General features: G+C 43.1%; 4 protein-coding genes across 7 annotated transcripts; all 4 read right to left on the bottom strand.

Moving 5' to 3' along the window:
• Positions 1-3,051: 3,051 nt before the first annotated feature.
• LOC117833436 (transport inhibitor response 1-like protein Os11g0515500) lies at positions 3,052-8,043 on the bottom strand. 2 transcript variants are annotated; one of them, XM_034712912.2, is made up of 4 exons: positions 7,915-8,043; positions 6,629-7,140; positions 5,436-5,931; positions 3,052-4,169 (listed from the first exon to the last, which is right to left on the bottom strand). In XM_034712912.2, exons 2-4 carry the CDS (start codon positions 7,078-7,080, stop codon positions 3,396-3,398), a joined length of 1,722 nt encoding a protein of 573 aa, XP_034568803.1. In that variant the 5' UTR covers positions 7,081-7,140; positions 7,915-8,043; the 3' UTR covers positions 3,052-3,395. The 2 variants fall into 2 exon arrangements, with proteins under 2 accessions (XP_034568803.1, XP_034568804.1); XM_034712913.2 differs by having other exon boundaries at positions 7,807-7,988.
• Positions 8,044-12,669: 4,626 nt separating this feature from the next.
• On the bottom strand, positions 12,670-16,652 carry LOC117833856 (long chain base biosynthesis protein 2a). Its single transcript, XM_034713453.2, has 12 exons — positions 16,127-16,652; positions 15,948-16,013; positions 15,289-15,377; positions 14,952-15,097; positions 14,740-14,864; positions 14,557-14,650; positions 14,301-14,464; positions 13,999-14,160; positions 13,781-13,907; positions 13,507-13,673; positions 13,200-13,307; positions 12,670-13,103 (listed from the first exon to the last, which is right to left on the bottom strand). The coding sequence occupies exons 1-12, from the start codon at positions 16,250-16,252 to the stop codon at positions 13,011-13,013; spliced, it is 1,467 nt and encodes a 488-aa protein (XP_034569344.1). The 5' UTR covers positions 16,253-16,652; the 3' UTR covers positions 12,670-13,010.
• A 14,613-nt stretch (positions 16,653-31,265) lies between these two features.
• On the bottom strand, positions 31,266-35,749 carry LOC117834077 (indole-2-monooxygenase). The gene is made up of 4 exons (XM_034713696.2): positions 35,113-35,749; positions 34,570-35,037; positions 33,839-34,504; positions 31,266-31,471 (listed from the first exon to the last, which is right to left on the bottom strand). The coding sequence occupies exons 1-3, from the start codon at positions 35,623-35,625 to the stop codon at positions 33,866-33,868; spliced, it is 1,620 nt and encodes a 539-aa protein (XP_034569587.1). The 5' UTR covers positions 35,626-35,749; the 3' UTR covers positions 31,266-31,471; positions 33,839-33,865.
• A 3,258-nt stretch (positions 35,750-39,007) lies between these two features.
• On the bottom strand, positions 39,008-58,992 carry LOC117866278 (uncharacterized). 3 transcript variants are annotated; one of them, XM_034750447.2, is made up of 6 exons: positions 58,376-58,992; positions 57,992-58,208; positions 57,574-57,685; positions 57,164-57,289; positions 39,629-42,796; positions 39,008-39,477 (listed from the first exon to the last, which is right to left on the bottom strand). In XM_034750447.2, the coding sequence occupies exons 2-5, from the start codon at positions 58,045-58,047 to the stop codon at positions 39,662-39,664; spliced, it is 3,429 nt and encodes a 1,142-aa protein (XP_034606338.1). In that variant the 5' UTR covers positions 58,048-58,208; positions 58,376-58,992; the 3' UTR covers positions 39,008-39,477; positions 39,629-39,661. The 3 variants fall into 3 exon arrangements, with proteins under 3 accessions (XP_034606338.1, XP_034606337.1, XP_034606339.1); XM_034750446.2 differs by having other exon boundaries at positions 57,992-58,239; XM_034750448.2 differs by lacking the exon at positions 57,574-57,685 and having other exon boundaries at positions 57,992-58,239; positions 58,376-58,991.
• Positions 58,993-71,270: the final 12,278 nt, after the last annotated feature.

Genomic DNA, 71,270 nt, shown 5'->3' on the forward strand with positions numbered 1-71,270 from the left:
AAACAAGTAAAATGAGGCATTTGCCTATAGGCAATTTCCTATGATCTTTTCATTTTTGGAGTGCCTCTGTTGCTAATTATGATATACAAGCTAGTTATTCACCTTATCCAACTTATTTTTTGTTTTGTTTGCCCTTTTAATATGTGCTACATACTAACTGATGTGATCATTTTTTTCTTATTGTATGGCAGGTCATGAAAGGAGGTCATCAGTTATGCAAGTATGAAGTACAGTAATGTGCATTTGTGATAATATGCTGGCAGTTCTCTTTCTTTGTGAGATGCCTGCGCGACACAATGAGTCATGAATGTTCAATTTTGCCTATGATGTACTTTTTTGATTGAGGGAGAGGCAGATATGTTTGTTATAAATCAAATTGCTAGGTTTATGTATGATCTTTTTGCAGTTTTGAATCATATAGTGTATACTTAATCATACGTGCATTCTGAATAAAATTGTATATTTTTCCATGCAATTATTTTCTGTTTTTGGATTACCCAGTGCTTTTGGCTGCGGCGACAATTTTTTTTTCCAAAAAGAGAAAGTGGACAAAAACCTGATGACGCTAGTGGCCGAAAAAGACAGGCCGTGCGGCCGGCCTAACTTACGGCCGGCCGTACGTTAGCCGGGTCCAACGGGAAAATAGCTCCACCGGAAAAGCTTTGGGTCAGCACTTTCATTTTCATCGAAACTTGTCCAATTGCTTCCTCTTTCTATCAGGTTTTGATGTCATCTTTTTTATCTATATTGGTCTTCTCTTTTTCTTTTGACGTTCTTTCAGGTGGATTTGTTCAATGCCAGCCCACTTCAAGTGCTGAGTAATCTATGCTTACTCATCTCCCTAGCAGTAAGGGCCATCAGCACCGCCACCGATGCTATTTGGGCCAACAGCGATGGGGGGATAAGGCGTTCTGACATAAATAATTCCCGTTACAAAAGAAAATACTAAGAAATATAATTATTTCAAAAAAATATCTCCATTAAATTTTTTTGAGCTTGCGTACCTATATTACTTAGGAGCTTGCGTACCTATATTACTTAGGGGCATGTTTGTTTTCATGGGCTAAACTAGGCTAAAGTTTAACCCCTTTTGCTGTTTGGATACATGGGCTAAAAGTTTAGTCCATAGGTGTATAAAAGACTCCTTTACCCCTAATTAATGGACGAAATAAATGAGCGGGGAGGGTAGGGAGTGTCTTTTGGTCACCTTGGATCACTTTTAGCTCCTTTTAGCACACCTTGTAGGGGCTAAAGGGCTAATAGGAGCTAAAGTTTAGCACTTCACTTTTAGCCCTCCTATTTGGCTCTCCAAGAACTAAAATAGGGGTTAAAGTGGATGGTTAAAATTTAGCCCCGTAGTCCTTCACCTTTACACTCGCTCTTTGCAAAAGATTGACTAATTTTTCCTGCGATGAGTGATGGACCTAGCATGCACGTGGTCCTTAATCGCTTGATGAGAAGGCCTCATCATCACTAATCCAGCAGAGATTAAGACAGCCAAGGACACTTCCAGCAAATGAAGGAGCATTATTGTATACTAGTCGCGCAAGCTGTAAACAAACAGAGTTTGGTGACCAGGACTCTTGTATTCCGTGCCAAATACGGGGCACGGTGCAGCTAGCTGGCCCTAAGCAGAAGAGACAAGCACATGAATGCCTTAAAGGAGAAGGACAAGCAAAAGAATTAGCAGAAGCACAGTGTGTGATTCTGATTAATTAATAATTAATTAGTGCTCACCGTCTCGTCATCTCGTCGATCATCCAAATAATTAGTTAGGTTGGGAGGTCAAATCACGGGTTTATGGGACCGATCAAATAACTGATTCCTCCAATCAAACGTTTTTAATTTAGAGTTTAAAATTTGTCCTACGAAAAAGTGCATGTAGCTTTTGGACCAGCTAGATTTAGTTGTATGCACATTTAATTGCTTAAAATTTTCTTTTACCAAGGTGCATGCGTATTTAGTTGACAGATTTTTTTTTGTCTTTCCCACGATGTATTTTACCGTGCACATTTAAATGTTTAACTTTTTTTTTCTTTTTTCAAGATTTTACTAGTTTAAAATATCTGGTTGATTATCTGCTTTAATTAGGAGCATCCATATAATTTTTGATGACTGCTAATCTATTCTAAAAATCCTAAGAATGCACTTTTTTTAGGATGAAGGGAGTAAATTATAGCAAATGAGATTGGTTGTAAGCTCCCGTTTTGATCCATCCAGCTAATCCATTAACTAGCTAGCTAACTGGAATTAGCTTGGTTAAACCAGCTAGCTGAATACTTATAGATGGCTACAAGGGTTTTAGCTAGGCATGTTTAAAAGGAGACAAAGGTAAAAGTGGAGCAGGGCAGCTGAGCTTGAGCATGCCCCGAGCCACCTCTGATCCGCCTACCAACAACAAGCGACGTCTCTCTGGGAATGGGAATCCAGATCGCACCAAACGCCCGCCTGCACATGGGTTTTGACCGCGTCATGCAGGATCGATCGACGCATGCTTTCGTAGTCAACGGCAGTTCAACTCCATCAAGAGGAGAAATGTAACGTGAACTGACAATCGAGCTCTTCCTCAATTGCACACATCGTTCAGTTCAACTGCAAACTTCACTGTTCACACGTCAGACAGGGGTAAAACGAAGGGAAAGGCGAGTGCGGCTCAATCATCTGCTAACCTCAACGTAAGGCGTAATTTGAATTGGTACGAGATACATTCAAAAGTACTCCATATTTTCACCTCTAAGACTTTGAAAGGTATATTTAATTTCGTCATTTACTTCTCCTGAAATATATTGTCAATTGCTATAAGATCTACATGTCTTAAAACCACTTTGAAAGTGAACCTATCGACACAACTTTTAAAAATCTGATTCGAGTAATCCTTAGCCCAGACTTGCAAGTTTGACAAAATTTTTTTAACAAAACACGCCTTACATTCACGACTAAGGAAGTACTAGCAAGCTTCAGTGATTGTAATTAAACAGGGGGGATTTCAAGACATCAAACAACAGGTATCAATTGGGTCTAATTTTTAAGGACCATCTGGGAACCTTTACATTCACAGAAGAAGATTATTCATCAGCAAAAATCTTTCAACTCCTTTCCCAAAGTTAAACAAAAAAACAACTCGAGGCAACCAACAGTTCAACATCACAAACTACCCAGATACTGGAAGAGCGCCAACCAGCATGAGAAGCTTCCACAAACATAATATTAGTTGGTCTCACAAATGGTCCACATAGCACCAAGGTTTCACCTAACGCAACAGATAGTGCGTAAGTTTCCAACGCTACCAAAACAGGGTAGCATAACTAAGCAGGCAACGGTTCAGAAAACTGATGAGTTCATCCGGAAGCCAGCTTCAGAGAGGAACCATCTTTAGCCACCACAGCAGATAGCACTTACAATATCGAGACGAATCCAGGTGTGTCACCCCTGGGTCCGGCAATCGTCCGGTAGAGGTACAGCTTCTCCACCTTCTTCGCATTGCTGGCATCCTCATCCACCTCGTTGATACTCGCTCCTGCCTCATTAATGACCTCCACATTGATACTAGGCATGCTCTCTGCAAGGGTCTTGCAGGCCCCTAGGGTGATGTTGCAGGAGGACATCCACAGCGAGCGCATCGCCTCATACCTATCCACGCCCGCAAGGAGGGCGGTGTCACCGAAGGGGCTGTCCCTGATCTCCAGCTTCTTGAGGTTCTTGCAGCCATTAAGCACGTAGACCATACCATCGTCAGTGCCCCCCGCGAATGCCACTGACAGCATCTCCAGCTTCTCAGCGTACATTCCGATGTACAGGAACACGCAGTCCGTGAGGAGGCCGGACATGGAGAGACGCCTAAGGCCTTTGCAGGACTGGACTATTGCACCAAAGCCTTCATCCAATGGCAGTCCTGTCACAGCGTCTGCTGAACTGAGCTCGAGAATGCATAGCCTGAAGGACGTCAATTGTGGGCAGTTCTTTGCTATAGTAATCAGTGCAGCATTGGTCATTCGATTGCAAAAGTATAGCACAGATTGTAACTTCCGACAGCCTGAAGATATGGCAACCAACCCTTCCTCTGTCACAGTAGTTGCGTTTGAATTATCAGGAAATACCCTCAACTCTTGGAGATCAGGACAAGACATGGCCACAACCTTCAATCCTTCATCACCAATGTTGTCCAACAGCTGCAGACAAGGATTAAGCATAAGCAACTATGTAAAAAGGCAAACAGTAAGGCCGTCACCAAATGAAACAAATATATGTTCACCAATGTTTAACCACAATAATCCACTTATTAGGACTATCAATGGCAATTAGTGCAATAAGGTTGAAGTTATAATTGAAGCTGTTGTAATCAACCTAGAAATGAGGCTTCTCCGAGCATAACCGTGCAAGTGCTATTGCAATTTAATGAAATCTAAGCAGCAGTCACCCAGTGAAGGTATTACTTATTAGGTCACACTGCCACTCTAGTCCAACGCACTTAGATGTGACAGGAATCAAATCCATACAGGTTGCATCATATCAAGTGCCTTTGTAAAGATATCAATACCATGCTGACCTTGTTGAGGGGAAATTTTTTCTTGTGCAGGGCAGTAAAATATAATATAACAAACAGTCGTGACCTTATTAAACATAAAAAGGGAAGTTGAAAAGGTTGTTATTTTAAAGGTCCCTTGCATTTACCCAGCTATCTCATCATAATAAAATACATGAACATATTTTGCTGCATTGGCAGGTAGTAAGATTGTGACATGTCTATATTGCTACAAGCTAGAGTTTAACAAAACGTGTGCTATTTTTGGACTCCGTAGGCCTGCTTAACTGTAAGAATTACCAGATGTTGAACAAAATCCATTTCAATTTGTTACAGTATGCAGATCTAAGCATGTAGAAGTAGAACATTTGTTGCCAAAAAAACTGTTTAGATACATGAACAAAATTTTCCCAATTTTATCACTCGTGTAATCAACCTTAAAAATAGATGCACCAGAATATTCTGTAAGCTGACAAATCTAATTTGACCTACCAAGCTAAACCCTCAAAAACTGCATCAGGTGATCTATATATGTAAAAACAACAGGTGAGGTCAAGGCACCACAATAATCCTAAAATCAGAGATGTCTGAGGGAAAATAATGAACATAAGACAAATTCTTATTAATCAAGAGAAAAGAGAGATGCACCATGCAATTTTATTAGGCTTAGATGTTGACAGCTAAAATTAATTAAAACTTTTATAGTTCCAGAACAAATGCAACTACACTTAAATTTTAGGAATTAGAGTCAAATGGCAAAAATAGACGTCTTTTCAATCATAGGAATCAGTTATGAGAGAGCCTAAAACTTCATAGCAACACTGCAAGTAAACTCTCCTGCATGTCATTTTCAAAAAAAAAACTCTCCTGCATGTTTGAAGGGGAGAAAACATCACTAGTAAAAAAAACTTACCCATAAGACATGGAGTTTCGTACACCGACGAATAATACTGATAAGATTGGTACTTTGAATCAATGGAGCATAGCTGAGATTCAAGCATGTAAGGTCCTTGCAAACAGAAAAAATTCTTTGAAGAAATAAGCCCGTAGCGTCCCAAAAACCGGATAAACTCTTTAGTGAACTGCATTTTGCGAAAGCAGCAAATAGACTGCCATATCCAGCAGGGTGATTGCCTCTTGCAAAAGATCCTGTTCCTAAATCCTCCAGCTTAGGTGTGCTACCAAGTATTCTGGACAAAACATCAAATGGAACAGCACGATTCAACCTTAACCTTTTAAGATTCGGACTCCTTGCAACAAGTCTCTCCAATGCATAAGCATTCACCTCCCCAGCCAAGCAAGCAAAATTCAAGGATTCTAGTGATGTAGAAGTCTTGGGAAAACAATTAAGCCAATGATGGCCTCGATGTTTCACAACACTCTCTTGTAAGTCCAGTTCCTTAAGAAACCTGAAGCAAAGAGTTGTAAAACATGTAAGGAGTAGACAACCATAAGTAATCTTGAGCAAAACTAAACAGGAAGATGACAGTGAAAATAAACTTCACACAACAGAATATGCCAGAGCTGGAAATTAATAATACTATATAAATGCAAATTATGCAATCAAAGAAATAGAAGCAAGGGATGGAAAACCATATAAGCACTCATGCAGTAGATCTGTACCTTTTTTGCGAGGCAGTAGATCTGTACTTATCAAACTTAAATGAAAGTTACAAAATTTCATGGCTGCAAAAATGAAAGAAGGCTAATACAGATAGAGCTAAGAAACGGCCAAAAATTACACAAAAACAAGTTCAAATCCTGCAGATGAAATACAACTGGAATTCTAGAGAACTTTTTTCAGTAGATTTTGCACTGTCTTCACAATTCACATTAACAAATCTTAATCAGTAAACACACAATACATAAATATTAATATCAAGATCCAACCAAGTATAAAGAGATCGAAAGGCATACATGATCCGTTATAAGATGGTGCACAAACAATAAACTAAGCACAAAGAAGATTGCAAAGATAACACTGAATTGAATCACATTGCTGGTAATTAAATGGCCAAGCTGGATGAACTACAACAGTACTCAATACGCTCTTTCTCAAATTGAAGAAGTGTGACATAAAAATCTTGAAGCTTTCAAAATTGTCACCTGCAATTGGCGGCGATAGTAGCAAGCCCGGCAGTGCTAAACCCCTCGCAGCTGACAAGGATAAGTGATTTAAAGTTGGTAAAAGAGCCAGCAATCAGCTTGAGGCACTCATCAGTCACAACCATCCGCTTCAGCCGGAGCTCCTCAAGGCCAGGGCACGCACGGGCACATGAGTCCACCCATGGATCAGCCATGGCGCCCCACCCCGCAGGGACAAGGTCGAAGTCAGCAAAGTGCGGTTTGCCTTTCACGCTCAGCGAGCGCATGCTGGGGAACCGCACATGTACACGCTCTGGGTGCACTGCATAGCAGTTGCTTACAAGCACCGAGCGGCGGCTACGGCGCTCAATGTGGTACCATGCCCGGCACACCAGCGACGCGGCGTTGCGGTCCCGGTGCGAGGTTACATTGCCAAGGATCTGCTCCACTACTTCCTCCGGGAAGTATGCCATGGTGGTGTCCCCTAGAATCCTAAATAAACCTCCATCACTCGCACAGCTCCCAGATGCTACCTGCTCACAAATAAACAACAAGGACGAACTCTTTATATCAGCACTAGGCAGTAGCTGGTGATCATTTGCAGGAATCAACACGAATTTGGTGTTACTATGCGCGAATGTGCACAGAGTAGCACTTGGTTCTAAAATTCTAACTGACAAGAGGTGATACGGATCAGGAATCAGATCACGGATCGGTATCAGAAAGTAGAAAAATTAGTACCAGCTCACATGGACTCTGCAATTTGGACAGATAGAAATCGCATATTCTGAAAAAACAAATGCCAATTTCGACCTCAAGAACAGGGGAAACAGGGTTTCCTTTTCCATCTCTTGATCAAATCCAAGGGCAGACTCGGGAAACAAATCGCGCTCCCCCGAGACGGACTTCCCAAAATTACAAGATCAAAACCGAAACCGAAACCTAAACCTATGAAAAAAGAACAAACAAAAACAGAAAAAAGAAGGATCCCAACAGAACCGCAAATAAAAGGAAGGGAAATAAAAAAAAATTCCAGCTCCGGGAGGGGGAATCAACGGCCGAACAACACAATGATCGCAGCTTTCGACTCCGATCGAACCCCAGATCAACCCCCCCCCCCCCCCCCCCCCCCCCCCCCCCCCCCCCCCCCACCCCGGCGAATTTCCCCCGCACCATAAAGAGGGGAGAATTTAACTTACGAAGAAAGCCCCCAAGAAACCTGTGCAACCAGGAAACCCAACGCTCCGCGATCGATCGGATCGGATCGGAGAAGAGGGCCTGGAGATGGAATCGAGGGAGAAGGCGACCTGAGTATTTCTTGCGCGAGGGTGGTGGCGGTTTCTTGGAACTCCCCGCCTCCTCCGCCAGTCGACTCCTCGTACAAGTCGTCGCTGTACCCTGGTGTGTTTATGTCTGTCCTCATTGTCAGTTGCCACTCTTCCCCTTTTCTTTTCTTTTTTTCTTTTTTTTCCACCCTTATCTTATCTTGGCACCATGCCACCGTCAGTTTCTAATTTCCCCTGATTTACCGTATCAGGTGAGGAAGTGCGTTACAGGCTTACCTTTGCTAATTGCTACGTACTAAAAAATTAAAGGATGTTTAGATATCTTTGCTAAACTTTAGCAGCTAAAAATTGCTAAACTTCAAGCTGTTTGGATACCTTTGCTAAACAACATTTAATGAGGTGGATAATGACCTGTTTGCCCTTAATGAATGCTAACCAGACAAGCAATAATGAGGGGCAAAGGGTGTCTACCCCACCTTTTAGCAAGTTTTAGCAACCAAACACTTGCTAAAGTGCTAAACTTTAGCAACTCAACTTTAGCAACTTTTAGCAAGGGTGTTTGGCAGTTTAGCAGCTAAAAGTTGCTAAACTTTAGCTGCTAAAGTTTAGAAAGAGGTATCCAAACACCCCTAAATCGTTTTAGAATGATCCTCAATCAAAATTTTTTAAATTTAATCAAGATTATAAAAAAAGTTATATATATTTATTATGAAATAAGTGACATTAGGTTTATCATGAGATATATTTTTCACAATATACTTATTTGATACCATAAAAATTGATACTTTTCTCTATAAATTTGGTGACACTTGAGAAAATTTGACTTAAGACAAATCTAGAATGACTTGGCTTTTGGGACAAAAGGAGTAGATGATTCCACTTAGAAATATAAATTTAATTAAACAAGATTTGGGATGTTAGGGGATTGATTTAGGATTTAGAGCGACATATACAAAGTATACATGCCGATCGATAATCACTGGAATTGATTAAACGATACTGCTAGCGCTCGGATGTTTGATGTGAAATTTTCCATTAGACGCTTCACTGAAACATTAAAATTACCTAATGCAATATTAGTGGTTACTGTTGCAACATAAAAGAAATAATGTGTAAATATGACTATGGCATCCAATTCTGTGATATAAAACTCCCGTCGCAATATAAACACAATGTTTCATGAAGCATGTGAAACATGCACAAATAATAGTTGCAACAAAAAGGATGCTCAAACTGTAGCGTTGGAAAATAGGAGCTCCTAGATTCCTCCGGTTTTGATGCACCCAACACCATTGCCCACTCGTAGTGGTAGAATATAGTTGTCATTTTTTTCTGCAAAAGTGTTGACGGCAGTTAGCGTGCCAATTGGTGAACCGCAAATGCACGATCAGTTGTAGATTTTTCCTTAGAGTATTCCCCAAGGTTTATCAATCCGTAGAGCAAATGAAATACTGGCTCTCACTTTATACTAATCTTACTAATAAAATCAGGCAATATGAGTTGTGTAGAGAGACAAACTAATCTAAACTAAACAAGGAGCAAAGGTTGATACAAGATAGATAACAAAGATTGATATGCGTTCTCTCCCTAGGATTTATGTTCATATGAATATGCATCTACTACATAAAAAGAGGTTGCCTTAGGGATGGCAATAGGGCGGGTTAGGGTCGGGTGGAGCTTCCGCGGACCTGCCCTCGAAACTCGAGAATAAAACCCGCTCCGAACCAGAACCTTATTTCGAGTGACAATGAGCACCTGCCCCCGAAACCCCGGGTGCCTGAAACCCGACGGACCCTCCGAAACCCGAGCAAGACAATGACAGGGGGCGAGGCGCGAGCGGCCGGCGGCACCACGGGCGAGGGGGCGATGGGGATTTGGGGCCGGGGTGTGGGCATGCGCACTGGCCGGGAGATGGGGAGAGTGGGAGATGACTGTGTGAACGGAGATTATATACCTAAGTTGTTGTTGGGCTGGGCTAGTTTATGGGCTGAAATATATAATTCGGGGCCCCGTGGGTCACCCGTGGGGGAAGTATAAACCCGTTCCTGCACCCGCCATGTGTTGGGTCCCTAAACCGGAGACCCACGGGGGCAATTCCGGACCTGCCCCCGCCCCCGTCGAGTCTGAAACCCGTGGGTCTCGGGTCCAGACCCGCCCGATTGCCATCCCTAGGTTGCCTTCGCTAGCTTCACAACAGTTACATGCTTACTCGGTCCTTTCCCTCCTGCATACCGTCACTACACAGGGATAATCAACAACCTCACTCACACATCTATATCAAAGCATCCGCAAAGTTAAGCTAATCACCACGATTTCCACAAACTCTACTAAGGACATATGAACCGCTCACATATGTAAATAAACCATTGCAATGACATAGAGCACTGATAGGCATAATGTACATGTAGCAGTTACATATCAAGGATCCAAACAATCCTAGGGATGAACAGAGAATTTTACCCTATCATCTTATAGAGATTGATGCACAAAGGGGTGATGAAAACTCTGGAGAATGTCATCACCGAAGATGGCGGTGAGAGGACGCAGGAACACCCTAGGCCGATCGACCTTAGGCTCCTCAGGGCGATCAGAGGCCTGAGGCCTTCTTCGCACCTCCTAACTTCCGCCGGCGTTGGTCATCGCAGTGATCTTATCTAATCCTTGTTTCTCATCTTGTGGCGGCGGTGGCTAGGTCTAAACTCGTCGTGATTATGTTCCTTATTGAATGTCCTGGGTATTTATAGTTGTCGGTGTCGGTTGGGTGCCTTTGAGGTGAAGTATCTGGAGAAAAATCCTAGGAATGTCGTGAGCTTCCTCCGGGTGAAAGGGGGAGGTCGATCATGTCCGAAAATGGGCCAAGCCGATTGTCCTGGACCCCTATAGGATGATGGTCCTCCCCTCTATTGGTCTCCAATGACTGAGCGCTTTATACAAAAGTTGTAGATCTCGTCGAGCCATGTATTTTTCGCTGTAAATTCGCCCCAATCAAAGTTCGGATGAGGAAGATATGACCCGGCAAGTTCAACTCCTTCTGCGGACCTGCAGTTCAATGTTCATGTTTGGGCCTTCCAATATCCAAAGTTCGGATCCAAGTCCAACTTGTAGACGAACCTTCTATTTATGTCGCATTTCCTGTGATTTTGCAATATGGTCTAAAACACAACATATATGCAAATATGAGGTTATTTTAGGTGCAAAGTGGCGGGTTAGTATAAGATTAAGTCCAAAAACACCACTCAAATGGTACTTACTTCGTTCCAAATTATAAGTCGTTTTGATTTTTCTAGGTTCATAGATAATTTGTAACAGAGGGAGTAAAAAAGTGTCAAGCGTCAACAAAAAGAAGAAATCAATTGGGTCCCAGATATAGCTAATGTGACAAAAGTAGTTCTGTAAATGCAAGAACAAGGTTTAAATTATCTGATTAAATCCCGTATGATTTTGCAGGTAATGCTTTTCTTAGCCCAATCTTATTTAGGTGTCGAGATGAAAATGGGTGGCCGTGAATTAGGAGTTTAGATAAATTCTGGTTTTCATATCCCAGTTAAACCTGAGCATCTTGTAGGTGAGGCCTGTAAAAAAGCCTGAATTTGATGGCCTAAAATCAACTCCTAGGCCTGCACAGTAGGCCCATTGAGCCAGCAAAATTGGTTCCAATTTGGGCTGGGCCAGGCCGCCCATTCCTTTTACTGGTGAAAATAATTCGTCTTATACTCTTATTGAGAAAAAAAATCCTAATCCTCACTGAATATGAAAGCGTATAATTCTGACAGGTCTACTAGCAGAAAATCCTTTAGACATGTTCTACCGAAAATATAGTATTACATGAGGGGGAGAATTGATTTACAACAGATCAATCCAACTTCAAACAGCTATTTATTCACCTACGTAAATATAGTTTCTGTCGTCCTGGTCACTCCCATCTTTTTCTACCGATCTCTGTTTTTAGTCAGCATCAAGTCACCGCCATCTTGTGTGAATTCGCATTTCAAACAAAGTTGCAAGGATTTTAGACCAGTCAGGCTTTTAGGTGGACAAGTCACAAATGGGATGGCATCCCTATCTCCTGATTCAGTTTTAAGTAACTTTAAATAATACATTCTAAGTTGAAATTGTGTGCAACGTTTGAGTCAAAAGAAATATTAAAAGAGTTCATTGACCTGAAAAAATATATAAGGGTTTATCCAAATAAACACATGGAAAGGAACAAATTGTTGGGAGCTATTCATTTTTCTCCCATGCGGATAAAGATAAACAAGGTATAGCACTAAGCTTTATAGTTATAGATTCTGCAAGCTTAGTATACGGTGTGTGTGGATTTTGGCAGTTGCAGTGTAAAGTTGTGATTTTTTTTAAAAGAAATCAATATACAGAGAAAGCTTAGTTTGAGTCTGTCTTTATCAATGCTTTTTCTTAGCCCAAGTAAATTTAGCTGGCGACATCAAAATCGGTAGCCTAGAACTATGATTTCAGATAAATTTAGGCATTCCACTCAAACTCCAACTATTATAATCACAGTAATGGATTGTGAGTGGCATTTGATCACAAAAACTGAATACATCTTCACGTACAACTTCCATAATAAGTAATAAGAACAAAAATCTTTACAATCAACTAATCAATAATCTTACAAGAGAAGACAACAGCCTCAGAAAGAGCATTTAGGGGAAAGATTTGCATATCAAAACTTTCTACAATATCCTTACTGAAGAAAAGTAAAATCTTTCATAACTTCATATCTAAGAGACATATTCTTGGTCACATATAACGTGAATATGCAAAATGCATGGAAGCAAAAGGCATTCATAGTTGTCAGTGGTCCCGCAGCAGAAAATCTTAGGGATGTTCTACTGAAAGTTTATATTGCATCTAATTGTATTACATATCGATAATGGATTAATAACAGAACAATTGAACTTGACCAGCTATACACATTTGGAAGGATAATTGTACAATCAACAAACAATAGTCAGCTAATGCGACAGATCCTGGACTCGCATATCGACAAAATCCCAATGAAACTGCTCAATATGTGCTTGTTTCTGTAACGATTTGTTGATAATTTCCCAAGGGATTCTAACAACTTCAATCATTCATGGGTAACTCAGGGTTTGTTCCTACTCCAGCTTATCATGACCAACTTCAGCAATCTTTGGTGGTTCCGCAGGGAAGTATTTGATGCCAACAAGATCACCAACTCTGCTGATAACCTGAAAGTGGGTTGAACAGACAAGGACCGCATCAGTTCAATTGTATTATGTCCCTGGAATAAAATGAAGTATTTATCCATTGGAAAAACAGCTCACATCAAGGGCTTTCATCAGGTCCTCCCTAGTGTGTGAAGCAGAAATGCAGATTCGTGCTCTTGCAAGAAGAAGAGGTGTCGCAGGGAATGCCACGGTAACAACAGCAACCTGAGATATAAGTATCTTATCAGTTGCATGACAGATAAGAAGAATGAAACAGATGGTGCAAATACTGATGGATATGGATTACATGCAGATTGCTAGTTAGTACTACACTTCTCATGGAAATTGACATTTTCAAGAAAACTATATAAAAGCATAGTGCCATTTGGATCTTCAGAATATTCTAACAAACTCTAGTACTAACCTTTTGTCTAAGGCACTCCCTAGAAAATGCAGGAATCTTAGCCGGATTGTAAAGCATTATGGGCATGACAGGAGAGTCATTGTCACCAAGAACCTCAAAACCCATCTTCTTGAGCTCTGACCTGAAGAAATTACTATTCTCACGGATGCGTGCAAGTTTTTGGGCACCTGCAAAACATCACAAGCAGAAAAGGATTATTCAGTGGGAGATTCTAACAAAACACATGGTGCAAACGGAAGGGGCCAAAAAAGTGTCAAAAAAGTTTGTTTAGTACCTCTATTGGAGCCATCCTCCCCAAGGATAACTTTAATAGCAGAGATAACTTGTTGCACTGCTGGTGGTGACATGGAAGTAGCATACAGATGGGCCGGGCAACTATGCTTCAGGTGCTGAATTATCTCCTGAAAGTTATAGTGAGAAGAATTAGTAAATCTCCAGGGCAGCCAAACTAAGTACTATAATTTTAATATGGTTATTTTCAGTAATATGCACCTTTGATGCGGCAATGTATCCACCACATGATCCAAAAGACTTGGTGAAAGTACCCATCATTATATCTACATCAGCTGGGTCAACCCCAAGGAGTTCACAAACGCCCCGGCCAGACTGCCCAACGGCACCAATGCTATGAGCCTCATCCAGATATGTGTAAGCCTGCTTGGCAGAATGAGGAGTAAATGAATATCATCAATCCTCTTGGTTGCACTCAATTCAGCTTATAAATGAGTTGATGAGCACAAAATAAGAGTTTATGTGCTAAACTTTGAATAAAAGTACAATAAAACTATTCGAACCTTGTATTTTTTGCAGACAGCTATAATCTCAGGGAGTTTACACAATTCCCCTTCCATGCTATAGATACCCTCAACAATGACAATGATCTTCTTCCATGGTCTGTGTGTCCGTGGCTGACCACCAGCTATCTGCTCTCTCAGGACCTCTTCCAAATGAGCAGGGGCTGCAAGAGTACATTTGCAACAAAGTCATTAATCATTATAAACCAGACATACCAAATACTACTCTACATTATTCCAAGGCATAGAAGCTTACAGTTATGCTGGAAAACCCTGACAGTTGCACCGGATCCTCTTGCGCCATTGACAATTGAGTTATGGTTCAGAGAATCACTAATTATCAGCCCACCCTGGAATATTGTGAAACGGTAAAATGAGTAATCACCTCTCAGTTTAACCACATTTTACTCAAATGGATATAATAAGAATTCAAACAAACCTTTCCAATTAGGCAGGGAATGATGGCAGAGTTTGTAACATAACCCATGCCAAATAGGATGGCAGCAGGCTTTCCAACAAAACGTGCGGCCAATTCCTCCAGCTCAGTGTGAAGTTTTGTCGTGCCTGTTGCCAGATGAAAGGAATCAACTTTACTAATTTGGGTTCCCAAAAGGTTGTTAAAGTAAAAGCATGTTGAGAATCTAGGCATACCGCCATCAACACGAACACTGCAGGTGCTTGCGGAGTATTTCTTGAGAGACTGAATAACACGTGGGGTGCAGTACTCATCTGCTGCAGCAAATCCAAGGTAGTTGTAGGATCCCAAATTGAGGCATCTAGTGGTATTTGAGGTACGCCTGTAACAATAGTGAGAGCATTAACCACAGTTGAAACTTGCTTTTCATTCCATTTATTTTGGATCATACTCAATTGCAACATTGAGAAATGTTTCAACGGTAAACTTGACTGTGTTCATAATTGGGATATACTGCCTATTGCCTAAGCTAACTTATTCCTTATAAATTAGAATAATAGAGCAAATACTTACTGCAGTGTCTTGTTATTGTCGTTTGAGGTGCGCTCAACAACATCAAACCAGGAATCTGGTGCGCTTGCAATCGGCCTACCAAAGCAATCCTGCAAAACCACAGAGGGAGGATTGTTATATCCAGTGCCATTAACAATGAAGTAGCTGAAGGGGACAATCCGGCTCAACGAAACAGAATGGAATCAGAGATTAACTAGAAAATACATGTACTTCAGAGCTCAGTCAAATTCATCTATTGTTTCAGAATGTAGTATCTTGATCCACAATAATACTTATTACATGTTTATCTGTTCACCAGTGTCAGGTGCATCTGGAATTCAATGGCAAGAAGAATCAAGCAAACATCATAGCCACCCAACTTGATTTCCAAAAAGTCAGGGAACATAAGCTTAGAAAATCAGGAGATTGCACTGAAAATGCTCGCAAATCAACCAAAAAAAAACTAATCTTCTGAACAGAGAGCAAAATACAGTGTGCCTGAATTCCTAAATGGCCATGATTTTCACAGGACGCTGCAAAAATATACTTGCACAACATATGAGTGTCTACCCATTTTCATGATAATGCAAAGAAATTTCTTCTGGCACCAACAATCTACCCAGCTTATCATCACAAATCACATGCCAACTCACCAACGAATTCGGATGTATTCATCTCACCTGGATCCGAAGGTACAGGCGGCGCACATAGAAATCCTCCAGGCCCAGACAGATCGGCGCGTACCCCTGCATGAAGCCAACCGCCGAATCAGGCTACCATTAAGGGAAGGACCAACCAAAATTGCGACGGAATCACCCGGATCCGGGCGGGGAGAGGCGGAATTCGGCCGCCCGCGTACCTTGACGTTCTTGGCCTTGAACCAGTCGACGAGCTTGCGGAAGAAATCCCTGAGCTGGCCGAAGGCAAAGAGCAGCCCGTAGCTGAACAGAGTGGTCAGCGCCGTTGTGTACGGCAGCCTCACCATCTTGCCCCCTCCCTAATCCCCTCCGGAATCTCCTCCTCTGGTTCCCGAGACGCCTCCACGCGCTCTCCGCGGAAATTCTCCGACTTCGTCCGGAGAGCTTGTCGCTCGGAATTCGAATCTTGGCTGACTCTGATTCAGATTCTTGGGTTCTTGGATTCCAAGATGGCTTCTTGGAGATCTCCCGGGTTGGCTTTGGATGCGGTGAGGCTCGAGCGAATGAGGCGTCGATGGGGATGGAGGGCGATGCGGTGAGAGTAGGGATTTAAGGGAGGGGGAGCGTGGAGGGGTTCGTCAATGGCGACGGCGCGACCTTGGGAGGAGGTGGAAGGGTTTGAACGTTGAACAGCACGACGGGGAGCGAAGGGAAGAACGGGAGGAAGGAGACAGACAGCCAGCCAGCCAATCAGCCAATCTGTAAATATTTTTGTTTTCTTGTTCTTTTTTGTATTTTGGTTTTGCTTTTATGCGATTTCAGTGCCTTTGGGAAGAATATTTGTGAATTTGGAGGAATTGCAGATGTTTCTTTACTAAAATTAAAAAGTTATGTTTTATTGATCTCCTTCATATACTTTGGATGGATGAATTGCACTATGTTTTTTTTTCTTCAAAACGGATAGATCGCACTACAATTGTTGAGAAATTGTACCAACGGATTTCAATTGAGTAGGTCGGCAACAATTAAATCCGAGGATATAACTTATTTGTTCATTTCGAATTGGTGGCCACTAAAGTGTTATTAGGCAATTTGAACATGTCAAGATAGAGCAAACTTTATTTTTTAGATAATTTGACATGAACTAATGGAAAAACTGAAACAGAATATGAAGTACTAATAGGTTTTCGTACGACTGAAGCTTTTACTCGTATCTTGGGGGCAGAAAATTCAGAAAATAGAAGGGTCATTTTTGTAAGCAATTAATGTTATATATAGGCTTTCGAAAATTGACATTGTGCATTGTGTACGTAGAGTCTGCTCATGCATGAACAGTGTGCATTGTTGTCATTGTTGAGTGCATTAATTATAGCTCATGCCAAGCTAATTGGGTCCACATCATTGGGACAAACCATTGATGAAGTGATAGATCGTTAAAATTGGTGTGCTAGTGAAAAGTTTCTTGCCAGTATCGTCAAACCACATACTCGTTCAAACAAACCTTTCGATATTTGGAGAAGTTTCTTGCCAGCACCGTCAACCTGCGTAGTCTTCTCGACATATTTGAGATTTTAGGGTGTTTGGTTCCTCGAGCTAAAGTTTAGTCCATGTCACATTGAATATTCGGAGACTAATTAGAAGGACTAAATATGAGTTAATTATAAAACTAATTGTATAGATGGAGGCTAAACGGCGAGACCAATCTATTAAGCTTAATTAATCCATCGTTAGCAAATGGTTACTGTAGCAGCACATTGTCAAATCATGGAGTAATTAGGCTTAATAGATTCGTCTCGCCGTTTAGTCTCCATCTGTGTAATGGATTTTGTAAATAGTCTATATTTAATACTTCTAATTAGTATCTAAACATTCGATGTGATAGAGGCTAAAGTTTAGGGGAGGAAACCAAACACCCCCTTGTTTTCGGAACACCTAGATCTTCTAGGAGTCGGCTGTTGTTATCCATGTTGGTATCCATGGGTACATGAAGGGGACACTATTGAGTATGTGTTTTCACATTTAATTTGTAGTTCCAGTGTACATATTTTTTGAATTAATGGTATGGAATTACATTTTCGAAAGATGTGGTTAATAACATTTATATTCAGTTCGACTTTTCAAATACTCAATTTTAGGTCTCGCGTATGCTGAGATTGATGACATTGATTTTTTTTTTAATTCATACTGAGATTTATGTGTGTGTCCAGTTTCTCTCATGAACATTGTGCCTAGCTATAGATAATATGTTTACCGATTACCACCGAAGAAAAAAAACTATCAAATTAATGCCACACCTCACTATTAGCTGTGTTTGTAGTATTGTAAAGAACTCGAGTGTTGCATTTGTTTTAAGAAAAGAATGATATATACAATGATTTCACAATCCGAATACGGAATTCGACCAAGTAAATCCGCGAAAAGCCAAATACGATCCAAATACAGAATGTATTTGCATGAATTTGGTTATACGACATGCGCTTTTAATCTTGCATGATCAATCTAATTTCCCAAGACGTGGAGGTGATGAAGGCCACGTCCGGCGATCTGGACCTCTCGAGGGGATTGTTGGGCGGCCATGGTTGAACAAGTCGAGCTCGAGCAGAATCAACCGGTGGTTGAAATCCTGGAAGCAACGTATTCTGAAAACAAATCATTAACATCGTCCAGGCAACGAAATGGACCTCTTCAATCCGTGACTAGCAAAGACTTCTTTCGAGCTGCACTCCAAAGTTGACATTCATGGAGAGGTCGCATCAAAGTCGATGACGTATGCATGATGCAAGCAAGACTAGGGTGTCGTGGCAGCTCTCGTCCAAAATAGATGGCACTCAGGGAAGCTACAAAACCTAACAACCGAGCACAAACATACATAACTTCAATCAGGACAATATGCTGCAAAACATTTAAAACTGTCGCATCACAGAGATTTGCATGAATAAAAAATACAGAGATTTGCCATCGAGAGTACGGAGTACTTGCTACACGTTTCCATTTTATTAAATACACACTGCACAATTTGATTTAATATAGCGTTGAAAGATGTGTATGACCGTACGTGTTCATGTCCTAATTAAATCACACTTGAATCAGACATGGGGGGAGCAATTCATAATGCAATAATCGTACAAGAAAAATTAGGATTGAAGTTGTTTTCATTAATAATACATTCCGTTCTACCTAGTTAATTGAGCATTATGTGAAGTAGTAAATAGAAAAGGACAAAAAAACCAAGCTAAAACAAAAGAACTTTGGCTCAAGGGTTGCGAACTAAGCGTAACTCAGCTGGTACTCAGCACGGGTGCTCACATTTCGAGGATTTAATCCAGGATTTAACCGGTGCTATTCTTTCAATGGTAGGCGACGTGCCCATTGATAGCGAGGCGTCAGTGGTGACTTCGTTAATTTCGAGGATTTGCCGGCTCAGTCTTTCGGAGGTACTTATAGGAGCAGAATTGTGTGCGTGTATTGATAAGGGCGAGTGTGTGTGCGTATTGTGAGCGTCTACATTCTGTATGTATTGTGTGATTTGCAACAAAAACTTTGGCTCAAGGGTCATTTTCATCTCTTAACTTTTAAATTGGCCAATCTAGTTCTTCAAGTTTCGCTTTCAAACCGGACGATCCAATCCCTCAAGTTTAATTTTGGGTCAGAACCATCCCTTGATAGCTCAAAAAAATTTATATTTCAATATCTTAGTTATCTTCATATGCTTTTATGTGTATGTTTGCTACAAAGATCATCTCCTACTTTTTCTTGAGCTAGACGGTAAGTCTCGGTAAACATAAAAATTTGGTTTGCAAAGAATAATTGGCCTTTAAGTCTAGCTAAGCATTCAGATTACCTCCATACAACGTTAGTAGGAAATTTTCTAGACATAATTGGCCTAAATAAATGAGTATAGTTTGGCAAAAAGTAGTGACCCCACTAGTACTTGCTGCGCATAAAAAAGTTGAGTTAAGCGCACGATCCACAATAGATACGAGTATAAAAATTGGTTATGATAGCTAATAGATAAGATGGTTAAAAATGAATTAGTGCACTCTATATATTGGAATAGCAGCTGCATATGAAAAGGTGGTATTGAGTAAGAGTGAAATAAATAGAAAAATAATATTTGAGGGATGAGTTTGAAATAAAAACGAAACTTGAAGGACCAGATTGGCTTGTTCGAAAGTTGAGGGACGAGTTTGATCTGAAAATAAAACTCAAGGGACTCAAGGGACTAGATTGGACAATTTAAAAGCTGGGCGACGAACTTGACCCTCAAAGCAAAGTTGAGGGATGAAAAGACCTCTTGCATGTGGGTTTTACTTTTTGGTGAGGGAAATAGCCGGTTTGATAAATTTCATGTATGAGCCTGACCTTTTTTTCCCGATTTAGTACACTCTAGGTTGATGTGTATGCGGGCACAGACCACACCACACATCACTCCCACACCCTCTAATTATTTCTGTAATTTGAAATAAAACCATTAACAGAATAATTATATATAGTCGATCAGGGTTCAGGAAAATAATAACGATGCAAACTCCAAAGATAGAATACATGCACGTTGGAGAGAGGTCCTTTTCAGATCACTATGGTTTATTCAGAGGCCGCAGTACTCCAAAGCTGACTCTCGGAGAAGGAGAAAAGCGACCGAAGGGCAAACCAAAAACGAAACCAAAAGGCCAGGTCGTCACGGGTCACCACGACCGGCCGGATCCCACAGCACGCAGAAACGAGTGACGAGGAGCCCATGGAAAGAGGTCAACGTAGAGAAAGATGCAAGGTGGGGACGAGGTCAAGCACAGCCAGCTGACCAACATGCACTAGGCGCTTAGTTTCTCTTCGTATTAAAATATTTGTCAGTTGACTTTTTTAACGTTTAACTATTCATGATTAAAAAATTTATTGCAGATATACGAAATTATGCTTAAAATATCTGTGATGGTAAAGTAAGTCACAAACAAAATAAATAACACTTATATAATTTTTTGAATAAGATGAATGGTCAAACGTCAGTAACAAATACTTTGACATGGAGGTTATATTGTTTATTTAAATTCATTCCTCTCGTCGACGTAGAATTTGAATCTATATCTGACGTACGCATGGCTGTTCGCTCGGATCATGAGCAATTATCATTTCAGGTTTCCGTTAATATTTTGGTCCAACTTTTGGAAATGGCGTCGCTAGATGCCTTTTTGAAAGTTCGTTTCAAAATAGTACCTCGTTCGTCCTTATAATACATATTTATTTTTTGTTACGATGAATCTTTGACAAACAATTATTCTATTACTTTCTCCTTTCTATTTTTTCTAAATTTTAGTTCATTTTAACTTTTCTAAATACTAGTTTTTATTTTTTTAATAAAAAAGTTAAAATGACCTACCATTTGAAACAAAATAAGTAATACATAGGATATTTAATTTCTTATACAAATTTGAATGCTATGAACACCCTGCATCTCCATTATCTTGTTCTTCATGTGTGGGATGTTATAGTATTGACCTGCACTACTAGGGAATTGACCTTCCATCCAGTAGCTTTTGTCCCGGATGACTTTGGACCGGGGACTAAAGTGCCTTTAGTCCTGAGTAAAAAAATGAGGCAACGGAAGGACACCGACGGGAGGGGCTTTAGTTCCAGTTGTAAAGATTTGGAACCGATACCCCCAAAAAATTTAGTCCCGATTGAAATTACCAATATGGACAAAAAGGAGAGCTTTTATCCCGGTTGAAATTTCCAACCGGGACGAGAGGGGGCGTCAGTCCACGCGGCCCTCGAGGGCATCGCTCCAGGCTCTCCTCTCCGCTTTATCTCCTCGTCCTCATCCTCATGCATCCTCCTCCCAGGCTTCCTCTCTCTCCCAGCGCAGATCTCCTCTTCCTTCTTCTCTCGCGCAGAGCTCTCCCACCCCCTCCCCCTCTGCTTCCTCTCCCCTTCCCCCTCTGCTTGCCCCTCACTAGCAGTAAGGAGCGGCAGCGGGGTGAGGGTGGGTGGCTGCGCACGGAGCGGAGGAGCAGAGCGGTGCGGGCGGAGCAGAGGCAGGTGGCGGCGGGGCGGAGCCGAGGACGGGCATGAGTGGTGGAGCTGAGGACGAGTGCGGGTGGAGGCAGAGGTGGGGTGGAGCCGAGAGTGGGCGCGAGCGACGGCCGGGCGGCTAGCGGGTGTGGGGCGACTTTTTTTTATTTTTTTGAAATATTTTAGTCCCAGTTGGTAACACCAACCGGGACTAAAGGGGGTCTGACCTGGGACTAAAGAACTCTCTTTTGGCTCAAGAAATTAATCCCAGTTGAGCATTGGAGAGATATGACCCTTTCCAATCAGGATTAATACTCAGTTTTCTAGTAGTAATGCAACTCTGCTGCGTTAGAAAAATCCGATTGGCCCTATCCACAGGGTACTCACGAAAAGCCTTATCAACCTCCACCACAATTTGATCAATGTTGTTTGGAGTTCCTTTCTCAAACAGCGCCTGGATTGCTAAAAAAAATCCAAGATCTAAAACATTAAGATCAGGTGAGTTCCTTATGTCCCATCCATCTGCTTGGGCAGCTTCCACAAATGCTGGGTCATTCATGTCAATGTGCATCTTTGCATTGTCCTGCTGGATGAATATGGGCAAGTGCCTTTCCTCAGCTGCTCTGCGGCACGCAGAGGGGCTCCTTGCAGCTCCTCTGCGCGGGCCAGTCAGACCGATGTGGGTGGCCAGTCAGACCGGTTTCGCCGGTGAGCCCAGCGAAGAAACCAATGAATGTTCGCCTGGGAGGGACCCTGTCAGGGCAGGCGCACCTTGGATTGTTCTAGGATCGGCAGGCCACCTAGCACGGCCTCAGACATCGTAGAGATGAAAGACGAACAACAGATCGGGATTACAAAAGATAGGGCAAAGAGAAAAAGTAAAAAGACAAAATAGTAGATTGATAATATTTTTGATCGATTGGATACCCTTAATCATCCGTGGCCCTTTATATTTATAGGGAGGGAAGGTCTTGTCCCGTTAGGAGTTGAAACCCTAACAAATCCCGTGCCAAAATACAACTTCTAACTTGGACTACACAGACCAAACCGGTCTGACCACCCTGGCTAACCGGTCTATCCGGTTTTCCTAGGTGCAGATCTTCCTGAGGTCATAACTCTCTCATCCGAACTCAAAATCGGACGTTCTATATATGCATTTTGATCTACTCGATGAGAACTACACAATGGTAAAGTACAATTTATATTTTGAAGACTTTAGTCAGGCCGGTCTGACCAGTTTGTCCAAATTCTGCCAATTTTGGTCACGAACAACTTCCTTCAAACCCATAGCAGCATATATATAGGCCAGGGATCAGAGGCGGGATGGAAGGAGGTGGGCTTCCTAAAATTTCAACTTTGATTGATGATGGCGCGTCCATGAAAATTTGATTTTTGATCTCTCTTTGAGCGGGCGATCAAATCTCCATGGAGAATTTGGAAGCGGTGCCGAGGGTTTCTTTTGTTTGGTCATGTGAAATTTTGGAAGGGAGGGAGAGCGAGACGGGCGATGTGCGGAGATGGTGGGTGAAATTTCAGAAGAGAGGGAGAGATCGGCCGGGTTACGCGGGAGGCAGCAATCAATATGTGTGGGATACAAAGCGTTTTCCTTGCAGCGCTTGCTGGAATGGACGGAGGGAGGAACTCTCAGCCTGGCTTGTTAACTTCTCCTTGGTCTCTGCGTTCTTGACTTAGGTGCAGATCATAACTGGATGGAGGGAGCACTCACTTTTGATTATTATTCACAATAATGATCGGTGGTGAAGGTAGGATTGAAACTTAGGGGGGCTCTCCTTTCCTTCTTCTTCCTCGCTCCCACCTCTCCTTTCATTCTTCTTCCTCCTCAAACTTGCTTTCATTCTTCTTCCTCCTCAAACTTGTAGTGGGGGCTCCATTGGAGGGGGGGAGGGCTTGAGCCCCCGACTCACCGCTGGATCCGCCCCTGGTAATGACATATCTGAGTACATTTTGGTAAAAGTCCTGACACAACGAGAGTCTCTCATGCGGAAACAGTATAACTTTTTATAATTATATAAGCGATCGTAATCAAACAGTGTCTTTACAGTATACATATACTAGCTATCCAAATTAATGGAGCAAGAGTAATTAGGAACAGTGGAGTGCAAACGTCCGGACTCAAGTTAACATCGACGCTCTATGATGCATGCGTGTGTCGTTGTTGTTCTTAAGTAGCACGTTGATCACGCAGTGTTGGCATCTTGATCGTGGCCTATTAACGCCGTTGACATAATCGTCAGAGCTGTCTCTATACGGATTTATGAGTGGGATAAAAGCCAATTGTACTCTCTCCTTTTTCAAATTATAGACCGGTTTAGCTTTTCTACTTTTCTTATTGTTGTTATGTATCTAGATAAATTTAAGAAAAGTTAAAATAACATATAATTTAGAACGGAGTAATCAGATCAGGATGACAGGAGCGATACACAAGCACCACCAGCTGGCTAGCACAAGCAGAATGGGCCAGTAAGTGAGCATCAGCAGGAGTAGACCATAGAGAGCCCACGAGCCTACTTGTTCATCCAAGTTGCCCCTTTCTGAAACCAACAGGTTCTGAAAACAACAGCCGTGCATGAGAAACTTGACGTACGTCGTCAAGCATCAACAAAATCGACCTCTTAAACATATCCGTGACTAACAAGACTTCGATTCGAGGTACGAAATCCTTGTAACTGCTACGGTGACTTCTTCTGTCCTTGTTGGGTGCACTCCAAAGTTGACATCCATGGAGGAGGTGCATCAAGTTTCCTAGTTGTGAGTGGAGCAAGTTTTAGCATGTGATTTTTTTTTAAAAAAACGCGCACACATGATGTGTGGATGATGCAAGCAAGACTAGGCTGTAGTGGCAGCTCTTGTCGAAAATTAATGACGACACTCTAGGAAACTGCAGAAAAACATTTATTAAAACATCGATCTTGCGCCCTACTATGTGCTAAATATTTAAAACCTCCACAATGATAGCTAGACTTATCACAGAAAAGAATATTTTTACTTTAAAGACGAAACGAAATACTTATTATATTCTAATTAAACATTTAGCTTACATACTCCAACAAAATGGTGCTGTATTCAAGTCTAAATTGACCCCCCAAAAAATTGACCCATGTAAAGCGAACCAGTGCAAGCACATGGAAAGAAATGAGTCTGCTAATTAATGGGAATATAACTGCAATTGCATTCATTTACTATTGTTTTTTTATCCTTTATTTGACAGGAAGCTCTCACTTGAGTTTCATGCAATCCTGTTCTGCAAAAAAGTTGAGGATTATTCAGGTAAAGTGAAGGCTGAACGATATACGCAAACAGTGGACGCTGAAGAGGTCGTTTTTAGCCCACCCAGTTTTATTCAGGAGGCGCCGTACTCCAAAGTTGACTGGGATCAGAGAAGGTAGAACCGACCACGAGCAAACAATTAAGCAAACCCCAAGCAAACAGGGAGCGTCACGGGGGTCACCAGTCATGGAAGATGCACGTACGGTGGCGACAAGGTCAAGCGCAGCCAGCTGATGATTATTACCCGGCCCAAACTTGCCCAATACTCGCATTAGGTTCATTTACCATTTTGCATTGAAATATTTTGTACCCACCTAGTGTGCTTAAATTTAACCGAATCCACCTGTTTTTAATAGCTACGTAACATTGCAAGAAGGTGTGTCAAATTGGACACAGTTTGCTCTGTGTGTAATCGAATTCATGAAGATTGTGGCCACCTCTTCTTTAAATCATCAATCCCGCATATATAGTTCTAATGTCTGAACCTTGAACAAGTGTGACAGGTGATTGTTAGTTGCAGATAAGGAATTGAAACTCTCCACTCTATACTTCAGATGAAGCAGGGGATGCGTTACAAAGTTTTGATTTTCCTATGGTGATGGTGATCAGCAAGGAACAAAGCAAATAGAGGATAGAGAATGGCCTCTCAGGCTGAAATCTGCAGCTCTGCCTTTATCATCTAATGGAATATGAGCAGCTTCAGGCCCCCCAAAAACCCACAGGGCAACGTCACATGTCCACATGGAAGCCCCCAGCTGAGCATTGCTATAGGCTTAATGTTGATGCATAGACTGGGGATTCGTGATTCGAAATAATGAAGGAGTTGTTTTTCAAGCTGGAGCAAGAAATCTGCAGCGACTGACCTGTGCACTGCATGCTGAAACTACTGCTGTTTTGCGTAGCGTTGAATGGGCGTTACAATTTGGCATGAGCTGTATCATATATCATACTGGAGATTGATGCTGCACTTTTGGGTGAAGGCCCTTAGAACAACAAATTGGGACAGGAGCCATATGTTTGTTTATTCAGGCAAATTAGAGATTTGATGATTTATGAGTTTAATAATTGTGTAATCTCTGTTTGCAGTAGAACATGTAATCAGGTTGCAGGCTGTTTAGCTGCATACGGTGTGTGTATGGGTGATGATGATGTAAGTTTGTTTGACCATGCACCGGAATTTGTATTTCATTTGGTCTCAGCGAAATGCCTAGAGACAATGTTTAATGGAAGCCAATGGTTTCCGAGATAAAAAAAAGAAATTGGCAGCCAACAAAAAGAGTTGGGGAAAAATAGCAATTCACAATGTGGTTAGCAAGTTCTTAGCAAGGCCCATTACGACTCGTGCTAGGTGAGACAGTGTTATTAGGCCACAGCTACATACAACAAAAAAAAAAAACGGAAACGACAACGCTACGGCCCATGAAGCCATCACTGAACAGAAAAAAAAGAGAGACAAAAATGGAAGATTTCGAGGCGCGAATCGTAAAGGAAGCAGGCCCATCCAAATTTGACTGAAACCAACACAAAATTTTAGCAAGCTGATGGCTAGAAATTCCGCTAATTTTGTGAATCATTATCCAAGGCGCAAACCTAACTTTTATTGTTATTCATGGTTTCCTGCCAACGGGCTCAAGCTGTCTTTTATACGGTCTCTAACAAACAATATTTGAGCTCTTTTTTTATCCCCCCCCCCCCCCCCCCCCCCCCCCCCCCCCCCACACACACACACACACACATCTCAAACCAACAATCTAATTTGTTCTCTTCACACAAACAAACAAATGTTTGGTGTCAATGACTAGGATTGCTCCTTTAACCTTTACGTACGCGTTTATCCTTTCTCCATTGCTATTTGATAAGAGTTGCCTCGTCTAGGTCTAGTTAATTTATTCTTTTTATTTTCTGTGTCTTGTGGGAAAGGTAATATAATGCATGAATGTACAGGCACATATGACATTAGAACTATATGCGGGATTGATGATTTTCTTGTGGACCTTTCTTTGAAGTTTGCCCCTGCCTTTACGTGGAAGTATCTGGTTAATTTGCATACGTTTTTGATGTTTTAATAATGTAGGAACGCAGGCAACAAGTTGTGCATTTTTCAAAAAGTACTCCCTAAACTCACAATTTAGGCTCTAAGCATAACTTTGCAATGCTATAACTTTTTGCCTGTGTCCCCACATCATTGAAACATCACAAACATAATCTAAAATTAGCCATATACTTACACAGCGAAGGGAGGGGCAAACATGAAAACGAAGTCCAAAAGAAACCTTGAATCGCCCATAGTTTTTAATTTCCTTGTGCTAGGCCTACAGGTTCCATACACTACCACCCCCATAAAGTGTACTGAAAAGAAAAGGGTAGTGCTGTGTATCAGACAAGATAAACTCTTAGTAAATAGGAATGGAGGAAGCGGATCAAGGACAAATCCTAGTCATTGACAACAAAGTTTATTTGTTTGTCTCTGAACAAAAGAATTTTCGTCGGTTAGAGACAGAGTTTGAAAGTGAGCACGACTGCTACTGTTTGTTAGAGATAGAGTGAAAAAGCATCTTTAATCTCTCAATAATCTACCCCTCTTCACGCTCAAATGAAACAAACATTGCTTTCGTTCGTGCATGCATCCCTTGTGGAAGAGCGATTCACTACTATAAAATTCGGTATTAGTACCGGTTACTAGGATGCATATCTCCTGAAAATGCATCCGGATTAATTAATCGAGATAAAAGGGGGTCTTTTATCATATCTCGGTTGGTAAATGGTTTTGAAAAAAAATTGCAAAAATAAAAAAATATTGGGGGGTCCTGGGAGGCTCCCCACACGCGCACAAGTCACGCGATTTTTCACGCGAAATATGCGCGTGTGCGGTCTGTGGGATACGAACCTATGACCTCAAGCCTCGCGCATAGCTTCCTTGCCATCCCACCTACACACCAGATCTGTCTATATAGGGGATGCTATCCTTTTGTATTAACTCATGGAGGACCCTTTAATCCGGGTTGGTAACACTAATGGGATTAAAGACCTCATCTAATCCTGGTTGGTAATACTAACGGGGATAAAAAGGTTCGAGGGATTTAGTCCTTTTCCAGCCACACATGGGGGACCCTTTTTTATCCCGGTTGGAAACACCAACCAGGATAAAAAGGGTTCGAAGGCTTTATTCTTTTTTTAGCCACCCGTGGGGACTCTTTTATCCCGGTTGGACTCCAACCGGGACTAAAGGACCCCCTTTTATCCCGGTTGCTTTAGTCCCGAGTGGTTACTAAATGGTGAACTTTTAGTCTCAGTTGATCTTACCAACCCGGACTAAAGGGTCCCCATGTGTGCCTGAATTTTTCAACCAGGGATCCTCACGGGTGGCTGATTTTTGAACTAGAACTAAAAGGTCCCCTTTAGTCCTGATTGCAAATACCAACCGGGAGTAAATTCTAGCGCACTCCATTTTCTCTCGGACCGAAATTAAACTGAGACTAAATGGGTGGATTTAAAGTCAGTTCTCTAGTGGTGATTAATAGCTTGAAAGCAAAATAAACAACTGGATATACATCTATCACTTTTTTGGTGGATAGATGGTGTCTCGCGTACAAGCAATATAAAATTCATTGATGGGCGATAGAGTTTACGAAGTCTGTCCGTAAAGCATGTATTTGGTAAAAACAAATGAAAAGTTTATACATGGTAAATTACCTTCCACTTTGCCACTCTTTTGATAAACAACACCTCAGCGCCAAAATGTGTATCCACTCTTGCCAAAATCTTGTTTCGTTCTCACCTTACAGATTTAAAGACGAAGATTAACATACATGACGTATTATCATGTATGGTCAGGAGTTCATAGGGCTAAAGTGGAAGAATAAGGTATTGAAGCTTAAATGTCTAATGCTCATTTCAAGAGAATCGAGAACAAGAATAATGCTCCTTTCTCTTCACTAGATGTAGATTTTCAATCTGGGCTTATGAGAGCTGAAAAAACATCTAATGAGTTTTTGAAACCTAGCTAGTATAACTAGAACTTTGAGCAATGTGGACATCTTTCAAACCTATCAGTCTATCACAGCCTATCTGAGCCAACTACTCAATTGAAAAAAACCATCAAAATATTTAGCTACTTTTTAACAACCAAGAGCTCCTTTCATTCATATGGAGATTGAATGTGAGATCATACATCAAACAAGAAAACAAAAGACAAAATCTTTTTTAACAAGCAAACCAGATTTGTTTTTATCAAGGACAAGATCAGTTTTTTTATTTCACCAAGCACAAGATCAGATGGCAGACCATTAACCAACCAAAGGACAAATTCTGATTTATCTTCTAATTGAGCCCTAAAACCATATTGATTATCACCACAATTACATGGAGAAAAAGAAGCAAAGTTCAATATAATGATGCAAAGAAATTATGAAGGAGGTCGCCATACCTTAGGAAGGAGGAGGAGGTGGCAAACAAAAAAGGTAGGAGGAGGAGGAGGAACGTGCAACCATGAGTGCCAGCCAAAGGCGAGTTGTCGATGCTCCCCAATGGATTCACCAAACGAGGATGGTTGGAGGCATAGGGTGCATAGTGTTGACGGCAGTTAGCACGCCAGTTTGTGAACTGTAAGCACACGGATCATCGTAGCTTTTCTCTTAGAATATTCTATATAATGTTTGTCAATTCGTGGATCGGTAGCGAACTAACTAGGGTTTTCCATCTAGTCTAACGGATCTATCCTAACATGAAGCATTGATTGCATATGAAGGTAAATTTGTTGTAAAGATCAATGGTACGAATAAGTGTAGATCACATCCACACACACACACACACACATATGATATAACACCACCAAGGGTAGCAATATCCTATCCATCTTATAGTTGTAGTTCTAGCCAACGAGCAAGCACATCATGCATCCATCCAAAGCAATCTTTAAACTACTACTACCTCCAGTCAACCTCCCGAAAACCCCCACCCTACACGAAAGCAGACCCCATCACGACCCCCCTATTGGTGCAAGCAGTTTAAGGGCACGAACACAGGTGAACATGTCTAACTATCATGAAGGATCGATATACTAGATCTAAGCATCATGATTACATAAAGCATGCTATGTAGTCTAAACTAGCATTAGACTATAGGACAAGCATATTCATCATAGGTAGAAAGCATAGAAGGAGACAACGAGTCGCTAATAGATCGGATTACATGAAGAACATTGCTCATATAATAGGTATATTTAGATCATCACCTCCGAGTACATACCATCGACGATCTACTACTGGCTCTCCTAAACTCCACCATGGCACAACCACGTAGGGAGGCCATGGCGGCTAGGGTCAGCCTAAGCCATATCTTAGACAACTCCGAAGACTTGCAGCGGCCCTCGGCTCCCTTTGGTGTATGCCTTTAGTTTCGTTGAGTTCTGTTGGATGGATGCCGGGGCTCGGTAAATTTTTGGGGTATCAATAGTCTGGAAAGCACGTGGCAGAAATTGGAAGGTAATTAGGTGAAGAAACACCCCAGGCCGATCGGCCTAGGGGGGTCTAAGCTGATCGGCCTGGGTCTTCCTTTCATCGTCTCGCTCCCTCCTTCATCGCCAAGTCTCTCCTGATGTTTGGGAACCTTATTTCTGTATGCATGTGGGCCTAGCTCGTGGATAGCCTCGGGATAAGGTTGGATCTTGATATCTTTCCAAAGTCCTGCTTGCTTCCATCTTTGATCCCGAAGTGAACTTGCCATATCTTGTGAAACTTAGGCCCTAAGTCTTCTTGGAGGAGTGCTCGTCAAGAATGAGCATGATTGGGACCTTGAGGACCCTAGGCCGATCAGCCTAGACCCTTTTTGGCCCCGTTGACCTTCGTCTTTCTCTGGGTTGTTGCTTGTCCAGGATCTTATCCTATTATGCTCTAATATAGTCTAATTTTGTGTGAAAATAGAATGTCCTTCAAAATATAATGCATATGCGAAAATGGGGTTATTTCAAGTGCCAAGTGGCGGGTTAGTGTCACACCCGGTTTTAAGGACAAAACCAAGTGCATTGAATATATGTGTGCTAGGATCAAGTTACACACATGTACGACATAAGTGAATAACAAAGACAGTGCCATAACGAAATAAAGAGAGTATTAACCATTATTACATGACCGAAAGTCTCAAATAAACTACAAAGTCTAATTATTACGCAGCGGAACTCCAAAAGTAGCGACGACTCCACAGGCAGCTGACTGAAGAACTGTACGCCTAGAACTCCTCAAAATCATGTAGGTACTCCTCCAGATTAACTTGGTCTGAACAGTGGTTTTGCAAGGGTAAGTACACTTATAGTTGGTACTCAATAGGTCGTGGGAAACAATGTAGTGTAAGGCTAATCAAGGTATTGATAAGGCATAATCAGCATCAACTTTTAATTTAGTTGGTCAAATTTTATTAGCAATTAACTAGATGTAAGTTTATACCACCTAAAATTAAACAAGAATATGAATAAAGTAATAACATAACCATGAATGAAATGACAACGATTTAGGTCCTTCTTTTGATAGTATTATCATGTGAGGATCCAGGCCGCTCTTAACCGTGAGCATGGCTGATCGATCAGTTTTACACTCTGCAGAGGTTGTACATCTTTACCCACAAGTCGCGTAAAAGTTAAAAAGAACTTTGGACCCAACCATGTGGTGTTTGCAAGGCACCATACCATATTTCCGAGGTATGATTGTATAGGGACGCTACGAGGCCTTTACAAAGATTCATTAGTTAGTGGTAACCCTCTAAGGTTTTGGTGTCTGGCGTGCACAACCTTTCACAGGCTGCTAATGCAACGACTCAGTCCCCCCTCTTGCCTCATCATGAGTAAGATTACCCCAGACTAAGGTTTCTAATTATTCAGCTAAGATCAGATCCATTTAGTCTTGTGGTAGCACAATTTCGGCTCACTCCATTGAAATTCCACCACAAATGAGCTCTAAAATGAAGCAAGAGAGCCTCTCCATCAAATTCATGCCAAATTTCAAAAACTAGACAAAGAAACAAGCTAAGAATTTAAAGGATTGCTAGTTACCAACCTCAAAATAAAATGTTAACGTGTATCCTTTAAAAATGGGAGTTTTCTTGAGCAATTGGAAGAAAAATGACCGCAACAATGGAGAAAGGAGAGGAGGGCGCCGAGTGGAAGAAGGAGGAGGAGCGGAGGAATGAGGTTTTGTACTATGCAGGCTATCACCGGCGGCTCTTATTACGAGCCGGCGGTGATACCCCCCTTCACCGCCGGCTCATTTAAAGAACCAGCAGTGATACCTTCACCGCCGATTTTAACCACGAGCCGGCAGTGAAGGGGGGCATCACCACCGGTTTTCTGCTCTGACACGCGCACTACCGTGTGGAGCCATTTGGCCCGGCAGTAAAGACCCATCACTGCCAGCCCACCCATAACCGGTGGTGATGGGCCGACAGTGATGTGTAGTTCTGTAGTAGTGAACAACAAGCCTGTTTTCAATTTTAGTAAAAGGTCATATGAAATGATGTCGCTTGCGATGATCCACACGATAAGGACATTTTAAGGATCACAATCAAAATCGAAATGCCTAAGAATGTTGTATCCTTTCTAGTTTGGCTGAGTTATGTTTTATCTATCGGATTTCTTGCTGTTAGGATTTTAACGAGGCAACATGTGCCACTAATTATCACTGGTTAATGAGAAATAACTTTTTTCACTAGCATATAAGCCTATAAGGTGATAAAGATGACGTCACAAAGCCAAGAGACAATTGTTACAATATCAATTCCTCACTAGAAGTAGTGGTTAATAGTGGCGATTTATTATCATAGAAGTAAAGAATATCTGTGCTGGAAAAGTTCATCGCTATATTTTTTGTGATACCAATGTCAGCGATGACACTGCGACAACTATGAACTTCACCACAAGTTGGTTATAGTGATGAATAATGGATTTACGGTGAAGAATTTCATCATCACAAAAAGGCTGCTCCCTTGTAGGTAATATAAGGGATCGATGTACTCTTTCTCCTGTTAGTGATTGTCCGTTTTCATAAGGAGTTTTAGGGATATGCGCATGATGTTGGATAAGTGTTAAAGCGGAAGTGTTATGGTATAAGCATTTAGGGTTTAAATGGATACCTAAACGGGCCTTTAGGTCCACAAAAGGTGGAGCTCAAGAATAAGCCCACACAGTGGTAGAAATCTTGGTACCATATTGCCTATCAATGTAAGTGCAACCTCTCCAAAACTCCAAAATAAAAACAGCAACCTCTCCACCTCCCTGGGAGGGGAGATATTCCTAAGTTGTACACAGTCAGAAATCAGTAAACTTTGTTATGAGAAAAAAATAAGAGAGATACTAGACTGCTTTGTCTTTGTGGCTTTCTAATTCTTCTTTGGGCGTAGTAACATAATTTTCACAATACAAGCAGCATCATTGAATGATTTTTGTAACTTTATTAAGGAAATATAGCATAATTGGTGTAGATAGAGCTGCTTGACAAACACACACAAACACACACATGGTTCCTCCATTTCTAGATATATAGCATTTCAGACCAGCAAATTATTATACATCCTAAACATCGTATATTTAAAAATGAAGGAAGCGTATATATGGACACTTGCGGTACATTAATGTGCAAATCTGTATTACTTACGCCTTAATTGATCCTGTGCCTCAGTTTTCATGGCGTGAGCAAAGTACCATGTGGTTTTGGAACAAGGATGAGCTTCTCCTTTCGATGGACCGTCAATCCAAACACCTCCGTCATATCAATATCCTCCTTCTCCATGCCGGCCGGTAACGTCCAGTCAAAGCAATACATGAGGTTCGCCAGCATGATATTGATAGTGGCCAAACCAAAGTTGATGCCCGGGCACATCCTCCGGCCAGCCCCGAATGGTGTAAACTGAAAGTTATTCCCCTTGAAGTCGATGCCTGCCGCGCTGCCACCATCCATGAACCTCTCCGGTATAAACTCCTCCGCCTTCTCCCATGACTTTGGATCTCTACAAATAGCCCATGAGTTGATGACGACCTTGGTTCCAGAGCGGATTGTGTAGCCATCGATGTCACAGTCGGCCATGGATAGATGAGGTATGAGGAGTGGAACAGGTGGGTGCAGCCTTAGTGTCTCCTTCACGACGGCTCTTAGATAGACCATGCCAGCGAGGTTCTCTTCCTTCACCATTTCTTGTCCCTCTGGCGTCTTCTTCCTCACCTCAGCTTGCAGCTTGGCCATGAGATGAGGGTTGCGCAAGAGCTCGACCATGGCGAATTCCAGAACCAAAGATGATGTGGCTGTGCCCGCCTCAAACATATCCTGGATTATTTGTTAATCAGTCAGTTATTCCCTTTTCTCTATAGAAAAATGGTTATACTACTCACCATCAAGATGGCCTTGATATGATCTCTGGTGATACCGTACTCATGCTGAACAGAGAGCATCACGTCGGTGAAGTCATCACTCTCTTCTTGCTCAACGCCCCCACCACCTGCGCCACGCCCATGGTCAGAGCTTTTTCGTCGTCTCTCGTGGTCCCTTATTATCTCCTCAAGCAACTTGTCCCACTTTTCGTGTGTCTGCTTCACCCTATTGCTCGTAAACCTGGTGAACAATGAACCTACCGAATGCGCAAGCCCTGGGAAGTAGTCTTCCACGTTGAATCCTGCGATCAGGACAGTGGTCATGTGATTCAGCTCCCGGAAGAGCTTGTTCCGGCCTTCTGCCCTGAAGAACTTGCCGCACACGGCGCGGCAGATGATGTCGTTGGCGAACGCGTTCATCATCTTGCCGATGTCCACCTCCGTGCCCTCGGCCGCTGCCTCCCGGAGCTTGGCAATCACCAGCCTCACCTATATGATGTATATATTATATATACATGAATGAACATCGGAGAACATAGTGCCGTTGCAGCAAGTTTTGTTTACCTCTTCGTGGCGGGCGAGGTGGTAGGCGTGCACCTTCCTGACGGTGAGCAGGTGCGTGGTGACGAGCTTCCTGGCCTGCCGCCAGTGCTCGCCGTAGGGGGCGAAGCCGACGCTCGACGACCCGTAGACCAGGCTGTCGACGAGCGTCGACGCCGGCCGCGAGGCGAAGACGTGGTCGTGCGTCCGCATGACCGCCCTCGCCGCGCGCGGGGACGACACGACGAGGTTCGGGACGGTGCCGAGGCGGAGGAGCATGAGGCCGCCGCCGTGCTTGGCGGCGAGGTCGCGGAGGGAGACGTGTGGGTGGTTGCCGACCTGGAGCAGGTTGCCGATGACGGGGAGCCCCGGAGGCGAAGGCGGGAGAAGCTTCGTCTGCTTCCGGCTTTGATTGGCCGCGATGTGCAGAAGCAGCAGCAGCAGCATGAGAGGGACGACGACGAAGAGCAGTAGCCGCTGTGCTATCGTCGTCACATCGATGAATTGGTATCCTGCGTCCATGCTGTGAGACGCCATGGATGGTTCCTACGTCCTAGAGCTAGCGTGCTTCTTGCTTGTGTTTATCTTTCTCCTACAAGTATTTGGGCAATAAATGTTGCTGGATCGATTTGGATCATCGTGTACGAGCTGACAGTGAGTGAGATAGATTCGTCTTCGTCTAGTGGTCAAACGAAGGTAAGCAGATGGGGTACGCGCGAAAATGACTTGCGGATAGACACTAAGAAAAATCAAGTGTCGTTTCAGGAAATGCTGGATCTTTTCCCAGTGTGGCAGAGGTTCATATTCGCCCGCACGTCATTTTTATGTAGCATGTACGTCGAAGAGATCTTGTAATGGACGCATACATGATGGCGATGTTCACTACGATCATGCATTGCATATGTATAATCGTTTTTTAACGTGAATTATTGGTTTCCGATAGATATCGATGTTTTTTCCGATGACATTCGCGCCATACCGGTGTCATTTTTGTTTCCGACAATATCATTTTCAATTTTATTTTCATAAAAAGATATAAAATCAAAAACAATTTTAGGCTCTGCCGATCGTTTTCGACCATTTTCATCCCTACGCAAGGACCTGAGTGCTCATAGCCCAAGGTTGTTGATGTTCATCCCAGACCACAAAGATGCTGAGCACCAGAGCCACAACATCATGCTAGAATCGCAGCCCTGGCCCGGCATATAGATCCAGCCATACCATGCCACGGCAAGGCACCCCTTAGACCTGAGCATTTTGCGAGCTGCCTAAAAATCCTGCCACGACAATCCCATGGACGGCAGCTGGCCCATCCAGATACGCCGCCGCCCCTGCGCCCCTGGCGCTCCGCTCCGCCAGCCTGGTGATTGACTCCGCCGCCGCCCCTTCACCCCTTTGTTTAGAGGTGTGCACGAGCTTTCAGAAAATAGTCCAGAAAACGCTGCAGCTTTCGGCAGCACAAACCATCGTGTTCAACCACATTCCAATGAGTTGTGTCTTCGTGTTCTTGGCTCTTGCTGGTACGGTGCTTGTCGCCGGGAGACTCCTGGCACTCCCCGTCGCCGACCGCCGCGAGCTGCGCAACTTGAGCTCCCCGACGCCGCTGCCCACATGCCCGGCCGCGAGCCGCGCCGACGCTGACCGCACGAGTCCTACCGTCGCTGCCACGGGAGATCCACCGCCGTCGGTCTGGGCGAGCTCGCCACTGCCGCGCAGGCGCACTTCCTGCCTCCGTTCCCGTGCGGGCGAGCACTCCGCGCCGCCCATGCGATCGAGTTGCCTGCCGCTGCGTGCCGAGCTCCCCCAGTACGAGCTCGCGCAGGAGACGGGAGTCAATCACAAGGGGCAAAGGGGCGGCAGCGGATCGCGGGCGCAGGGGGGGCGTATCTGGATGGAACAGAGCAGGGGAGTTGGATGGAAGGCGCCGGATTCGCAAAAATATAATTTTACATTGCTGACCGGCGGGCGCTTAAGTGTAAAATAATATCTCTAATCTTATCCATTGGATTAGCATCTTGTGATATCGATTTAGAGCCTTAAAGGTTGCACAGAGTTCGAATTATTTTCTGATAAAATGGGAACCAATGCTCTGATAATTTTTTTTGGCTTCGTTTCCTCTACCCAAACCTGTCCCAACGGTTATGGGCGGGCCAAAACCCGGTCGGCTCGGACCGGGTCTAAAATGCTCAGGTCTAGCACCCCTGCATGAATCTGAGCCAAACTGCACTGGATCAGCGGCCGCCTTCGCTCATTAAATCGCCCTCCATGCTGAACCGAGAGGGTGGCACGCAGAGTAGAAAAATTAGAGAGGAGAGCCGTGCCGCCACCGTCCTTTTGCTGCCACTAGGCGGTGGCAAGGTGAGGGGGTCGCTCGCTGCACAGGGGGACTACTCGCTGGGGACTCTCAAGGAGCATCTACGCTAACCAACAATTCATTTTTCTACACTGTTAGTTGGATTATTGTATATTGTACCTCAAACTCTCAAACCGAACAATACGTAGAACCAGGGGCGGATCTAGAATGAAGTTTGAGGGAGGGCACATCTTAAGAGCAACAAGATTAAGAAAGACTTAACATGGTGAAATTTTACTAATTACTGCAGCATCAAAAAATTGAGTGGGGGCCTGTGCCCTCAATCCCCTCAACGTAGGTCCGCCCCTGCGTAGAACGTACAATAGTCTCACATATACATGTAATTGCACACGTCAAAGCCACTCAAAGCCACTCAAGGAACAAATTTATTTTTCAATTCTGAAGCAGAAATTATTTATTCTAAAAGAGTAAACAACTAGAAGATCTGAAGGTATATCCTCATATAATTAAAATTTGAAATATCCAAACTGGAACTGCTTAAGCTGTTTTGTGTGATGGTATTGCAGCTGAAATGTTGCCGAAAAAGGTACAGTAATAGATAAGTATGAGGAAGGATGGAAGTAGAAAACTGTCAGATGCTAGATAGGTGCAAATCAGGAACAAGCTTCCGGTGCCATCATTGCTATGTTGCTGAGCTTCACGTCGCTTTCCCCCAGCCTTTTGTTTTTGATGCTTTTGCTAAATAAAGTTTAAGCGTGGCTGTTTATTTTCTTGGGGTGGGAGCTAAAGGATAAAGACGAACTGTCGTCCTGGCTGTCAAAGAAGAATCCATCCAGAGCTCGATATTGGAAACAGTTAGTTTCATGAACAAATGGCCGTACAATTGCTGTTAAAGGAATCAGAAAGAAAGTGGATGCCCATCAGCAGTAGCTTGTGAGAGATCCTTCCACTTGCTGAGCTAGTTACAGGGTTGTGATCAGTAGCTCACTTGCAACTACAGAGATTTCCTTTATAGGAAGGGGTAAGGCACATGAACTTAGGCAGTCACAGAATCAAGAGAATTTTTTTCAAATGAAATAGATATACAGTAGGCATAACACCTTGCAAGAACTCGTTTTACGTCACACAACTTTATATTACAAGTAGCTGTTCCAGCAGCATGCAGCACAGAGTAGCCATTTTCAATGTTGTGCACCCCAGGTTTGGAGAGGCACTGAAACGACAACCTGATGTGGAGGTAAAAACGTAAACCTCAAGACAATTGCTGTGAGGCTAGCTAGTGCTCCCTTCATAGAGATGTTACGACATCAAGATTTTGTTCAGCGCAGGTCGCCATTAACATTTTGCTTGGAGTCGGATGATCCATAGGGATAGTGACGGTTTTGAGCAGAACAAAAGGTTGTACTTATAAAACAAAGCAAGAAGATTTGCTAATGATTTGACGACAAACTTCCTTGGACAGCCTATAAGGCACTGTATATTGAAGTCTACTGATTGCACCTCCTCACAGAAATTTAAGGGAAAAAACACGTAACGACATAGGCCATCTAGACAGGATATGTGTGCTAGATCAGAATCACTTGCACATGGACCAAACAATACTCCTAGTGAAACATAGTATTGGAACAAATAGTTCACACTTGAAGTAGATCACATCAAATCGTTTGCAAATAGATATGCAGCATTAGCATGATGCTGCATCAATCCATCACGCACACAAACTGCCTCCAGGGCTTCGGAACTCAAACACTCCCACACCATGAGGTTTCTGTGACTATGGTAGAAACACCAAGGCACATGTGGGTTCCTCTCTCTTATTTCAAGCGCGCGCACACACAAAACACACAGACAGAACCAAACAACACTGGTGCGTCAGTCCCATGAGAGACGCACACAAATTAACATAGTTTGGAGCACACCCAAAACAACTTGGTGGATGCTATAATGCAGTAGCATCAAACACCAATTTATTCTTCAGAAAACCCAGCAAAGACATGGCAAACAAACGCAAGCACTCTGATTCAGCGCAGCAGAAATATAATTAGCAGCGAGACGACACCCTCCATCCAGCGTATCTGCAGAGGTTGCCACAGTTAGATAAACGTACGTACACCATAAGATCCATCTGTTGAAGTACGTTACTTCATGCATTGTTTATGTACTGCTTGAAATTAAAGGGAAGAGAGAAATAAAGAAGCAAGGTGGAGGAAGCTTTCATGCATGTACCTGAGCAGCTACCTAGAGCGTTGTCAGGTTGGCTCACAAGAGAACCGTCCCTCTGAGCATAGTTTTCTTATAGTACTTGGAATGACGCGGCTGGAAGAGGGAAGGGTGGTGGCCAGCATTTTTCCCGTCCCACTGCAGCTTCGCCCACCAGTCCTTCTCGCAGTCCACAGCTGGGCGGCTGTTTGGGCGGTCGGCGGTGGCCGGGAGGCGCTTGAGGCTCCAGCATCCCCTCACCCAGATGGTCTCGAGCTTGGGTGCAAACATCCTGGCGGCGCATATCTGATGCAGCTTGGGGAGCTCGTGCAGGTGTACGTGCTTCAGCTTTGGGAACTCCAATTCACCTTCTTGATAGCTGGTGATGAATACCTGACTGACATCACCACAATAGACGATGTGGATGGTCTCCAGGCTGGACAAGGTACCGTAGTACCACCATGACAATTGAAGGACAAATGTGAGCCTGGGGCATAAGTGCAGATATATAGCCCGCAGTTGTCTGAAGGGTCCTGTGAACCAACCGCTGCCTCTAATGTTCCAAATACAGTGTGCCATCAAGAGATCAGCCGCCCAAAAGGTCTCTAGTTCAGAAAAGCAGGAACCATAATCATAGTTAGCTGTGAACACAGTGTCCAATTTGGGGCATCTTTCGATGCAGCACCACTTCAGACCAGACCAATTGCCATCAGTAACTATGCTCTCAGGGATAACAGTGTTGATGGAAAAGTTGTCATGCACAAGCAACGATTTGGCCCTTTTAATGAAAGACCTTGCAGCACTGATTCCTCGTTCGGTGATCACATTAGTATTGCTTATTCCCTCACCAATCTCTACATGGAGGTCCAGTGGCTGAAACTGTTGATGAGCAGTGCTGCCGTCATGATCGATGGTTGCCTTGGCAAAGTTGACATCACTGTAGGTCTGGTAACTCTTAGAGATCAGTGACTTCTGTGGTGGTGATCCAACTAATTTGCTAGTGCTATATGGAGCCATCTTCTCCTTGCTAGTAGATGACAAGCATAGATTCATATTGAATGGAGCATTTTTCCAGAAAAATGCGTCGCCACTTGCTACCAACAACGACTGAAGGAACCTCAGGTCTGTAACAGAAACACTAGCACTAGCACTAGCACTAGCACGCCCAGATTCTTCTAGTTCTTTATTTACGAATGAATCATGCGGTGCTTTCGATTCAGCTGCTTCTGTACCTCCTCGAGTGTCAATGCACAGCACCCTTAGTTTGGGCATTCCATCATTCGGCCAAAGTATAGCACGAAGCCGCATACAGCCCAACAAAATGATCCGTTGGAGACATGGAACCTGCACCACCTCATCTTTGAGATCAAGTGTTTTGACTGACGTGTTTGAGAGGCTCAACTCCTCAAGTTCCGGGAGAGATCCACACAATCTGAAGTTCACCAGTCTAGTACAACCTGTCATGGAGATGCAGGAGATTTTAGCTTCCTTGTTATGGTCCTCTGCAGCCTTTGCATCGAAGCTAAATGTTTCAAGTGATGGAGGAAGTGATTCGGGGTCAATGTGCTCTACCCCAATACAACCATCTAGAACTAGTGTCCTCAGACTGGTAGCACCTGACAAGCATGGCAAAACTTGTATTGTGCTATTCCCTGACAGGTCAAGGAGCTCCAGCTTCAGCATATCCCTGAATTCATCTATGTTGTCTGTCTCCCAAGGGCATGTAGGCTCAATCACTCGAAGCTTGTGAATGTTTTGTAGGTGTCTCCATGTCCATCCTTGATTATTCCAAATTCTTCCTCTCTTTATACTTATCTCCCTAATGTTTGTAACCATTCTCTCTATTATGTTTGGGGATGAATTCAATTCCCAGTCTGTATAGCATATGTCCAGCACCAGCAGACTCTGGAAAAATTTAATTCTTCGTCTATCCTGCTCGTCCTCCTCTTCTTTGTTTTCCTCTAGTTTATTTGGTTGATCCTTACACTTTTCCAATCCAAGGAATCTTATATTTGGGCAATAAAGGAAAGGAGGTGAAGAAAAGTTGAAGGTGCAAAGGCAAAGTTTCAGTACATGAAGTTGCTCAGATCTTTGGAACATGTTATCAGGTAATGATGCTACCGATCCTCTTCTATTTGCCCAAAAAAATGATGTTGTGTCTGGCTTGATTTCTTCACTATTAGAGTTCGTGGCTACAATCCAACGTGTTGTATCACCAAATTTGGGAAATCTATAAGATGAGAAGTCCTCTAGTATCATTTCTTCATGCAAAGCAGTGGCCACCTCCCATGCTTTGTCTTGATGATATTCTTGCATAATCCCATCGCAAACCCAATAGTTAGAGGCATGAACAGGCCAGTTGTAGTCTAGGTTCTCGATACCCTTGGCATTTAGTAACAGCAAATACCTACAGCACAATGCAGCAACTTTTGGGGTGATATCAAATCTTTTTGTGTATTGAGCTATTTCTGTAGCTTCTTCATGTACTAGTTCTTCCCAGGATATACTTGTACCATAATCAAAATATGAATAGAGATAAATATGTGATTTGTCTACACTCTCTGTCTGTGGGGATTTCTTGTTTGAAAATTCTTGCTCTGTTGGTGATTGATAACCAGGCTTGGTTGATTCTGAACTTGGACTTATATGTTCCCGATCTGTTGTCTGCTTCATTCCTGGGATACCGCGAAGCCTTCCACGGAAAGTCCACAATACCTTCCCAATAATGTTTGACCATCGATCTGTCTGTTGAGGAATGCCAAAATCATTCAAGTTAACCATGTTATTGCTCCCATTATGAAAAACCACCAGGAAACTATTTCCATGCAGGGCTTCATGGATCTTTCTCCCGGCATCTCCTATCTCAATCCTAGAGCCTTCATCTACCCCACTGAAATCATCCTCCTCATCTTGTCTATCAAAAATATCCATGACATCTTGACCAAGGCTTAATTTGTCTGCAATTGTCCTCTGGAGTGCTCTCCGGCTTTTCCACCTAGAGCAATCAATATGGATGATTTGATCATATCTGTTTCTCAAATGCGGTGGAGGGTGTTCAGCAACAGATTTAAGAACCGCAGATGCACCGAGTCCTCTCCAACCGTCAAAGTAGATGACCTGATGTGGCTCCCTTGTATCCTCCAAATAAGGAATTATGACTCGCACAGCTTGATTGACAGTGCCCGCCGGAAAATTCTGCATTCATTGACAGTATAAAAATTTAGTACTAATTCTGAAAAACTTAGTCAACATGTGACTTGCAGCGTGCTTCCTCCATCTCAAAATGTAAGATGTGCTTTGGCCGAGTGTAGCCTCCAAGGTGCACTTTGACAACTAGTAATATTATATTAAATAAATTTACTCGTGACTGTAGGACTACCTTAGTATAAAGTACTTATCATAAGACATAAAATTTTAGTTTAATTATTAGTCAACTATTATGAAATTTGAATCTTGTACACAAAATAAATCCGTGGGAGTACAAGGATACCATTAATTTCGTGTAGTAATTTGAAGTTGCTCCATAAGAGTTACTCTTAGTAATTTTTTTGCTTCGTGTAAGTTTCTTAGATCATACAAACCTTGAAGAGAAATAAAGTTGATCTAAACCGCGAAAAGTTGGTTCGTGAAGGAGGGGCATCGAGGCAGCCAACAAGAATAGTGGGCGGTGCGGGGTGAGCTTCAAAGTCGATGGGAAACAGGACGAATGGTGCGCTAGCTAGCGTGAGTTGCTGACCAAAACATTTTGTTCTTTTTTTTTCAGTTGGCCATCCTTTAGTTATTAGCACCCCCTAATGTTTTAGACATGAAAAGAATCTAGTGGCCATTCTACCTCTCGTAATATTAGTTCAGACCACGAGAAGGTGCAGTTGTTAGTGACGGAAGAGCCATGAGAAGAGGAGAGAAAAATAGCTCATCCATATCCACGTACGCAGAATTTGCTGTTGGACACTCTGATTTCATGGTTTTACCAGTGGACACTGAAAAAAAGTTGATTTTGCTAGTAGACGATGTTGAAAAGTGGTTATTTGCTGGAAGACACCCTATCAATTATAATATACTTTTTCATGATTGGGACGGAGAAATAACTCAAATGACCCTAATACCCCTCCAGTTTACGAGGCCCACAAGCCAGCCCTATCCTATCCATTTGCTTTCATGCTGCAACTATCGTTCCCTTTGCTCACCGGCGGCCCCAACTCATCCCCGCTGGCATCTCCTCTTTCCTCACTAGCAGCAGGATGCTCCCTCCTCTCCGCTAACCATCAGCACCTCCCTTTCACGTGATGGCCACCAGGCCACCACCATCTCCTCCTCGACCACCGCCGTGCTGTGCCCTCACCTGCGACGCGTCGTCGCTGTCATTGCACAATCCAGAGGAGGTAGCAGGACACGGCAACCAGAAATGAAGCAGCCATCACAACCCTGTTGCTGTTCTGCCACGGCCAGATTTACAGGCGGCACGGGCGGCGACAGCCGGGGTCAGCAGCACTGCAGGCGGCGGCTGAGGCCGACGGAGCTGCAGGCCGCGCGCCACCTAAGCGGCTGCGGGCGGGGCCAGCACAAGGTCCAGCGTGGCTGCGCACAGGGCCGGCGGACGGTGTGGAGCAAGGCAGCCATGCGTGTAACACGAGGCAGCAGACCCAGTGCCGTGGTGCGCTCCAATGCTCCAATTGGATTGAACGACAACTACAGGATAGATATGACATGTCGGCCCTAAGGCAATATGGTCATTTCATCTCATTTCCTCTTCTACTCACCCTCATATTAATATTTTAATAGTTGCGGTGTCCTCCAGCAAATAACAATTTTTCGACAGTGTCCAGTAGCAAAATCGACTTTTTTCGGTGTCCACTTCCTAAAACCATGAAGCCAAAGTGTCCAACAGCAAATTTTACCTCAAAAAATAGTTGCTGATATTAAGGACCTCCTTTTATTTAACATCTAATGAATTTAGCACCCCCAAACATCTCTTCCATGGTGCAAAATTGAAAGACAAGGGGTTCCATTGATTCGCGGGGTATTTGGGGAGGGAGCTGCATCGATTCACAGGGTTTGCCTGGAACTAATAGGCACGATTGCAACCCTCATCATCAAACATGTCCATTTCATGTTGAGGAAAGCTGAATTTATTTGCAACTGTCCTCTGCTGTGTGTGTCCGGTTTTTTCCACTCGATCAATCAGCAAGGATAATATTATGAAATCTGCTTCGTTCTCAAAGATGACGGAGGGTGTTCAGCTATATATGAAAGGCCGAGATAACGACCACAGATTTACCAATACTACGCCATCTATCGAGGTATAGATGATCCGATTTTGTCTCACTTGTATCCTCCAAAAAAAGGTGTTATTATTATCTCTTATACACTTACTACTACAGACACATCCTTTCTTGACTGCTCATCACTGCCAGTTGCACATAAGCCGGTAGTGATACACTGTCACTACCAGCTCAATACCTCAGGGCCAAGTTCAATGTCGGAACCAGCAACAACCGGTACTGAAGACACCTGTCACTGCCGGTTGATGGCATGAGAAATGCTCTATATGAAAGTTGTAGATCTCGAGGATAACTTTGTATTGATAAGCATTTTTATTTAAAGTCATTCAAATAGGTAATATAAGGTATATTAAAGTGATGTTGGAAGAATAACATCCTTTAGCAAGTCATATACATGGTGCAGATGAGATGATAGGGGGGCTATACATGGAGTAAGAGGTCCCAGGTTTGAATACAAGATACCTCACACGCGCATACTTTGTTGGAAAAAATCATGTGTCGGGCATGCACCCCAGGCCCACGAGTAGGCCCTGTGCGGCCCACTAAGTGGCGTACTCGGACACGATCAAGACAAGGGGGCTACGCGGCAATAGGCGTATCCCACTCGGACTAGTTAGGTGTGCATATGGAAACTACTCGATCTACACCGAGTAGAGCTCTGTAATCGTACCCGACTAGGATTCAAACTTGTAACCCTGCCCTCCCGAGTATATAAGGGCGGGTAGGGATCCCCTCAAAAATAACAACTCATCCAAGTTCAATACAACCAACTCACAGGACGTAGGGTATTACGCGATCTAGCGGTCCGAACCTGTCTAAATTGTGTTCCTTGCGTCACCATCGACTCCTTGATTCTCGACGGCCCTTACCGCACAAAAGATCACCTAGGGTACCCCCCAGGCGGGTTGCCGGTCTAAAACACCAACAGCTGGCGCGCCAGGTAGGGGTGCTCGTCGAGTTTCTCTGCGTGAGCTCGATGGCGCCTGTTGTTATCAAGCCTGTTTTCACCTTCGAGGCAGGTGCAACTTTCGTGTTCGGATCTTGGCTCTGTATCGCCGACAACGCTGGATCGTTTCAGCGCCAAATCATCAACATCCAGGAGAAGAAATCTATCAACAAAAGCCTTTCTCAGCCAAAAATAGAGGATTCGGTCAGGAAGAACCAAAATTTCAAAATCAACAACACTGAGTTCGACTACGCTGCGGACTCGACCCCAGTTTGGACTAGTCGGTCCCAGTCACTTCCCAAATCGACTTTAACTCCAAAATGGTTCCTATACGGACTCCGCAATGCAGCTGAAGTCTGCCAAAGTCTCCTCACTCGAACTCAACTCGAGCACGGGAAAGACAAAGACGACGACTCCGACTCGGACTACATCCCAGAGATCCCGCTGTCCGGACCCGCCCAAGGTCTGGTAATAACTTCAACATCGCAAGGCAGATTCGTTCACTATCCAGGAATGAGACCATCCCTCCTCGCTCGCGACTACGAGTCACGCCTCGTCGCTCATATAGAAAACCTCCCGTACCAGGAAGGCGTCCCACTCACTTCAAGCCGCGAGGAAAGCTCCATAGAAATCGCAACATCAGGCTCTGGAAGCTACTACCCAGACAGAGAAGTCTTTGTCATTACTCAAAATAACAACGCGGGTACTAGCCAACAGAGAACCCCTCGACGGATAGCACAACTCGACAACGTCTCAGAGGATGAGTCATCAGCTAATGCCCCACAAGATGAAACTTCCGATCAAAGAAACCAAAGAAGGATGCGCAATGTAACTCGGGCTGAACGCTGACAAATGCTGGCTACAAAAATTCCCATCACAAACCTTGAAAGAGCATTCGATGCAGTACATGCTCAAGAGCACAACACTCCACTCGCAGCAATTGCCTCAATCAACCTTATATCAACTCTCATACCTCGAGACAGAGACAACGAAATGACAGCTCAACTTGCGCAGCGAGGCAATGGACTAATTGCACAACTCGCAGAACAAGCTTACAAGCTACTCGATAAGGAATCACCAATCCCGTCCGTTCCTCGCATTACAGCTCATCAAGAGGGCAGTAGAGGTGCTGCAGTTAACACTAACTTCCACGAAGCACAAAGAAATAACAGCGAAGTAGTCAACCAACCAAGGCAACATAACCAAGGACCGAGCAAACACAACGCTCCAGTGTGACAAAAAGATGTTGGAGAGGTTAGTTGCACTAACTCCGCAAAAAGTCCTCGCCATATCCCGAAAAATTATGAAGTATCGAATTTTAGCGATCTACGAGAAATAATCAACAGTCGACGTGAGCGAGAAGTCGACAATTACAACCACTTTCCTATCTTCACAACTCAGGTAATGAGGACAAGATTACTCGAAAAGTTCAAACCAACAGGAATCACTAAGTATGACGGCAAGCAAGACCTAATTCAATGGCTCCGATGTTACTCATTGGCAGTCCAGGCAGCCGGAGGCAATAACGACACCAAAGTTATCCATTTTCCCATATGCATGGAACCCGCGCCTCTGACATGGCTTGAGTCACTCAAGCCTAGATCAATCGACTCTTGGGAAGACTTGACAAAAGCTTTCACCAACAACTATGACGGCTCCATGACTAGACCGGGTAACAAGATCGACCTAAGTCAAGTAAAACAGAAAGAAGGCGAAATACTACGCGACTACTTGCGACGATTCTTCGAAAAGAAGGCTACTACAGTCGATATTTCAGAAACAGACGTCATCGAGTGCTTCCAAAATGACCTCTATGATCGATGAACATACCAAGACTTCGGCAGACAACGACCAACTAATGTCAAGGATCTCAAAGTCATGGTGCAACAATGGGTAGATGAAGAAGACAAAGAGCAAGAACGGTTCGGCTCTCATCGCAACCGCAGACGAGACAATAATGACAATGACCAGGATAGAAACCGACACAACAATACTCAAAACAACTTTTCGAGTAATCAACATCGCAAACGAAAACCTGACAACACCATTGCTTCCATGACTAACTTAGGGAAGAAGGAATCCCGCAAAAATGATGATGGGCCAAGTTTCACCGAACTACTCAAAAAACAGTGCCCATGGCACCCGACCAGCAAACACTCAACAATAGACTGCTACAGCATGCGCCGAGTAATGCAAGGTTTGCCCGCACCACCACCTCCCGAGGAGTACAACAAGAAAAAAGATAAAGGCAAAAACAAGGTCCACAACGACAAAGAAGGAGAAGGCGACTTCCAGATCGTCTCCAAAATAGTCAACGTCATTTTTGGCGGAATCTCAGGCATCGCATCCAAGCGGTCCAGCAAACTGGTACTTAGGGAAATCATGGCCATTGAACCAACAGATCCAACACCGCTAAAATGGTCAGAGGTACCCATAACCTTCAGCAGAAGGGACCAGTGGACAAAATTCTCAGAACCAGGCCGATTTCCTCTAGTACTCGATCCCGTTGTTGTAGGATCAAAACTGACAAAAGTACTCATCGATGGCGGAAGCGGACTCAACGTCATTTTCGCTAAAACACTAAGAAAAATGTGTCTTGACATCACGGAAATGCTCACTCCAACAGATTCACCCTTCTATGGAATCGTACCAGGAAACGCACCCATACCACTAGGACAAGTCGTCCTGCCAGTCACTTTCGGAACTAAGGAACATTACTGAACCGAGTACATCAGATTTGAAGTCACCGACTTCGAGACATCTTACCATGCCATACTCGGGAGACCAGCTCTGACTAAGTTTATGGCTATACCACACTACGTTTATCTGGTACTCAAAATGCCAGGGCCCAAGGGAGAACTAACACTACGAGGAGATTTACGGCGATCCTACGAGTGCGACACCGAAGCCGTGGAGATTGCCGCAACCTCTCAAGCACCCAGCCCTATGCAACAAGTTTTCTCAGCTTCAAAGAAACTCCACCCAACAGAACTCGAAATACCAGAAAACAAGTCAGGGTCAGCAAAGGTAAAGCCAACAAATAAGAAAGACTTCAAACTAGTTGATCTCCAGACCGACGACTCTTCTAAGACAGCTCTGATTGGAACAGAGCTAGACCCTAAATAGGAAACCGCGCTCATCAGTTTTCTTCGGGCTAACCACGATATCTTTGCCTGGAAACACCGACATCATGTGACCTTGTGAAAATCCAAATCATTTTTTGCTTTTTTTTGGCCTATAAAAATAAACAAGTGAGTTTCGGAAAACCCGTTTCACTGCTGTGTATGGATACTAGCCGGTAATGATGGTGCATCCTTTCACTGCCGGCCGGTGCGCCCAACCGGCAGCGAAACACCCTTCCTTGTCGGCTCCCCTACTCGGTAGTGATGATTATGTAGTGGTGGACTGAAACCGTTAGTAATAGTTTTGGGGCCCGTTGTAAAGGCCTCTTGTGCAGTAGTGATACTGCTCATTGGAAGTACCCATCCAAATATCTTGATTTCATTTTAAAATAAATTGCTTCAATAGCAGTCCCCAACTGATATTGCTGTTTTTTTTATGGTACCAATAATTTGGATATAGCTATTCTTAGAGCTGAGAGGGAATATTATAGTCTCAGTCTCCACACTACGTAAGAATGCACATAGCAATATTAGACCCATGAACCTTTAAATAATTAGACATTAGCATTTGAACCTGGTCAGTAAAGTCATGTGCCCACGATTTTTCATCACCACATCACTAGTGCCTTTTCAATTACATCTAAATTGACCTGGAGAGCATATCTACAAGAACTCCAATAGTACCCCCCACTCCTTGAAGAAATGATTTTATTGGGGTTTGAGCACTATAGCACATCCTCAATAGCTCCAGTCCCGGACCACCAGTAATCACTTCTACATGTGGGGCACCGGGGCAGCATCTACTGAACAAGCATGCCAAAACTAGGGCCGCCTATGCAGTTTGCCATCAGCCCCAGCATTTTGGATCGCCTTTAGAAATCAATTTTCATAATCTGTCCGTTAAAACTAGTATCTAACCCATGAACAACCTACATGTCTATTAGTTATAGGTTAGTTTTGGCACTTGTCTTTAATTCATATCTTTTGTGCTAAAGTCCAAATTATAGGATACTCTCCTCAATTGTCTTTCATGACAAATGCATGGCTTTCAAAAGTAATTCAAATACTTGTATGCACATATTTAGGGGGAGCATACCTTATGGTTTGTGATTTTTAGAATAACTTCTTTGCAAGCTTATTTTTGTTTAGTCTCATGCTATGATCTCAATTTCAATTGACCCCCTTTAAATATCATTGGCATTTATTAGCTATCTCCAAGCATAATATAGATTGAACTCCTCATCTTGACTTAATTGTCAAGTTGTGCATATAAATGTGTTGCCTTCCATCACATGTTTGAGCATATTTAGAAGGAGCTTAGTCTATGTTGTGTGAATTTCATAAATTGTGATCCCAATTGCCTTCCACATCCAAAGGGTTATAATTTATGGAACTCTCCCTTGTGGATTTATTGTCTTTCTTTTTGGTGTTTAATTTCAAAGGGGGAGAATTTGGGTAGAGATGGCAAGTGGTAATTAAGCTAATATCCGAAACATCTAAAATTCAAATCCGTGGAAACTTGTATATTGATATCCGAATTCAATGTCCGTTTCTTATATTGTAACTAAGTGGATACAATCGAATTTGTTTATCATTATCCGAATTTGAAATAAAAAATAAACATGGATATGGATGGATATGACATTATTTGTATTCGAATACATTAAACACATACCTAAACCATGCTATAATACTTTATTTTCATTTAGTTTGAAACTAACATATTTATTGATGAAAATTACATTTAAATAGTTTATTTTATTTATTATGAATATTAAATATTTTTATATGTTTCATTTATAAATTTAGATAATTATTGGTGGAACTATTATTTTATAAAAATATTTTAGCAAGTGATATTTTGTCTACAATGTTATAGTTGATCCTTACTTATATGTTTGTATGATGATTAATTGCTTTCGTGCTAATTCCTGTCGCCCAGACTAAGTGGATATCTGAATACAAATATGAATTTGAGCTATTCCTTTTGTATTCGCATTCGAATTTGAATAAATATGTGGTAAAATGTGCCATCCGAATCCGATCCGATTCCACACCTATATTTGAGAGACCAAAGCAAGCAATGTGCTAGTGGGAGGAAAAAAACATCATTGGACAAGATTTGGTCTAAGAAAGGGAGAAAGTGATAATGTACAAAGGGAGAGCCTTAAGTCCATCTTGGCCACAAAATGGGGATGATAAGAAGATAAGGTAAGAGCAAGGTATGCACTTCACAAAATTGTTGTTTTTTGTGCTTTTTTCCATTAGCATATACCTATCTTGCTCTTTCCTTGTATCCAAGCAAGTAGTTGCACTTAAATTTTGATTTTATCTCTTGCTTTGGTTGTGTTGTCATCAATCACCAAAAGGAGGAGGGTTGAAGAACCAAAGATCCCGGACTAGGGCCTTTGTAATTTTGGTGATAATGACAACATAGTCAATGAGACTAACATTATTTGTTTGTGTGCAAGTTTTTAGTCCCATGGATCACTTTTAATAAGTAACAACTTAAGGAACACATTGAAGACAAAAAAGATGACCGAAAACCAGAAGCCAAGACAAAGAGAGAAATAAACTAGATCTATCCCATGAATTTTAGCTTGATCAAGTCAAGATGATCTGGAGGTTTCAGTTCCAACTTCTAGAGCTTTTCATAAGATTTCCAACACATCAAAGATCATTAAAATCAGAGTCCGAAGTAAAAAAGTTATGTCCAAAATCTAGTGAAATATGCTAGAAGGTCGACAAGCTAAAAATGGTGTACCGGAAATCTGGTGATAAAGCTCCGATGAAGCCACCGAAACTCCAGTGTGTGAAGTGGATAATATACCTAGGGAACTTCAAATTTGGACCTCTTGACGTTTCTACTAACAGGAGCTCCGATGATATTCTCCGGTGCACTCATGGTGCATTTTCTACGTCCGGTGTTCACAGAAGGTTGCAATGGCTAGTTTTTGGACTCTACTAATATGACGTTTGGTGAGTACATCTGGTAAAGACAATGTATCTCTGGTGACAAAAAGAAATATGACCTTTGGAGTAATGGCTAGTTTTTGGGGTTGTGGCTATATATACCCCTCGATATGACAATTTGAGGTGTGTTGGAGTGAGCTGAAGCTAGAGGGAGCCTTTGAAGTGTCTCCACCACCAAAGTGAGCGTATTGAAGATTATGGCTTTTAGCACAAGATTAAGTACTTGATTAATGCTAGTTTAAGCCTTTATTGTTTCTTGCTAGGTGTTTAGCCTAGAGTGAGGAGAGCAGATAACCCTCTTATATCTCAAGGTGCTTGCACGCACCGTGTGTGAAGGCCCATCGGCGTTGTAGTCTTGCGAGACCCTCCAATTGAGTTTGTAGAGCGGCCACGGTGCTTTATGATTGGGAGAGCACTCAAGCCTTGATTGGATGAATGCTCATAGTGAAGATGACGGGGAGTAGTCTGGATAAGGCCTAGTAGGAGACCCATTTGTGAGTGGGGAGCTCTAACAGCTAATCTATGAAATTACCCCAACCGGGAGCTTAACCCTTGCGAGGGGCTCTATAACATCCCGCTTTTTAGAGCATTTAAAAATACGGACTTTTTAAATTTTTCTTTACACTAAACCTACTCTCTTTTCTCAAACATTCAAAACCTTTTCAAAAAAAAATCATGCATAAAATACAAGCATATTTGTTGTACTTGATTGCTCTAGGAATTCTTCGACCATCTTTTCCTCCCATGCCTAGGAATAATACATCCGATAAACCAAACTTTTCCAAAATATTGCCCTTTTCTAAAGTCTAAACCTAATATCCAAACCTAACTCGAATATTAAGTCCTATTCAAACCCTCTATGAAAACCCTAGCAAATTTTAGTTATGCTCAAACCTTTCTAAACTCCAAACCCTTCAAAAAAGTTCCATTTCCAAACTCAATCCTAGCCCACACCTCAAATCCCCTTCAAATTTGAATTCGTTTCAAATTTCAAACCAAAGACCCCATTGAAATAAATGAAAAACCTTAAAACCACCGGTAAGCTTGCAGGATATTCATCAACCTCTGCCCACCTCTAGCACTCGCCTGTGTAAACAAGAGGCAATCATCTGCAAACATGAGATGAGACACCCATGGTGCATGAATGCTGACCTTGATCCCTTTTGATAGATAACTTGGACCAGAAAATTTCAGCATGCTAGATAAACCTTCGGCACATAGGAGGAAAAGGTACGGGGACATAGGATCACCCAGCCGTATACCTTTCCGAGAAGTGCCCATTTACCCTCACTGAGAGCTTCACTGTTTCCACACACTTCATAATCAGGGATACCCAGCTTTCACTGAAACCCAATTTGAGCATGATGCATCTCCGGTAAGGCCATTCCACTCACTCATACACCTTGGCCATGTCCAAATTCACTGCACATGCCCCCGTGTTCCTTTCTTCCTTCTTAGATAATGTATACTCTCATAAGCAACAAGAACATTGTCAGTGATCAAACGACCGGGCACAAAGGCAGATTGTTCCTCTAAAATAACGTCATCCAGGACCAACCTCAAGCGATTGGCAATAACCTCGGAGCAGATCTTATAGAGGACATTACACAAGGCTATAGGTCTGCACTGGGTTAGTTCCTGTGGGTGCTTCACCTTTGGGATTAACACTAGAACAGTGTTATTTACAATACCCAGCATATCTCCACCATTTAGGAATGCTAGCACCGCCGTGCTCACATTAGGACCAATCAGTTTCAAGTAACACTGAAAAAACCCCGCTGTAAAGCCGTCTGGCCCCGGTGCCTTGTTTGGGCGCATCTTGAACAAGGCCGAGCGTCCAGCAGTTCATTCATGGCCTCTGTAACCTTTCGGGGTACAAATTGCACGACCTCGTCTAGTGTTGTATGTTCGTGCGCCATGAAAAGCTGCTGATAGAAGCTCAGTGCCATCTAGCTCCTCTTGCACCGTGCATATCGAGCCGTCCGGCCATTTCAACACCATAATATTATTTGCTCTCGATCTTTGCCTGGCCTTGGCTTGGAAGAAACCTGTGTTACGGTCTCCCTCACGTAACCAGTCCACTCGAGAGCGCTGTTTCTCCATCACTTCTTCACGGGCAAGGATTTCCGCTAGCCGCCGAGCGACTTCATGTTCCTCTCTCGTCAGGCCAGCATGCAAGTTATTTCTCCGGATTTCTTCAAGCTGTTGTCGTAGATGGATGAACCGAACTGCTCTCTTTCCCATGATTTCAATGAGTCCTGCATTTCCCCTAGAGATGAATGAATATTATCTAGGAAGTTGAACCCCGCGTCCACGCCGTGACGACCGTCTCCTCATAGCTCTCATGCCTTTGCCACATGTTCCCATATTGGAACGGCTTGCCCCGGCCACGTTCCCCGATCTCACCTGATCGATTGAGCTAGATAAGAAGCGCACAATGATCAGACACCGTTGTTGGGACATGTAGAACGAAAGAGTCTCCAAAGAGATCAAGCATGCCGTTGTCCGCCAGAGCTCGGTCCAGCCGGACCTTGACATTGTTGTTGCCCTCTCTCTTGTTATCCCACGTGTATGACAGATCTAAGAAGCCAAGATCAGTGAAGCCAAAGTAGCCCACCGGCTCCCGAAAACCTTCCATCTTCCATTCCTCATGATCATTTCCTCCCATTTGTTCATGATCATGCAAAACCTCGTTGAAATCCCCCGCACAAAGCCATGGGAGGTTAGATTCATTCCGAAGGAATCTCAACATTCACCACGATTCCTTACTACATGTTCTTGACGGATCCCCATAGAAACCTGTGAACCACCATTGACGTCCAGTCCCCCCTTCCTCCATCACCCACACATCTATGTGCTATGTGGAGTAGGTCTTCAGTTCCATAGCAACATCATTGGTCCACATCAGTGCGAGTCCACCGCTGAGACCAACACAATTTACATCAAAAGCGTTTGCAAAGCCCAGACATCAGCGTAATTCTGTCTTAGCTTTTCTGGCGCCCATTTTCATCTCTGACAAGAAGAGCACCTTGGGACAATTCAGCTCCGCAAAATTGGGGAATTCACGAATTGCCTCGGACCTCCCATAGCCCCGGCAGTTCAAGCACATGAGATTCATTGTGCCTGGCAGGATTGCTTCCTGCAGCCACCGCCGATCTTGCACTTGGGTTGATTGATACCTTCTGTTTCTTCTGCACCTCACTTGCATCCTCAGCTCGGCCCGAGGCACTACCAAGCTGAGCAATCCTGTCACTCACCAGCCCGGAGGGAACAACATTAGCCTCAATCGCAGTAGGTTTAGGTCTAGTGTAGCACCCTTGCCATTCAATTTCCTCTTCCTAGGGCTTGTGTGTTCCGGCTTCTCTTTCTCCTGGAAGAGCTTCCTGGTTGGGGCGTTCTTCTGGAGCTCCTTTCCCTTCTGGGATTAATTGGTGAGTTCACCTCTTCCCCATTCTCTTGATCTTTATTTTTACTGGTGTTCTAATGCGACGACGATGATCGCCCACTCCCCATTGAGCTCCCAAAGGACTCAGCTGCTGCCGCACCAAAGCTCTGCGGCTTCTTCCTCTCATATGGTGCTCGCAGTTTAACGTCGTAGGGAAGCTTGCCTCCTAGGAGCCAGGGTCAGGCACTCCAGATCCATATGGCCCATAATGCTGCAAGAGTGGCAGTAGAAAGGCAGCTTCTCAAATTGAATGTCATAACAGTCAGGGGCAATGCCCGATCAGTTTTTAGCATGACACCCCGTCGCAGGGGCTTCTTCACCTCCACTGACACACAAGCTCGCAGGTATGGGCCGCTGACCTTTCCGTTAGGCCCCTCATCCACTTTTACCACTTCTTCGATCAAGCCTGCAGCCATAGTCCCTCACTCCACCTCCATCCACCCAAAGGGCAGGTTCAAGATATGAACCCCCATCTCCATGCGTGTGAAACAAACGTCAGATGGGTTTAGGGTTGCATCGTACTCCCGGAGGATAACAGCATGCTTCCCCACCATCCATGGTGATCCAACAAGGGCACGGGTCTTGTCATCACGACACCCAAACTCGGCGATGAACAGGTTCTCCGCCCTTTCCCCCACTGATCATAGCTTCAGACCATAGGGATTGCCCCAAGACGGCCTCATCGCACTCATGATAGTGGTAATGTGGAGAGTCGCCGGTGATAGCACCTTGCCGATCAGTGCCCACTCCCTCGTACCCCCATCCTGCTCTTCCTCATCATCGCTGAAAGTGGTGAACTCCCCCTCATCAGTGGTGAGATTCAGTTTCTCCAGGACGGACGCGACACGCGCCTCTTCCTCCGTCAAATTCGGCGATCCCAAATGCGATGCATTACCCCAGATGAGGCCATAGCCACAACGAGGTAGGCACCTGAGGAAACAAGAGTGTGACCGCCGAGACTATCGTCGGGGCACAAAGAATCCCATGCTAGGGTTGCTAAGAGGCGCTCTTAACCCAAGCAGAAACAAGGGTTTATGTGGACACCGGCGCGGAACAAGCTAACTGGAAGTATTTGCGGTGGACGCCAGCAACGGAGCGTTACCGACGTGGTGAGCGTGGACGCCGTCGACTTGGAGTCCACGGCGGAGCGGGATCACGATCGCCTGTGGTGTCCGCGCCAGGGAGAGTATAGAGCGGAAAACTTGGAGAGTCGGTTCCATCTAGGCACTTTTTTAGTCTATTAAAGCCCTGTTTGGATACAAACTCTTAAAGTTTAGTAGTGTACTAAAGTTTAGGACCCTCAAATTGCTAGTCCTAAAGTTTAGTACAGGGCTGTTTGGATGGACTACTAATCTTTAGGACCTTAGAGGGAAAATATCATTTTTACCCCCCAATTACTCCTCTAAACTGCCCCTGCATTGTTCACGTCATTAATGCATGCGAGGGCAATAGGGGTAAAGGGGGACTTGGGACCACTTTTAGGAGAAATAGGATCCATTAGTACCCCTTGGTCCTTCTAATGAAAATAGCCCTCCTAAAGTTTAGGAGTGCACTTTTAGGACCCATGTTTGGATGCACAAGTTCTAAAAGTATCCTAAAAGTGGACTCCTAATCTTTAGGAGGGTGTATCCAAACAAACAGGGCCTAAGTAAGAGAGCAGTACGAAGAAAAGAAACGAAAAGGTGTATTGGAATATTATTACAAAGTTGAAGACGTTTAGATATATTGCAAGTGTATGTAGCCAATCAGTAAAAGAAACGCATCTCTAGAATTTTTGGTGTTACAGATAGTTACCTCCCATATCAGGGGTCTCTCTATGGGGTCACGCCGAGAGGGGATGTTGAAAGGGTTCTGTTGTGTGTTTGTCATCTGACCCTCCATAGACACCAATTTCAGTGAGATCTTCCGCAAATAATCAGACTACAAAAGAAAAAGGGTTAAAGTTGTGGTTTTGCACCGGTACGAAGTTAAAAGCGAAAGGCGCGTGGACCAATAATATTTTGCTAGCATATATGTCCTAATATGATTGGACCAGACAGTATCCATGCCTTGATTTATCATTTGTGTTATCATGATAAGACACCGCTACACGGCCCGAAAAATTGTTTAAAGATTACTCTTTTCTATCATTGAACCACCCCGTGACGAAAATTCCTGCTGGTTCCACATACGGGAGGTAGCAGAGTTACTTAGGTTAACGGTACCAGGTTGGTGGCTTCAGTATAGGTGTCCTCTTCAAATCGCACAGCAACTTTTTGAAGCTCACTCATCCCTTCTGGAGACGATACAGGCAGATGCTTGTTGAGAGTCTCCATTCTAAAAATAATGGAAAAATGTGTTATATTGGGAGATATACTGAGATGTGCAACGAGAGTCTGATCCGGAGGTGAAGTAATCTAGGAGCACTATCCTCTGGTGTGTCGACAGCCAAAATTACAGAGAGATTGGCGAATCGGTCCATGGGCATGGACGGATCAACAAACCCTATCCTATCCTTATATCCTTGTACGCAGGGGGTGCAGAAAGGGGAAATTATTGAATTCAATGAATCGAGTTGCTCGACACTCGGGAAAAAAGAAGCGAATCGCCGAAATCGCCAAAGAGGAGAGAGAGTTGACTTACATCTTATTGACGATCCTGCTGCGCGCCTCGGGATGGAGCTGGGTGCGCCAGTCCATGGTTTGATGCCCTAGGTCTGCTACTCCGCTGCCCCTGGTTGTCCCTTATTCTTGTGGTTTGATTTGATTTGATTTGATTTGATTGTTGGGCTTGGACCGATCTGTTGCTGGGTGAGGAAGGAGCACCTAATACTCCAGTCGCGCTGAGCTGAGCTGAGCAGCTACATATCACAGGTAATGTGATATGTAGGACTATAAGAGATTACGTGATAATCAACATTTTTCCCCAACTTTAGGTCTATAGGAGATTACATGATAATGGAAAAACAAAGGAAAAACAATCACAGGTAACAATGAAACGAGGAAGAAGAACGTTACAACGTCGTACCTCCTCCAGTCCCTTGGCAGCTACATATCCTATGCTAGTATTGCAGTGGAAATATTGATGGAGAAAAAGGCGAGAGGTAGTATGCGGAACGATGGATGGGAGTAGATAACTGTCAGATGCTAGCAGCTCGTTACAAATGGTAACGAGCTTCCGGTGTGGCCATTGCCATATTTCTGAGCTCCACGTTGCTTTTCCTCTCCTTTGTTTTATATATGCTTTACTACATAAAGCGAAACATGGTTCTTTATAGTCGCTTGGGGTGGGAGGTAAATGATAAAGATGGGACTGCGGCCATCCTGCCTGCCAAAGCAGTAGCCGAGTGCCTTGTTCATGGCTCAAAGAAGAATCCATCCGGCGCTCAATTTTTTTTTTGAAACATTTTCGTGAACAAAAGGCCGTACAATACCGCAACTGCTGTTAAAGCAATCATAAAGCAAGCTAAGTGCCCATATGCAGTTGCTGTTGAGTGCTGAGAAATCTTACTCACTTACTGCACTACTTACAGGGTTGTGATTAGGGGCGGATGTCGAGCCAGCTCGGCTTGGCTCGTTAACGTAACAAGCTAGAAGTTGGGCTCAGCTTGGCTTGCGAGCCAACCCGAACTGGCTCGTTTAGCTCGCGAGCCAAGCATCAACAAACAACAAGGAACAAAGTAGTTAGCAAGAGAGTCATCTTATTTCATCTAATCCTTTTCAATTTAGAACTCGGTGGTTGCTATTCCTCCATGAGTGGCGATTGACAAGCACCAAATGACGGTAAACAGTGGCGTCGGTGTCTGTGGCGGCCAATGATAATGGCTACGGTGTACGGGAGTGACTCTGCCTTCCTGCTTTGGCTTCACCAGTCATACCTATAGGACCGTGGGAGATATACAGACACTTGTCCACGAGGGTTGGACACGTTGGGTTGGGACTTGGGCCACTAGGCTGAAGCAGTGATAAGCCATAGGTAGGGTGAGAACTTGTTGGACCGGGCTCGTTTAGCTCACGAGCTAGCTTGATATCCTTTAGTCCTTTTCGCTAGCTTAGTTATCTTGAGATGATTCTTGTGTGTGTCATATTATTTATCTATCATTATCTTACCCATGTCATGAATATGGTCTCTATCCATCTTATGATATACTCGTACGCATAATAAACTCTTTTGACCTACCCGCCTTCCTTTGGAAATACGATACCCTTGGGAATACTCTTGGGTGAAATGCTGCAACGGTATATTCGTGCACTTGCAGATTTATTTGTGATCGTTAAATATACCAACAAGCAATTCTGGCGCCGTTGCTGGGGAAGGCACTGGTTAAAAGTTTTTACTTTATATATGTTTGTACTCATAGTTGGTACATCATTACTCAAGCAGGCTAACCTTGATATGTCTTCTCTATCTTTGATGTAAAATAGGTAGTGTATGACTAGTTTCGACTTGCCGACTAATTTCACTAAGAATCCATAGTCATTTGTGAGAAGGGTACGATCTCGTGTAGTTCCTCTTTAGATTACTCTCTCGGTAGTCGACCTAGCTTCCTTTACACCATCTACATCAAACACTATGGCCCAGAAGACTCTTCATGAGTACTCCGCTTCCTCAGCCTCTCAGGTGCTCAAAGGCCCTGAGGTGGACACGAGGAACGTGAACATCAAGATTAAGACGGGTCTCATTACCATGGTGCAAGCTAGCCCATTCTATGGGAAAGCCAACGAGGATGCAAGCGCCCATCTGCAATAGTTCCTTGAGCTCTGCAGCACCTTCACCATCAAAGGGGTGAGTGAATATGCTATTTGTGTCCGACTGTTCCCGTTCTCTCTCATGGGGAGAGTGAAGCAATGGTTATACAGGAGCCGTACGGAGGTGAATATGTGGGATAAATGCTCTACGGTATTCCTTGCGAAGTTCTTCCCGTTGGGCAAAACCAACACCCTTCATGGAAGAATTTCGAGTTTCCAGCAAGCAGCTAATAAGTCAATTCCCGAGGTGTGGGAAAGGCTTCAGGAGTACATCCTGGCCTATCCTCACCATGGGATCGATAAGTGGCTCATTCTTCAGAACTTCTACAATGGGTTGACTCCGACATCCCAAGACCATGTTGATGCTGCTGCTGGAGGAGCCTTCTTCTTGCTTACCATTGATGCTGCCACAACATTGATCAAGAAGATGGTCTCTAATCAAGGGTGGAGCGATGAACGACTCCAGTCCCATCAGAGAGGTATGCATACCGTCAAGGAGGTGGACATGCTTACCGCTAAGATGGACCTCCTCATGAAAAGATTGGATGACTACACTAAAGAGAAAGCCGCCATGTTCGGGCACGCTACCCTATTGGTCCTTTATAATTCCCCACGTTCGGGTACGCTGTAGCAGTTCGTAAATCAGCAGTAACCACGCCGGCAGACCGATAGGGTACTGTCTCCCCGTGTGTGCTTGGGTGCATAGGCCTCGTCCCTTACAATGTGTTTGTATGTTATGCTTGTATAATCTGTGTAGTATATAGGAAGTACATATGAAGAGCTAACTCTTAGTCCTTCTCCCTAGCTTAATTATCTTGAGATGATTCTTGTGTGTGTCACACTACTTATCTATCATTATCTTACCACTGCCATGATTATTGTCTCTATTCATCTTATGATATACTCGTATGCGTAGTAAACTCTTTTGACTTTCCCACCTTCCTGGAGAAAACGCTTAGGGAGGCTGCTCAACTTTTACAGAAAATCAGCACAGGTGCAGCCCTGAATAGAGAATGAGATAGTTATCAATCTGGAGCATAAGAGCAAGGAAATCATGGACATATACTTGTTGGAATTTTCAAAAAAGAACTCCAAAGGGATGCAAAAGAAGAACCTGTGGTGCAAAAACAAGAAGAACCTACTGAGGGATATGGGTACCCCATGGGTCCCCACCGACCAGGATACTAGCTGGAACTGACAAGTGAGCCCGCCTGACCAGGGCGTGCGGGTCAAGGACATGAAGAAACTTGGAGTACACGCCAAGGAGGTAGGGCGATTAAAATCAACCCGGATATTGTGGGATACGTATTGTAATCCGACTCAGATCACCTTCTATGTAACTACTGAGCAGATTAGATTCAAACCGACTTGTAACCCTAGGTCATTAGCCTATATAAGGCGGTCAAGGGCACCCCCCTCCCCCAAGGGTATCCCATCTGAATTATCAAGTAATACAAGCCACCAAGCATACAAGACATAGGGTATTACTCTCCGGAGGCTTGAACCTGTCTAAAATCCTCGTATTCCTCATGTTCTCACGATCACCTTCGAGTTCTTAGTTTTACAATCCCCTCCACCTACAAATAAACCACTTGGGTAACCCCCTGGTGAACTGTCGAGCTTATAAATTCGACACCTACACACAAGATGGAGGAACATGCCCAAAGCATCAAAAGTACTAAATCGGAGACATCTGAACCTCAAAGCTTGGCAAACGCAAAGCCCTTAAGTGAGTTTGAACAAAATGGATTAGATTCCAATTGACTTTAGTGAAATATTCAATAAGCATAGACCATATCCAAATCAAAAGGGGTCGGCCGGAGTAGTTGAGATGGATTTTCCACCAGAGAGACACACTAGGTATGTGCTTGACAAATAGATAGCTAGGGAGATAATTCAAAAACTCTTCAATGAAGAAGAAGTAGACCCGGACTACATTACTGAAGTAAGGAGAATCATGGGAGTGAAGCCCAAAGCATCGCCATTTGCTAGTCTGGTAAAAGTATATGCTATTGGAGCTAATCTTGATGAAGGTGAACCTTTGTCTACACCTCATATTAATTGCACAATCAATGGCAAGATCATCTACAAGACACTTTGCGACATTGGAGCACATGTATGTGTTATATCTTTGAAACTTTATAATGAGCTTTATAGTAAAACATTGCAACTTGCTCCAAGCCTGATCAAATTAATCATTGGAGATGGTAGAACAACCAAACATTTGGGTGTGCTAAAATCTAGATGTTGCCATCTCGAGTAATGCTATACCAACCAATTTTTTTGTTATTGATGCTTGCCATGATGAACATGATGATATAATCCTTAGTAGGTGTTTTCTTAAGTTGTTTAATGTTGTGCTTGATGCTGGGAAGGGCAAAGTAACTATTAATCTTGACGGTGCCAAATACACATATGATTTTCCACCTCCCACTCAATAAATTTTTCCTCTATCTCCTGATAATGAGGAGGTAGAGAGTGCATGCTTTGCTGAAAATTTCAGGGATCCTTTATTAGAGCAATGGAAAATAATGAGGATGGCCAAGATGACGAATTGGGAGAAGCAACCGGTGCATTGTCACCGCAATATGGTATTCTTGAAGATGAAAAATGTGAAGACATTGGAAACTTGGTGCAAAAAGAACCTGAAGCACCGGATGTTGAACAAAAGCCGTTACCCAAGGGACTAAAATATGAGTATTTACGGAATAACAAGATGTATCCAGTTATCGTCAGTGACAAGTTGAGAAAAGAGGAAACTGAGAAGTTGCTGAATTTATTAAGAAAACATTGGAAAGTGATTGGATAGACAATCAATGACTTGAAAGGAATCAGTCCATCCTTTTGCACTCATCGAATACAATTAGAAGATCAACATGAACTAGTCGTGGAGAATCAAAGAAGATTGAGCCATGCCATGCACGATGTAGTAAAGAAGGAGGTGAACAAATTGCTTAATGCAAGGATAATTTATCTAGTACCAAACAGCGAATGTGTGAGCCCAGTGCATTGCGTGCCAAAGAAAGAAGGGTTGGCTGTAGTAACAAAATGAGAAGAATGAGCTAATTCCCCAAAGGACGGTGATAGGATGGAGGATGTGTATTGACTACTGGAAATTGAACAAGGCAACAAGAAAGGATCACTTTCCTTTGCCCTTCATTGATGAAATGATCGAAAGATTAACAAAGCACTCTCACTTTTGCTATCTTGATGGATATTCTGGTTTCTTCCAAATTCCTATACATCTGGATGATCAGCACAAGACTACATTCATTGTCCCTATGGACCTTTCTCTTATAGAAGAATGCCTTTTGGTTTGTTCATTGCACCTGTATCATTTCAATGCTGCATGATTGTTATATTCTCAGATTTTATTGAAAATATTATGAAGGTATTAATGGATGACTTCCTAGTACATGATATGAGCTTTGATAATTACTTGGAAAATCCTGATAAAGTTCTTAAACGATGTGGAGAAGTTGATCTAATCCTGAACTGGAAGAAATGCCACTTTATGGTGAAATAAGGAATAGTGCTGGGGCATGTTATCTCAGGGAGAGGGATATAAGTGTGGAAGAACCACCCAAATTAACCCGGCTAAAGTGTACTCCACATCACCTCATATGCAAGGGTAGTCTGTCGAATTAAAATGGTAGACACTTTAATCGAATTAAAATGGTAGTCTGTCGGGTTTCACCCGATAAGCCACTTGTCTCGGATCGAAACAAAGCATACTCACACGAAAGCGAGTCCAGAGATTACAACAATCCAGATATTCATTACAGGTCCCAAATTAAGTTATTACAAACTAATTGTTCAAGTGCATAAAAGTAGAGTTCAGAGTTCAAAAGCAGTGGAATAAACAATACAACTAACGTCAATCATCGCATTCCCCACGACCAAGGACGGGTCCCACTCGACAGTCCAACCTGGAGGGAGTTGGGATGGTCAAGTCATACTAGCAGCCAATTCATTAACATCCATATTACCTAAAAACAAAGCCAGAAGCAAGGCTGAGTACACTAATACTCAACAAGTCTTACTCGTCAGGTGGTATCTACTCCACCAACTTCTAGACATGCAAGGCTGTTTGGCTGAGGGGTTTGTTTTGCCAAAAGCGTCTAAGGTAGGTCCTTACTTTCAAATAACACGTACATTAAACCACAAGTAGTTATTTAAGCAAGGTAAATCATGGATCTTACAGAAGTAAGTATTTTTCCTAGTTAGTCTTGTACATCAGGAACCTAACAAAATTTATCTGGTATTTTTATATATTTTCCACTATTTATTGTGCAAATAACAAGATTAAATTAGTATTTAAGCATTTGAACTGAAAATAGTATGAACATCATTTAAACTATTAGTATAAATTACATATCTAGAGCAAGCATGTCAAGAGTAAACTAACAAAAGTAGTTTCATATTTTTCCAAGCTTTCTATGATTTATAAAGCATTTATTGGCTTTTTATACAAAATAAATCCTAGGGTGAAATACATAATAGTGAAATGTCCAAGAATATTTTTCTATGAAACTAGACACCATCTGGAATTCAACAAAATTGGTTTCACATTTTTACCTTTTTCTACATTTTTCTACACGTTTTCGAAGTTTCAGCCATTTAATCCATTTTAAATCAGAAAAGATTAAACGTGTTTTACATCCAGACCCTTGATACTTTTAAAATATCCAACTAGGTCCTATCCTTTTATGGTTTAAACCCTACAACTATTTTGGGGCTTGAAATTTGGTCCTTGGCCTCGCCGGTGGCTCTCCATCCAAATTCTAGCGAAGTCTAGTGGGGTGGGGGCGAGTTAGGGCCACGGGCGTGATTAGGTGCTCACCTAGGGTGGTTGCCCTATGGGGGTCACGGGCGGAGGGTGGCCGGCGGGGGCTGTTGGCGGTGAGGTAAAGGTCGCTACAGAGGAGCTCCTGCTCCGGCGGCGGCAGTGGCAGAGCTGGCCGGGGAGGGGCTCTAGGAGCTGTGGTGGTGCACGCGTGGTCAATTGGGAGGCTTAGTGGGCTCTGGGGAGGCTCGGCCGGGAGTGCTCGATGGTGAGGTGCAGCGGCGGAGCTTCGGTGTAGGAAGCTATGGCGGGGCAGCGTCGGCGAGGGGCGAGGGGCTCCTTTTATAGCGGCTCAGGGGGAGGAGGGGATAAGGACGTCGGAACGGAGCCGGGCGCGCGTTTGAGCGAACACAGACGTGGCCAGGCACTGATGGAGCAGGCGTACGAGCGCGGCGGTTGGCCACGGCGGCGAGCGGCTGTGGGCGAGCGGTGGTGGATTGGCAGGAAGGGATTGTGGCATGGGGGATCTGCTTTGTCACACGCGTAGACTGGCGGAGGGGGCACACTCGTTAGGGCGCATTGCCGGCGAGCATTGGCCAGGAGGAGATGGCCAAGGGTGGGCGGCGATGTGGCGGCCGCGGTGGCGGGCCTGGGCAGGAGCGCGTGGGTGCGCAGCTAGGCATTGGCCGGTGGGAGGGGGGATAATGCGCGCACGGGGTTGGGCAACGCCGGGGACGTGTTGTCCCGTCGCCGGTGGCGAGTGGTCGCCGGGACTACACCAAGCGGGCGGTGCCACATGGCGACGTCATGCGTCTCGCGCGTGGTGACCGCGTATCGGCGCGCTGGCGTTCGCGGGCATGTGTGTAGGCAGCAAGTCTGGGTCTGGTTTTCTCAAAAATTTAAATTCAAACTTGAAAAATTTCAAATATAGAAGTTGTAGTTTGATCTATAGACTTCAACTCCTACAAAGGGTGATTGGTGAAAAAGTCAACAAAATTTGAGATAAACTGGTTGAAACTTTTGTGGAACGCCGGCTTGGTTGAAATTGAATTTGTCCCCAATATTGGCTGAATTTTCATTAAAAATTTGAACACCTTCCACTCAAAATCAGAGAAAGTTCAAATAACAAAAGTTTCTTAGCTTAAAAAGTTCTACAAGAGTTATATTTGCCAAAAGTTGAGTTTATATGTGTAATTTGGTTTTCAAGTCCTACCCCCATTTAGTACTTTTTAGGGTGTTTTTCACTACTTAGTGAATTTGAAAGGTCTTTTGGATTTGGCACTTTGAACTTTGATTTGTTTGTACTTCTTTCTCCTAATTTATCTTGTTTTAACCTTGAGTTTTTGATTTGCCCTTTTCGAAATTCAATTTGTGCCCTTTTGACTTCTGGGGTTGTTACAATAAGTTGATAAAGAAAAAAATGAAACTGTGGAAAAGTTGCCTCTGCCAACCGACATCAAGTCATTAAGAAGCTTTCTCGGACACGCATGATTCTACAAGAGATTTATTAAAGACTTCTTGAAGATCACTAAACTATTGACGCAACTTCTGCAGAAAGATGTGAGCTTCGAATTTAATGAAGACTTCCTCCATGCTTTCAGAACTTTAAAGCAATCACTTATCAGCGCACCCATCATTCAACCTTCGGATCGGAATGTACCTTTCGAGATAATGTGCGATGCAAGTGATTATACTATTGGAGCAATCCTTGGACAAATAAAAGAAGGAAAGGTACACGCAAATTACTATGCTAGCAAGACTTTAAATGAAGCTCAGATAAATTATGCAACTGCAGAAAAGGAATTGCTTATAGTAGTATTCGCTTTTGAAAAGTTCAGATCATATATTTTGAATTCTAAAGTGATTGTGTACATCGATCATGCTGCAACTAAATATCTTTTGTCCAAGAAAGATACTAAACCATGACTGATCCGTTGGATATTGCTACTACAAGAGTTTGATGTGGAAATCAGAGATAAAAAGGGATCAGAAAATGTGGTGGCTGACCACTTGTCAAGGATGAATTAACATGATGATGGAAAAGAACCTATTGAAGATCAAAAGAGACATGACCATTTATACATAATACTTTGGATGAATGACATTATCATAGCAATAAAAAGAACCCCTTTGCATCACTTGGATAGAAATGAAAGAAGAAAAGTAATTACTGAAAGCAAAAAATACTATTGGTCCACACCTTATCTATATAGATATGGAGCATACGGAGTATTGAGAAGATGCATCCCAAGGGAAGAAAAAGAAGCAGTGCTTAGAAAATGCCATTCATCGGAATATGGAGGACATTCTGGACACTTCAGAATGCAAGCAAAAGTTTGGGCAAGTGGATTTTATTGGCCAGAGATGCATGAAGATGCGAAAAGGTCCCTAGCTACTTGCCTAGAATGCCAAAGAAGAGGAAATATTTCATCTAGAAATTCTATGCCATTGAACTATAATTTGCAAGTGGATATATTTGACGTTTGGGGTATAGATTTTATGGGACTATTCTTGAATTCACATGGATATGAGCCCATCTTGGTCATGGTTGACTATGTTTCTAAATGGGTAGACGCTATCCCATGTCAAAAGGCATCAACTGAAGAATCGATTCATCTGATCAAGACAGTGATATTTCCTAGATATGTAGTGCCCAGAATATTGATAAGCGGTGGAGGATTGCATTTTACAGGAAAAGATTTTGGAAAATGTTTGAATAAATTGGGGATTGAATATAGAGTGTCTACAGCTTATCATCCCCAAACAAAAGGCCAACTAGAAACTTCAAATAAGCAGATCAAGTATATTTTGAAGAAGATGCTAGTCAAAGGAGGGAAGGATTGGTCAAAGAAAATAGATGGATCATTATGGGCATACAGGACAGCTCATAAAACACCTATAGTTATGACCCATATCAATTCATCTATGGAAAAATATGTCACTCTCCTATTGAACTTGAACATAAAGCTTACAAGGCTATAAAGGAGATGAATCTTGATGTTGATGCTGCAATTAAGAGAAGGATTCAAATAAGTGAATTAGAAGAGATGAGGCTTAAAGCTTACCACAGTGCAAGCATTTACAATGAGAGAATTAAGAGATGGTTTGATAAAAGACTTCACAAAAAGGAATTTAAAGAAGGAGATAAAGTGCTACGACTCAATTCAAGATTTAAACTGTTCGGTAAAGCAAAATTGATGAGCAAATGGGACGGAGCATACATGGTTCATTCTGTGTCACCGACTGTAGCAGTAACAATCATGGACGTCAAGGGAGATCAATATGTTGTTAATGGAAAGCGATTAAAGGTATTCTTGGAACCGGATGTCATGCCCATCAATTATGCTGACATCTATATCATGGAGGAAGAAGGGGTTCGTCGAACCTAACGATATTAAAATAGGTACCTTGTACATACTCTACCTTATTTCTGTTATTTTTCTTTTGAATTTTTGTATGGGACTCAAAAAATTAGGCATATTTTTAGATGTATGCACTGCCATGAAAAAATGGGAGGCACAGGGGCCAGAAACCCCCTAGGTTGATCGGCCTAGAGGACGTAGGATCGTTGAACCACATGTAGTGGTAGAAAGATAACTATTGTACCCTCTGGGCCATCAAGATGTGACATGGCAATCCGAATTGAATTCAAATCTTCCAATCTTCGAACTCCTTAATTCTGAACCAAATCCTTGCAAAACTTGAAGAATGAAGTCTTTAAATCCCTTCTAAATTTATGGTAGAGTTGGATATGATAAATAAGGGCTTCTAGAACAAAGACTCTCAGCATTTTACAATCCACGCTCATCAACGTGATACCATGCATAGCCTTCAATGAAATTTCCATAACTCTTGGTACAAAACTCCAAATCTTGTAAGGTTTGATCCGTTGGAACGCAAGTTACAGGGTCGTCTGTTTTGCCAGTCATCTCTCTTGAGTTGTGCGCATCAATACAAAAGATTCCATGGATTTTAAAGGTGAGATTTAGAAAGGGTATCAAGTCTTGTTTCCAATGGATCAAACCTTAAAAAATTTAAAGTTTTGTACCAAGAGTTATGGCAATTTGATTGAAGGCTATTCAGGCTATCACATTGATGAGTTTTGGTCCCCCCTTTGGTAATGACGATTGTTGGAAGGGATTTTTGTGGAAAGGGGCGAGGAAGTTTTTGGAAATGTGTGGATCCTTGGCCAAGACTTCAAGAGTATATAATGGAGACCAATTGGAGGAGCAGTTTCGCATCTACACAAGCAATTCAGAACCACCAAAATAAGAAAAAAGCGCAATGGAGGCGACCACGAGCTTGGGAGACGAGAGGGGTGTTCTAGCAACCAAGGGAGAGGCCAGGCCAATCGGCCCAGCCCCCTCTGGTAGCCACCGGCGATCTCCTTCAGGTGGAAGTCAAGAGGTGCGACTTTGGTCCCAAAACTCCGCTAGGGACCCCTCGTAATGCTTGCATGAGTGTTGGAGGAAAGGCGCCATCTGGAAAGCTCCCAGATCGCGAGTTGATCATCCTCTCGAGTGAAGATGAAGCGCCCAAGAAGAAGGAGTCATTGTCGCTCCCACAAGGCATTCAGCAAGGCTTCTCAGGATCAAGCGCAAGAGCTACGTGGAAAAGACGCCTGAGTAAACGCCAGCTAGCTATGAAGGCAATAGCGATTGGGAGGATGATAGGACCCCGGATCATGGGGTGCTGCAAGCCATGACAACGGAGAAGATGATGACACATACTGGGATTGGGCTAAAGAAAGAAGGAGAGCAAGGAGTAAGATGGATGCTGTCAAGACTAGGGCAAGGAAGAATATCCTGAAGACAACAGCCCAGAACCTAAAGAGCATCTTCAATCTTATTGCGTCACTTGTGAGAAGAACATCCAGTACCTCTTCGATGCCGTCGATGACATCGTGCAGACCATTCAAGAGCTGGATCACAAGGTGGAAGAGAATGATCACCGCCATGAGGATGACTTCAAGTTCTTGCATAGGAACGTGAGGAAGCTCTTCGGGATGTGCGGCAACATGAGGAAGAATGAAGCCAATGGAGAAGGAAACATCAACCGCCCTATGTGCAAGCAATGTGGGCAGCATCACTAGTGCGTTCATGAGCATCTCACCCCTTTGTACTTTATGTGGTTACAACAAGGACGTTGTAGATTTTAAGCGGGAGAGGGGGAGGTTTGTCGCTCATGTGGAGTTTTTGCATCTAGTTTGGTCGAGTCGAGTCGTGTGAGAGTCTAAATTAGTATTTTTATTTCAATCAAAAGTAGATAAAGTAGTTATCTTCTTAAGCTTCTGGGAAGACTTAGGCTTAGATCGCTACTTTAGCATCTTTGTGAGAAGAAGCGTGAATACAATTCGAGGATCGTGCGAGTGTTTTTAGTGTCTACCTTTGCTTGGTTGTTCTTTACTTTTCTTTTACAACATTGGATCATAAGTTTTGTCTTGAATTTCAAATCTTTGTTGTGGATTTTAGTAATTGATTTATCTTTACAATACCCATGCTTAATGATGATCTAGTACTTTTGTTTTGATTATGCTCTATGAGTAAGGTTTAAATTGGAGGTGATTTAAATTTTTATTGATTATTAAAAACCTCTACGAAAATAAGATTGATCAAGTTCTCTAACCACATTGAGAGTTATTGTTTATCCTATCCAAAGCCTAAAAAGATTTACTCGTACCACCATAAGTGGAGTTGATGCTTTGGATTGAGTTAGGATTGCTCTCTCTTGGATTGCTTTAATTTTGAGCATTAATCATATCCTTTTACTATCTCTTATCGCTAGCTCATTCAATAATGAGAGTTCTTTAATAGAACAATCATATGCTCTACTAAATTCCTAAACCCAAACCAAAAATTTCTCATTTTTATTACCTATTCCTTGAACACAACCCAATATACGAAGATCTGTTCATTTCCGGTTGAGGTTTATGACATAATATGGAAGATACAAGATAAGGAAGTTTCACCGAAAAGAAAAGCCAGAAGGGAGGAAAGGAGAGGCCAGGCCGATCGGCCTGGTCCCCTCTAGGTCGATCAGCCTGAGGTCTTTCAACCTCGGTTTGTGTGTAGAAAAATCCAGGAAGGTCTCTGAAAGATCCTAGAACTAATTTTTATGGGGTACTGTTTAGAGGAGGTTCGGACAAGAGATGAAAATAAAAGAAAGAAAGAATGTAAGAAAGAAGAAAGAAAAGAAAAAGAAAAAGTATAGGGAAAAGAAAAGAAATAAAAGGAAAAGAAATGTCATGAAGATCAAGAAAAGTGCAAAGGATTACCTTGTTTACGGAACGGATTTTCATTCCAACCATGTGCAATCCGATGACAAGGACATCGCTTGTGCCTTAGAGTCACTATTTTATTTGCTTTTTTACATGTCCACTATTCTATAT

This window comes from Setaria viridis, chromosome 8, assembly GCF_005286985.2.
Source record: "Setaria viridis chromosome 8, Setaria_viridis_v4.0, whole genome shotgun sequence".
In the NCBI taxonomy this organism is placed as follows: Eukaryota; Viridiplantae; Streptophyta; class Magnoliopsida; order Poales; family Poaceae; genus Setaria; species Setaria viridis.

Bases quoted from the DNA above. Each gene is read 5' to 3' on its own strand.
- LOC117833436 (XM_034712912.2), bottom strand. From the start codon at position 7,080: ATGGCATACTTCCCGGAGGAAGTAGTGGAGCAGATCCTTGGCAATGTA. The intron at 5,932-6,628 runs GTGACAATTTTG...TCTTTGCTTCAG, and splicing joins ACTATCGCCGCCAATTGCAG to GTTTCTTAAGGAACTGGACT. The intron at 4,170-5,435 runs GTAAGTTTTTTT...CCTTGTCTGCAG, and splicing joins CGAAACTCCATGTCTTATGG to CTGTTGGACAACATTGGTGA.
- LOC117833856 (XM_034713453.2), bottom strand. From the start codon at position 16,252: ATGGTGAGGCTGCCGTACACAACGGCGCTGACCACTCTGTTCAGCTAC. The intron at 16,014-16,126 runs GTACGCGGGCGG...GGCTTCATGCAG, and splicing joins TCAAGGCCAAGAACGTCAAG to GGGTACGCGCCGATCTGTCT. The intron at 14,161-14,300 runs GTTCGAATAGTT...TCTGCCAAGCAG, and splicing joins CTGTCTGCAAAAAATACAAG to GCTTACACATATCTGGATGA.
- LOC117834077 (XM_034713696.2), bottom strand. From the start codon at position 35,625: ATGGCGTCTCACAGCATGGACGCAGGATACCAATTCATCGATGTGACG. The intron at 35,038-35,112 runs GTAAACAAAACT...TACATCATATAG, and splicing joins ACCTCGCCCGCCACGAAGAG to GTGAGGCTGGTGATTGCCAA. The intron at 34,505-34,569 runs GTGAGTAGTATA...CAAATAATCCAG, and splicing joins ATATCAAGGCCATCTTGATG to GATATGTTTGAGGCGGGCAC.
- LOC117866278 (XM_034750447.2), bottom strand. From the start codon at position 58,047: ATGGACTGGCGCACCCAGCTCCATCCCGAGGCGCGCAGCAGGATCGTC. The intron at 57,686-57,991 runs GTAAGTCAACTC...CATTATTTTTAG, and splicing joins AGCAGGATCGTCAATAAGAT to AATGGAGACTCTCAACAAGC. The intron at 42,797-57,163 runs GTAACTATCTGT...CAATGAATGCAG, and splicing joins AGAGACCCCTGATATGGGAG to AATTTTCCGGCGGGCACTGT.